The 56,078-nt window shown below is 41.9% G+C and overlaps 3 protein-coding genes, 2 long non-coding RNA genes and 1 other non-coding gene across 8 annotated transcripts; 4 read left to right on the forward strand and 2 right to left on the reverse strand.

Annotated features, from left to right (window-relative positions):
* Positions 1-2,796: 2,796 nt before the first annotated feature.
* cd40 (CD40 molecule, TNF receptor superfamily member 5) lies at positions 2,797-15,516 on the forward strand. 2 transcript variants are annotated; one of them, XM_064299229.1, is made up of 10 exons: positions 2,797-2,949; positions 3,500-3,652; positions 6,574-6,646; positions 9,108-9,230; positions 10,160-10,303; positions 10,666-10,756; positions 11,120-11,181; positions 12,506-12,601; positions 12,820-12,851; positions 13,880-15,516. In XM_064299229.1, exons 2-10 carry the CDS (start codon positions 3,542-3,544, stop codon positions 14,141-14,143), a joined length of 996 nt encoding a protein of 331 aa, XP_064155299.1. In that variant the 5' UTR covers positions 2,797-2,949; positions 3,500-3,541; the 3' UTR covers positions 14,144-15,516. The 2 variants fall into 2 exon arrangements, with proteins under 2 accessions (XP_064155299.1, XP_064155298.1); XM_064299228.1 differs by having other exon boundaries at positions 2,797-3,652.
* Positions 15,517-19,767: 4,251 nt separating this feature from the next.
* irx7 (iroquois homeobox 7) lies at positions 19,768-25,923 on the reverse strand. Of its 2 annotated transcripts, none has more exons than XM_064299230.1 (3): positions 25,605-25,923; positions 21,252-21,417; positions 19,768-20,822 (listed from the first exon to the last, which is right to left on the reverse strand). In XM_064299230.1, exons 1-3 carry the CDS (start codon positions 25,697-25,699, stop codon positions 20,028-20,030), a joined length of 1,056 nt encoding a protein of 351 aa, XP_064155300.1. In that variant the 5' UTR covers positions 25,700-25,923; the 3' UTR covers positions 19,768-20,027. The 2 variants fall into 2 exon arrangements, with proteins under 2 accessions (XP_064155300.1, XP_064155301.1); XM_064299231.1 differs by having other exon boundaries at positions 21,252-21,556.
* trnas-gcu (transfer RNA serine (anticodon GCU)) lies at positions 25,624-25,707 on the forward strand. Its single transcript has one exon. It is a non-coding gene; the product is annotated as a tRNA-Ser (tRNA).
* Positions 25,924-27,486: 1,563 nt separating the features above from the next.
* On the forward strand, positions 27,487-30,646 carry LOC135234536 (uncharacterized). Its single transcript, XR_010324130.1, has 2 exons — positions 27,487-27,834; positions 28,726-30,646. It is a non-coding gene; the product is annotated as an uncharacterized LOC135234536 (long non-coding RNA).
* A 266-nt stretch (positions 30,647-30,912) lies between these two features.
* On the reverse strand, positions 30,913-54,407 carry LOC135234533 (ankyrin repeat domain-containing protein SOWAHB). Its single transcript, XM_064299232.1, has 12 exons — positions 54,081-54,407; positions 51,096-51,157; positions 50,435-50,722; positions 46,279-46,422; positions 41,964-42,020; positions 41,637-41,738; positions 41,177-41,188; positions 38,656-38,658; positions 36,878-36,964; positions 34,510-34,582; positions 34,283-34,372; positions 30,913-32,539 (listed from the first exon to the last, which is right to left on the reverse strand). The coding sequence occupies exons 1-12, from the start codon at positions 54,202-54,204 to the stop codon at positions 32,352-32,354; spliced, it is 1,230 nt and encodes a 409-aa protein (XP_064155302.1). The 5' UTR covers positions 54,205-54,407; the 3' UTR covers positions 30,913-32,351.
* On the forward strand, positions 42,900-45,219 carry LOC135234534 (uncharacterized). The gene is made up of 2 exons (XR_010324129.1): positions 42,900-43,284; positions 44,737-45,219. It is a non-coding gene; the product is annotated as an uncharacterized LOC135234534 (long non-coding RNA).
* Positions 54,408-56,078: the final 1,671 nt, after the last annotated feature.

Raw genomic sequence — 56,078 nt, forward strand, 5'->3', positions numbered from 1 at the left:
TGGTGTTTAAAGTTCCCCTGAGACTCATTAGAAAAAAAGTTTCAATATTTCAGTTTTTAAATCTTTTCACATAATACCGTCTTGGATGACAAAAACATGCTGCAGTGAAAATACTGTATTTTTAAATATATTATTTTTATTGACCATCGCTTGTAGTGCATATTTCAGCATTTTAGTGTGTATGATTCTTCATTAAGGCCAGAGGCTCATGCCCCTGACAGGGGAAGGAATAAATTGAGGATAAGACAGCAGAGAGTAGTCCTACGTGTTTGATGCCGGAGTCATGTTTCGTTTTGTTTTTTTGTTTTGTTTTTTTTTTTTTTGTATTTATGGCAGGGCAATCATTTGGAAACTTCTTGTATCCAAGGCTAATACACAAAAAGCATAGCCTGGTGTGACAGCAGAGAGTAGTCCTACGTGTTTGATGCCGGAGTCATGTTTTGTTTTTTTTTCCGTTTTGTTTTTTTGTAATTCACCTTGCGCATTCTCTCTGCTCCACAAGCAGGTTTTCCTAATTGTGCGTGTGTTAACTGCATTGTTGGAGGTGTGCACATCTGAAATTAACGAGAGGGTTCCCAGGGGGATCCAGCTGGGTTTGCTGTTCCTTATGTAGAGGTGGTGTTATGAGCAAGAATTAAAGTGAACTCTGGATTTTAATGCCTGGCAGGTGCAGCAGAGATCATGTGACAATGCTCTCTGGCCACACTCTCTGTGCGGGGATTTCCTGTGTGTCGAGAAACATAAGATGCGGACTGACTTCCTTCAAACATTTTCTCTAGGGATAAGGAAATCCCCCATACATACAGTGCGTAAGTCTGAACTGCTCTTTGCTCTCTCAACCAAGAGTGCAGACAGTTTGATAAAAGAGCCACAGATGAACAAGAGCAAAACTGTGTTTCTCACTCCATTTGTCATTCAGAATTCTTCTGTAATAAAAAGTGTATTATTATTATTACAACTTTATAGAACGCTTTTCATACAAATTATCAAGTAGCTCACAGTGCTTTACAAAAAAGTTAATACACAAAACATTATGATAAAATACATACACAGACCTGTGTTCAATCAACATTTGCCCTTAACTTTGACTTACAAGTAAAGACAAGTTGTATACATTCTCAATTTGCCAAGTTGGTTTTGGTGATTGCTGAACACAAATCAAACACAGATCAAATTCTGTTTTTGTGAAGAAATTTTTTTTGTGTTTAACTGTTAGTCAAAGGGAAAATATTGACTGAATCTAAGCCAAAATCCAATGTGTTGATTAAAGATAAATTAATTGTTGATTAAATAATAAACAGAAAAAGAAAGGAAACTCAACAATAATTACATTAAATCCATTTTAAAGAAGTGTTTTTCGTTGAGAGTTAAAATTAGGAACAGAGGACACTTCCCTTATTTTTTGTGGCAAGCAGTTCCATAATTTTGGTATACACAGAAGAAGGGGGGGGGGGGGGGAGGTTATTTTGCTGACCAACATCAGTTGTTTGTTAACAAATGAAAGCCATTGTTGAAAATGTCATTAACTACATGACATGGTGACTGACTCATAATGAGACCATCAAATTCAATATTCAGAAGAACATTTCTGGGAACAGCAGGTGCAAATATTCTAATTCTAGTTCTAATGGGTGTAAAAAATATATATATTTTTTTAATTTAAGTCAAAAGTACCTTGGGACCATTAAAAAAAGGGGAATGAAAGAGGGAGATATCAGAATATGTTGACATTTTCTGACGCTGCATAGAAAAAGTCACATTTTACATTTACATTTTTTCAATTTTTTAAAACTATTTTCCTAAGTGTGTGGCTTTTGGTGCAAGTTCTCTCAATCAAACAATGTTAAAACTTCCAGATATCCCAAGAGATTTAGTTCTTGTTTAGTTTCAATAGTTTGAACCATTTTTATATTTTTATTTTTGAAATTCGCCAGGAAGCTGGTTCCTATGAAGAAGAAAAAACCCTCCAAACAATAAAACCAAGATCACTGATGCTCATCTTTACTTTCCAAGGTTGTTCTTGCTTCAGCACCCTAAAAAGATTAATTTAATTTAAGCTGAGCACAACAAATTGCTTCTATAATGAAATCAGAACATGAAATGAGTTCAAAGCATGAAACTTCATGACAGACATTTTCTTGACATTTTTATTATAGTTAAACCAGATTTTGAAAGAATGTGTGGTAATAACTTTTTAGACATAAAGAAGTGAGTACCTTTTTACTATTAATCAAGGACACCTGACTGTTGATTGTTTAATAGAACTAGGTATGACCTTAAAGATGCTGTTTGATCTTTGAAAGCGCACACAAATTAATGTCATTTCAGTTGTTCAATAGCTAATGCTGCAGTCATATACAGGTGGCCGGCCTGTGTATGGAGCCACTTAATGGAGCCACCTATGGCCCACCATCATCTTGATGGAGATACTACTGCTTTCCCTCATCTTCACTGACCCGCTGAAAGTGTAAGCACTGAAACTCTAAATAGGACTTCAGGGGTGTTATAGGTTAAATGAATACTAATAGAGACTTTATTTGCAAAATGTGTTTCTTGTGTGGCACACAGAGCGCTTTACACAATAAATATTAATAAAAGCAAGAATCTAAAACCGAACAAACAACACATACAATAAAACAGACATACAAGTAAAATAGTGCAAATTGTATCCAGTGTTGTCATCCCTCTCTCTCTCTCTCCCTCTCTCTTCCACGCACAATATACGACTGCAAGATCGAATTCCCTGAAATCACGTGATAATCCAGAAAAAGCAGGCAGGACAACTCCCTCTCTCTTCTGTCTCCTCTGTTCAGACTCATGCATTGATTTGCAGTGAATTTTGGAAGCGGAGTTTCATAGACAGTGGTTATTCCCGTTCTTTCCTCGCCGGGAAAATACGTTTCAGAATGTGGTAACTGACATTTCTGTGCAACAACAAAGAATTCCCCGGTATGCAAACTGTGAATGCGTATGTGTTTGAACAATAGCTCATTGGAAAGAGGAAGAGATTTGGACATTTCTCGGCGTACAAACGAGGTTTAGACTGGATGGCTTTTCCCTCAAATACTTAAATATACTTTACGTCATCTCATATCTGACAGCCAATAACGGATGGCTATTGTAGGGTAATATTGTTGTAGATATCTATGTCGTGATCGCGTGCTTTTGCATTATGATGTATTAGTTACGGTTGTGTATTGAACAGTCAAGACAATATATATTATAACGTAATAAAAAAAACGACGTTTACTCCGTAAAATTACATGTTATTTCTGTAGCCTATTATTGTTTTAGGAGTCTAGTTCTATAAAACAATTTATCTGGAGTTGCGTCCTGTGCAAACACCAGTGATATACTAAAACATTGCGTATTAAATGACAAGACTGCCCAGCGGTCATTTTAGGGGTGAGCTTAAAATTTTCTAAATCTCGTCGGTTATCTGGAAACTCCCTTCTCATAGGACTGGGCATTGACTGATTTAGGGGCGTACCCTTTACAGATAAGACGCGCAGACCCCTGCTGGCTTATTTAACAGTCGTGCATGGAACTTGGACGTGCTTCACTCTCATCGGACAAAAGACCACACGATTTAAAAAATAATAATTACAAAATGAAAACCTTCGTCTTTAACTTCTGGATGGCATGCATCTTGGTAAGTGAACATTTGGTAGGCCTAGGTGAAGGTTTGTCAAAATTTGTAACGTTATAGCTACAATGGAGTTTCTGCGACTTTCACTTTCGTTTCAGTAAACGTCGCAATTACCGCAGTTCTACGCAGTAGCCTTTTTTATTTAAGCATATGTATAGGTACATGAAATGCTGATTTTTGTCTATATATTTTAAATGGACATGTACTTTTTCATTCTTGGTTAGTCGTCACACTAGGTTCGCAGGCGGTGCTACTTTAATTTTTGAGGGCGTGGTATCGGTTGGGGAGATTGGGGACTTTCTGCTGTCAGTTTTGCTCGTGATCGATAAATACGCTTTGTAAGGAAGTGGGGAAAAACCGGACTGCATGGACGATTTCGAACAGAGATGACGGATTCGTGTGTACGCAAACCATTTTTAATGAAAACTTAATATGGGATTATTAAACTGGTGGAAATGATCACCTGCTGTGTTGAAAAGCTACAAAGCACCAACGCACTTCCACACGTTTAACGTTTGAGGTTGTGTCAAGACTAGTTTGCTACATTCTAAATCCCGTCACTGTTGTATCCTGAGACCCGACAGAAAAGAAAAAAACGCTGCCAAAATATTGCATTGAAAATATTTTCAAAAATAATATTTAGACTATTTTATTTCATTGACTGTCCCTTGTAGGTCCAGTTAATGGGGCGACATAGCTCAGGAGGTAAGACCGATTGTCTGGCAGTCGGAGGATTGCCGGTTCAAACCCCGCCCTGGGCATGTCGAAGTGTCCTTGAGCAAGACACCTAACCCCTAACTGCTCTGGCGAATGAGAGGCATCAATTGTAGAGCGCTTTGGATAAAAGTGCTATATAAATGCAGTCCATTTACCTTATCTTAGGACCTTAAAACTGCGACGTGTCCAAAGAAAGAGTCATAAAAAGAATGCCAGGTTAAAGCGAATGCAGTTTATTGTTCCGTATGTTAATAATGGCAGGATGGTGCAAATAGCAAAATGTGTGCGTTGTGGGTTGCTATATGCATAAGTGCAGGAGACCATGTGGATGAGTCTCCCTGAACCATTCCACATTTCTCCTTATCCTGCTTGCACTGTGAGCATATCACACTGGGTTAACCTTTGTATCTGGCTGGGCGCTGACCCATAGGTAGTATCAAGATCTTTAGTCAGCACCCCACCACGAAACATATCAACTCGTTCCCCATGATTTCGGCTTTCCAACAATACATGATTGCATTTTATTATGGAGAACCTAAGGTTCACAAAATGCTGATCCAGTAGGATGTTTTGCAACTGAGCACTCTCTTTACTACACCTGCTGACTCCCTGTCAACTCAGTAAATCGTCTGCTTTACTTTGGGGGTCTGATAAGAGGCAGACTTATGTGAACTGCCCTACACTAGCAATCAAAAAGCTCAATCGTTTGTTACACTTACTGAGATTAAACTGTTAAATAGTAAAATCAAGTGACTGTCATTGTGTACTATAAGGCTTACAATCTGTACTAGTCAAACGTTAGTAGTAATGCTTTTTTATTATTTACCAACCAGTTGGTTAGTAAATAACAATTGATTTATTATTTAACAATTTGATTTATGCTACTCTGCTGTTAATTTCGGTGAAATCCTTGCCAGCTGTTGATAGGGACTACTACAAAATGTTGTGCGAAGTGTGAAAACAAAAGGGATCTTTGTACTTTGTGTGTGTAGTCAGGTCCTGTCCTTACCATGAAAATGTGAAGTGAAAGGTTCATTTTAAAGCTGCAGTATGTACATTTGGAGAAATGAGCACAAGAGAGCTAGGTTTAGGGGGGGGGGAAGCGTTCCACCCCATCCCCTCAGCTATCCCCTTCCTCCAAACACAAGCCTGGCGTCTGAGTACTGGAGAAAGGGAACATAGAGAGAGCTGAAAAGTAGGGAGAGGAGTGCAGTGCATCATGTCTCATTCACAGGTAGAAAAGAAAGCACATAACCAATGAACGTAAATATTGAGCATAGCTATAGTTGTTATTTAAAGCTATGGGCTATAGCACACGTGATATTATTGGCAAAAAAAATTGAGTTTGGTGCAGTATTGCTGGCGAGGTTGTGGTAGCGTTAGCATTTAAAAGAAGGAAAGAAAGTTGAGCGATACTGCACAGCCAAACTTCATTGTGAATTGAATATTTTTGCTACAGCATATTTCACCCATAACGTTTGTCAACAAAGTATCTGCAAGTAACTAAGTTACGTTGCTAGTAGCTACCTAGCTACTTGACAGTTTATATTTGTTTGCATCAGTGACTGACATAAAACCATTTTGAAACTGACATTAAACCATTTTTCAAACCTCTCGGCTCTCACCATCGCTGAAGTCAAACCGATGCTTGCACTTGTTTTGTCTCATGCTCGGTTCAATTTCTTTTTGGTCAAAATCTTTTCTTCACAATTTTCTTTTCAACTGGTCATTTGGGCAGATTTTTCGGGATTTTTGGAGAATGCTCTGAACAGGCAGACTTTGAAAGCAAAATTACTCATTTTTTTAACACTCCAGAACAAGTTATCTAATACGACTGTTTTTTAAGCTATGTAGTAAATACCAGCAGTTCAATAATATTGCTGTACGTGTGCGAATCCGTACACACACACACACAAGAGGTGTGACACCAAGGACAAAGATCTACCGTGGTCCTGTTATAGAAGCATTTTGTCCTGAATATTGATGTGTGCTGTCTTGAAAAATAATATAGGAGCACATCTACTAACAGGCATGCAATTGTGTGCGCCTTGGACAAAAATGTTAGTGTATGGCCCTGAAGCAGGTATAATATAGGCCTCATTTGTGGCACAAAACACAATTACAGACACACGCTGACACGTGTAGCTGTAAAGCCAAGCTTGGCAATGACTTAATGCTGACCTCCTGTTTCTCGCTGTTTATCGCAGGTGGCAGCGAATGCATGTGACCCAGACAGGCAATATGAGAAAAATGGGGTTTGCTGTAGGATGTGTCCTCCAGGTAAGCTTTCATTATCCATTTTCTGGTCTTTTTGGTCACTTTTTTTTTTTTTGTCGTATGTCGTTTGTAAAAAAGATGTTTTCTCTTGGGACTTAGCTTCCAGGTATTATCTGTATTACTCTTCAATTAATAAATCATTTTTAAGATGATATTTACATGCATTGTTTTTCAGTACCTGTAATGAACATTTATTCATTCCTTTTTAGTGTTAAATGCTGTAAAGCATCTATTCACTTGTTCTGCAGTGCCTGCCCTCTAATTATTTTACACCGGATGTCAATGGTGTGTACTTTGGGAGGGTTACTTTGGTAAAACAAAGGAAATTCTATGATGATGTATACAGTAAATTATTGCTTAATTAAGCGGGTCTTTGGACAGGCTGTTGCTGATTTAGTGGTTACTGTATAAAGAGGAAAGACTCACCTGATTATGTTATAAATATTTATTGTGTTATCTTTTTGAATGCAATTGATCAGAACTATGACTCACTGCGGTTTTTCCATACCGTGGATCCAGTTTTTCCTGCTCAGTGCCAGAGAAAAATGATTACAAGAAACACAAGCTTATGCTTGTGTAATCTTTTATTATCCCTTCCCTTTTTATGTAATCTTCTATTAGCCCTTCCCTATTTATGCCATTTCCCCTTTTTTCTCCCAGTTTCACCATGTGTAATTCCAATCATATTTACCGGCTGCATTGATTGGTCTGTGGGGCCCATACACACACTGAAACAGTGCCGTAATGTAACCAGTGAGAAGCACTCACCTGAGGTGACATTTGAACCCGTGCCTCTCACTTGGCCCAAGGGTCCAAAGACAAGCGTGTTACCAGTCAGCTAAAGGCAAAATCGCCCCCAGCTGAGGGCAGTGTCATTGCCTATTTTGAACCTGAGGGCTGCGTCACCAAAGAATATTGTCATGAGCCGCGTTTCCACCGCAGGAACTATACCCCGGAACTAGGAACCTTTTGAGGAACTCAGTGCGTTTCCACCGCAGGAACTAGGGTCTAAATTTAGTTCTGGGGGCTTTGTTTTACCCCCCAAAACGTTCCTGCTCGGGGGGTAGTACTTTCCGAAAGTACAGGAACCTTTTGGGTGGAGCTTGCAGCGCTGAACATTTCTGATTGGTCGAGTACTCGTAGCATTTGTGTTGTATTTATTTTCCGCCATTACCCGCCATGTTTGAAAATATGCAGCGGCAAACCAATTTATTTTCATAATAACTTCAAATCAAACTTGTATGTTATGCGGCGCAGTAGCCTACTTTTGGTTATAGCCTGTCAACGTCTTGGAATTATAACGTGTGCTCTTCTGTTCTTTTCTTGCTTTAGTATTCGTTTTATAAAATGCCAAGCATTCGTGCTGGGACAGCATATTACGTAGGCTACCAAAACATTCAAACGGATTAATTCGGTTGCTGAATATTTTCTTCCGGATTTTCTTTGTTAGCCCGTTGTAATTGACTCAAAACGTTTGATACAGTTATGTGAGGTATGCGGTAGTTCTGCATAATTAACATTGGTGATACAGTACAAGCAAACTGGAAATCACCTTCCGCACTTTTTATCCGGGTAAAATAACAGGTTAATTCTAGTAATCTTCCCTTTAGCTTTTTCAGACTGCCGTAATTTTACTCAATTTCACTGCCATTTTTCAATTCCACGAAAAGACCAGGAAGACTATGGACTAATTTATGGTGCATGGTTCGCATCTGGAGGGCACACTTCGCTGCTCGGCTAGCAGTAACTTCGAAGGAAAGCAAACGGTGGCTGTACCACTACTAATTTACATTTTCACGCAAGTCCGAGTTTTCGTTCTATTCTTGTCATTTTGCGATTAGCCTATATGGAATTGACGACGAGAAAGTAATAAAACAGCAAATTGTTTACAACGTGTGCATGTTTTCTGCTATTAATGAATGTGTTTGAGAGGATATATGAAAATCAATAAATACAAAAGTAACCATATATAGTCATTGTTGGTAACCCGTTGTATATAAGTGGAATAAACCCCTCCGGGCTGCCCCGGTTATTAGAAAATAATGTAGGCTACTTCGGTGGTAGTATGGGGTTACAGAAGAAATCATATGACAGATGGACCGACGACAACGTCAGTGGGCTAATTTGCCTAATCTTCGCGGTACTTTAGACCCCGGTGGAAACGCAGACAACCATTGGCTGAAGGAACCTTTTAGTTCCTGGTAAAGTAGTTCCTGGGACTGAAAGTTCCGGGTAATTTTGGTGGAAACGCGGCTATGGTAACCTCCTACAAAGCTTTAGCTTTACTGCACCTCATTGTGCTTATTAGCTAACTGGCTGAGCTTCCCCTGCTACATTAACACAGATGAGCTGCCCAGGGAGCAAGACACTTTACTCAGTCTTGCAAACCAATGTCCTACTTATTCATATTATGTTAATAAAACCTCTGACCCTAAAAAAGGAGTGTGACCCCTGTGCACTGCAGGTACCCGAATGAGCCACGATGCCTCTTGCGAAGACCCCAACTGCATTCGCTGTGGAGAGCACGAGTATCAGCCCGACTTCACCCGGGAGTACCAATGCCAACTGCAACCCTTCTGTGACCCAAGTGCGTTCAGACCTCCGCGCTCACTCTGCCTCCATATAGAGATATTTTAACCTTTTAAGCTGTCACAAATGTGCGATGAGAATGTTCTTAACTGAACATTCTACTGCTGGTGTAACAATAACTACTAAAGTTTTAGAACACTGAGTTTTGAGGGGAAAAAAACCTACTCTTCCTAGGGGTAACTTTTATTGCATTTAGTGATAACAGCAACTGCCAACAATGGACTATGACATTGTACCTTCAGATATGCTTACTTTTTCTCAGAAAGTGAGAATAGTTGAATATACAAAATTATACCATCTGTTCTTTTGTGTTTCTGTCCTCACTAAGTAGGAACAACATTCTATTCTATTTAGATTTTTTGACAAGCATCCCCAGGAAAGGAAGTTTTTAGTGCCAGTATATCACTAAAACTGTCATTACTTCACATGCAGATCTTCAAATTGAAATAATTTACCTCTCAGGCCTTAATGTGACACTCGTCATACTTTAGCCTACAGCAAAAAAATGTGTACAGAACCCCACCCCAAACAGTAATGTCATCCTGAGTTTGAAACCTCCACCTTTCACCATTGCCCCTATAATGCCTCTGTTTTTCCCCCATAGAGTTAAGATGCATTTCAGGCTAATAAAAAATTCTTTGTCTTACATATTGTCATTTTGATTTTAGACATACAGAGAAAACAATAGATGTATTGCCATTACACAGTATTTGCACATTCAGAATGCAAATACTTTATACTCCAATGACATCATCACTTCAAATGGTATTTTGCACAGACAGATCATCTGGTTTTGACACATGAAACACAGGTCACACCAGCTATCCTGAGGATATGACTGAACATACCAAATTCAAATTTGTGTGTGTGTGTGTGTGGAGTTCCTTTAGAACTCACGCTAGTGGCCAACATCCCTGTCCCTTCCAGATATGAATTTTGATCAGGTGCCGCCGGATCCCACAAAGAGGGTCTCCTGCAAATGCAAGCCAGGACACCACTGCTCCAGCGAGGAGTGCCTGACCTGTGTTCCGAACACTGACTGCAAGCCCGGACAAAGAGTGTTTATAAAGGGTAAGACCATGTGCTTCACCAGGCCCTCCAACTACTGCTCAGTTCCAGTCTCCCTGACTTTGGTTCAATCTAAAGGTATTTTACACGCCATTTCCCCAAGATGGCCCTGACAATAGATAAGCAGATAGATACTCACTGTGGCAACACATGTGCCATAACAAAACGAAACCTTGAAACTGGTTGGTAAATAGATGGACAGACATGCTTTGTCCTCCTTTGAGGACAGCAGCGGTGCTCTAGTCTAGCAGACTGTTCAGGTGAGGCCGTGGAGAATAGTCACCTGATAAAAGATTCCAGAACAGTCGAAAGCTCCTGTCACTAGCTAATAATGGATTAACTCTCTGGTGTGTGTGCCTCCCCAGGGGAAGGGTCCAGCGACACCGTCTGTCAGGCGTGTGAGCCAGGGATGTTCTCCAACAAGAGCTCTGCCGAACAATGCCTCAAGTGGAGGACGTGAGTACACCTGAAACCCTGCCTCAAGTTTTACACGGGAAAGCATTTTCACTTGGCTGTGGGCTATTTTTCTCACCTCTTCCAAGTGAAAGAAATGGGAAAGAAACAGCCCCCCAAAAAATAAATAAATAAATATTTTTAAAATAATATATAGTGCGTTGGTGGTTGTAAAGGAAGGCCTGATTTAAACATTATCAAAAAAAATATTTAAAACCAGCTAACAAGTTCACACTAAGGTGTCCTGACTAGTTAGCCTTCCTGAGGTTATGGTCCTTTGTTTTAGGGACATAGAACACTCTAAGCTTTGTTTGTACTGTCTACCCAAACTGTTTTTTAAGGATGTGCTTTGTCATTGACGCTCAGGTGTGATGAGAAAACAGAACAGATTAAGACAAGCGGCACTCCGACATCAGATGTGGAGTGTGGTGAGTAAACAGACATTGCTATTTTGCAGACATTGCTATTTTATAGGAATTCATTAAGTGCAGGAACCCATTAGGCATGAGAATCCAATGAGTATGGAAATCCATTAAGTATGGGAGTCCATTGAGTATGAGGAAATTGAATATGGGAACATGGAGCCTACTGTCTGTAGCAGTTTGACTGCTGAGTGCATGAGCCCAGTCCTTCGGACCCCAAATGGTCACCCTGCATGAATAATATGAGTCCTGGAATATGACACTCTGGTAATGTTTTAACACACCATTCAGCAGCTATTTTATTGTGTGTGGCCTGGGTGATTAATTTACTGTCATTCACTATTGTTGAAAATGAATGTCATTTAAATAAGTTGATAAATTACCTACTTGGTAAATGTGGTCAAAAATAGAGTAGAATGTATTTTTTGCAACATTAAAGTTGCCTCCCAAAAATGGTTTGATAAACTACAATCAAAATGGCGGAGGCATTGTTTGCTTTACCAGTGGCATAGAGGGTGTAAATCATTCATAAAAACAGGCAAGGAACCTGCATTACATATGAAATGCATGGTTGTAAATACATCATTTAAGTAATTTATCATGTGAACAATGTGAATGCACTGATTCCTCTGCCAGCTTGGGTCTCAAAGTGATTCCTGAATCTGTCCCTGTAACGAGGGGTCATGAGGTCAGTAGTCCGGGACAGTGGTCACTGTATGGACTCCGACTGGAGGGGTGAATCACCTGGGTTTTTTTGACGAGGGCTTTTAAACAGGAAGTGAGGTCACAGAGTCAGTCTCTGTGTCTGTGTAGTATCTGTTTGAGATCATACTGTGGAAACTTGCTCACAAAAGAGAACTGAAGACAGCGAGACAAGGGAGTGGCATTTGCCCTGTTTTCTGTTCCCTAATGTGGGGCTTGTTAGTCTGTGACATACGTGCGCGTGTGTTTGATCATGCAAGGTACATAGCGTATTGTCAAGATTGTCAGATTTACACTGTAGATAAGTGTAGAAAAATGTTTATTGTAATCATTATCATTACTAATAAGTACAATGAAGTGGATACGGTTACTCTCTCTCTGCTATCCTTTTTTATTATGTCTCAAGAAAATTCTGAAAATTCCAAGTGCCTGTTACTGTCTGCAACTGTGAAATCAACTAGCCACATTGTACTCGTATAATGTTGTATAATTTAGCTAAACTAAAATCTCATTACCACTTTCTCACTTTGGTCCAATTAACAGTGAACAGTTAAGATTTGTGCAAAAAATATGTTTATGACTGTGAAATGCCAGATTGTTTATTGTGTTTATTTTCTTTTTTATTCAGAGGAAATACCCACGAATTTGGGGTTAGCAGTGGGTCTCCCCGTGTGTATACTCATAGTTGTTGCCGCTGCTGTTGCACTCCGCTGTTCAAAGAAAGGTACACTTCAGAACTTTCCTGAGCTCATGAATTCTGTGTTTCCCTGATGTGACATTGGTATTGAAAATGAGCTCTGTTCCTGAGTAGGCTCCTACATGCATCCCATCTGCTTCATGTGTTTGCATAGTAAGGTTTTTTTGTTGAGTGATAAATGTAGATTCTCAAGGGAATTTAAAAGCGAACATTGAATAATGTTATATTGTTGTTCTTTTACGCAGGCCAAAACTGTCTGAAAAACATTATCAAAAAGGTAAGGAAAAGATACATTTTGTTTTCTACGTATTTACATTCTGAAGCATGACCTGTCATTTACTCCACTGTTGTCATTTAACATGTACGTGTCACCTATTGCCAGAAATGTTCACCTGGTTGTAAGGATCACCTATTCATTTTATACTACTACTAGCAGAAGTTCTGCTTTCCTTATATGACTTTTAAAAGTTTTTTCAAAATAAAAATTTTAGTGACACAGAATGGCAAATAAAGCAAATTATGTATGTTTTCTCACTTTGTTATAACAAGTTTGGCAAAGTCAGATTGTACCAATGGGGTTACATTCGTTTAGTTATAGAAATGGATATAACAAAGCAGTGAATATATAACAATGCATATATAAGAGAGAATCACAAAGCAGCTTGCCAGTTAAATGCTACTTCGAAATGCCACGTGACTTTTTCAAAAGTTCAACAGTTTTTTAGTTAACTTTAGAGGAACATTTTTGGTCCATGATGAAATGGTCTACACTAAGATCTGAAACCTCCCCACTCTGAATAGTTTTAAAACATTCCATACTGCCTATACAAATGATCTAGACATTTTGGCTGTTTTAAAGATGAATCCAGCACCACGCTATTGATAGTAAATAGTAAAAGTCATTGTAAATAGTAAAAGTGGTAGTAAAAGTGTGTTTACCCCAGATTTCCATCTCTGTGTCAAAATTACACTTTAATTGGGTTTATTTTGTGGCTCACTGACTGCCATTGATTTCAACAAGAAAAGAAAAACAACCGATTACAGAGGTACCCAGGAGCAGCATGACAGTTATGTGCAGTAGTTTTTGAAAGCAGTGATATTTCAGCTATAAAGTGAAATATACCTTTTAATGTAACTTTATAGTGACTGAAAGGCGTGTATTGCTCTGATGGGCTCATATTTTAGAATTTTACAAACATTTCCTCTGGTGTACAGTATTATAGTGGGTCTTGAGGAGAATTTTAAAGGCTGAGAATCTCCCTGACTCACTTCTGAGTTAATGCCCTGTCTCTTTCTCCCTCTAAGAAAAATCCTGGTGACATGAAACATGGCCCTCTGATGCAGCCGGAGGAGGAGCTTCCGCAAAAGCCGGTGAATCTACTGTGCGTGGAAGATGAGACGGTGGAAGGGCCGGTGGAGAACGAGGATACCCAGCCCTGTCCAGGGAGAGACTTGACGGAGAACTACAAGCCTCTGAGGCAGGAGGAGGGAAAAATGGAGCACATCTCCGAATCCGAAGAGCAGTCACCTAACTCGGCAGAGAGCGTTTACCTGGCAAAGTACTCTTGAAAGGCTGTGATATCTGCTGCATTTCCACCCAAGGACTGTGGCCCAGGTTACTATCTTCCAAATATGGTGTGAAGCCCCTGGTAATGGCAAGGAATTAACAGCAACTGGACAGATGGGGGCTTTCGAGGGGTGAAGGTTGTGAGAACATTCAAATGTAAAGTTCCTGAAGGAATTCTTGGAAGTGCAGTCTGGTTTTCCTTGGGCAGACCATCTTCCCCGAATGTGCCCTGAAAGGGATGAATGTAGCCTGCAGTTCCCTGCAGTTACACGTTGCTAAATGTCCTTCTCTGTCTCGGTAGCTATAGTGTATTTCCTTGTGGGTAGTTAGTCATGTGACTTATTAAATCCAGTGTGTATGTGAAGGCACATTCCAGCATACATATTTTAGAGCATTCAGCTTATTGCACGTTCTGTTATTGACAGTCAACTAACCATCATTAATTAATTTGCATGTTTTCTTACATTTGCTCTTTTGATATTCAATTGCTTGCCCTCTTGAACAGAAAAGGTGTAGTATAATGGTTCAGAAACTGGGCTCACGTTGCAGGTTTTCTTGCCCTAATTTGGAATGTCCAGTTAATCCCGACCACGTCCAACCACAAACTCCACGATACGGTACAAACGGGAGTGTGCAGTCCCATGGCTTGACTCCGAAACTATATGCACAAACTGACCAAACTCGCACGAAGTGGAATCAGAGGAATTCCAAGTGGACCCGATTGAACCGACCTGTACCCTGGGCCACACGAGCACCGATCGGCAATTGTGCATTTCCCCCTGTGGGGCTAGCTACCACAGTCGATACTGGCACAGTTCGGTTTTGAACCGAGGCTCATCCATGCATCACAGCGTGGTGCCTGCACTGAATGAGCTACCCAGCAGCCCCAGGAGGGGAAGGAAACACAATCCAGTGCATCGCAAGCCTGTGACATCCGGTCTTATGAAACCTCCGCTTTAAACAGCCATTGGAGTATTAGTTAATAATCCTTTTCAACACATTTAAGACATTTGTGGAAGGAAGATGAAACAGAGCCCTCAGTCATATATAACTTCAGCAAGCTGCAAAGTGTGAACTGCTACATTCCAAACAAGCTTTGCACGGATTTTGTTTCAAGGCTACAAGCATGCTGTGAGTTTAACTCTCGCTGTGCAAACTGCAAGAATAAAATCACTGTAATGAATTGTATAAAATTATTGATCCACTGTATTTATGCTTAAAATGGTAATCTACATTTCCAGGTATTGAAATAAATGGGTTACAGTTTGCATGCCTTCATTCTAGAGAGGAAAATAATGTAAATATGTTGATAGGCTGTATTCTGAGAAGTTATGTGTACTTATCTGTTTACTATAAATAAAATGATAGTGTCATAGTCATGAGTGAGGTCTACTTTATGTGAAGCAACAGTATGTTCTTGGGGAGTGCTTACATTAGATTTCATTTTATTTGGCAGATGCTTTTATCCAAAGCGACGTACAATACAGTAAATGCAACCAATGGTCTCTGGGAAAAAATGCAAACACAGGTCAGATAAAACAATTCTCATAATGTAGCAGCTATCCATAGCCACAAATATCAAGTCTATTTCACGTAGTAGAGCTCTGGCTGAGTCATTAAATCTATGGTTAACTCTTAAGCTAGAAGTGAGGCATGATTTTAAGAGATGTGATTAAAACATGAAAGTGCTACTTGATTGGGTGTAGCCCTGCAGAGGAGTGTAGTCTTGAATCTAGTCCGAGTCTCAAGAGATGTGCCTTCGGACCAAGACGGAAAATAGGCAGTGACTGAGCATCTTGTAAAGGAATGGTGAGGTCATCCCCCACTGGGGACCTAGGGTGTACAAGCTCCACAGTCGGGACGAGCGAGAACCGTTCACCTGGAGGGCAAGAAGTGCAAGTCAACCTGCCGCAGCAGAGCGGAGTGGTCGAGGTGTCGTGTAGTGCTGAATTATGCACGGTAGGTAGGAAGGGACTGTTCCCATTGGCTGCAGTGTAGGTCGAAGTGAGTACTTTGAACCCGAGTGACCAGTGGAGTGGCATCAGCTGGGGAGAGACGTGTAATAACATTGGAAGGTTGAAGATAAGTCAGGCAGCCGCTTTCTGGATTAGTTGTAGTGGCTGTATGGCATAGGCTGGTAGGTTTGCGAGAAGGTCAGAAACTGTGGCCCACTTGTGACATACATAATGTATGAAGAAAACAATTTGATGTTTCTAACAGTGCATTGCACTGTGCACATGCAGTGTGCATGCAGTCTTTTTTTTTTTTTTTTTACATAATTCCATATTTATAAATGTGGTTATATTTTCAGAACAATCATTGGTTGCAGCCAAGCTCTGACACATTTGGGAATTGCTGTTACAAGGTTTACTGCAATGGTGTAAATGGTGATGTGCAAATTCTGGGTTTCCAAAACTTTCCTAGAAATAGTAATGCATTTGAAGCTCATTTATATTCGTGGTTTTGTAGTCAACCTAAGCGTTGACACGATTAACCTGCATGCGTTTGTCTTGTCAAAAATATCTATTGTTGTTGTCTATTTTGTGCTCTGCACATTTCAGCTCACTCAGTCATATACTCGGAGCGATGGCGTCACCGTGCGGACAGTCTGCGACAGCCGACGGCGTTGTGCCTCTGACCGTTAGGTGGCACCAGCCCCGTCCAATCTCATATTGCGCAAATATTAGAAGGTACAGTACAGAACCGATTTATTTGCATTTTGGGCAATTAAGATAGATTTAAAGGCCAAGTCAATTTTAGACAAAGAGTGTCAACAGAAAAGAATGTATACTAATCAAAACACACATGGCTAATTTTCGGGATTGTTAAAAAATTACTGTTTCGTGTAATTAAAATGTATTCGTATTTATTTCAACCAAATCGTATTTTATCCGAGACCTGGCGAGTGATCTGTGCGAGACCCTCAATCTTGAGGGTGACCCAAAAGTTATTAGTAAATGAAGAAATTAATTTTTGAAGTGGTTGTGTGATCGGTTAGTCCGACACACTACAATATGTGAAAAACAACGTACATGGCTAAAAGGATGTATTGCTGAGCATCTGTGTGACCTGACCTCAATGTTAATACCAATATAACTGAAAAACAATATTACTTGAAATGTATTTTATGATTTTAAAATGCACATATTTATTTTGAAGTATTTAATTAATAAATGTATTTATACTGCCATCCTGTTGTAAGGGTCTACTATTACTGCATTGTGTGATGTCTATATTTTTAAAATACATTTGTTCAAACCAAGAAATTGAAAAATTCTCTTAAATACTGTAATCTAAAACGTAATATATTTACTTCAAGATTACCTACATTAATAGGGACCATGCAGGCATATGTTTATGTTTACACAGTATATCTTGTGTGTGTGTGTGTGTGTGTGTGTTTGTGTGTGCACACGCTTGTGTGTGCATGCATGTTTGTCTGTGTTTAAGTGTACACTATGTACGTACACGTGTCTCAGACATATTGTACCATGAACAGAACACCTCTGGATTTTGTGGATCTCATGTTTACTCATGGATTACACCTCATTTTGTTCACCTGTAAAAATGTAGGTGTGTGAGTGTGGGGGGTTAATCCCCTCTCTCAGTGCCTGGGGGGTGAATGGGTCTGTGTGTGTGTGTGTGTGTGTGTGTAGAGAGAGGGTGGGAGCCCCAACATTCAGGCTGCTTTGCTCAGAGGGATGTTCTCATTATCCGTGGATTATGATCACTCAGGTTTCCATGTCTTTGAATTTACATGGAAACCTGAGTGATTAGCAATGGAGTGACCCCCTTTCATCTCTCCTGAAACAGAATACCCCCATCCCCAACCACATACACACACACACACACACACACACACCCCTGGGCCTCTGGTCTGTTTGAGGAGTATACAGCTGTGTCTTCAGCTAGCAGGACCACACCCACACACTAAGTATAGTACCAGTAGGTCAAAGAAATCAACATTGCTTAGCAACAAAATGCCACAACTGCCGCTTTCACATAGTTCTAAACTGACTGCATTCTAATACAATGGATGGTGATAAATCCCTCTTCTCAGGTGTCCAGTCGAGGTACAGAATGATTAATGTATCATTTCAAATTACCGTCAAGGAGGCTTCAATTCTGCTTTTATGATAGTTTTGAAATGGTAACATTAGGTAAAAAATGATGCCAATTGTCACAGCACAGCATCTGTCAAAATGAAAGTTTTTGATTAAGGATTATTTCCACAGCCTAAAAACAAAATCAAGAACATATGAAGCTTTTCTTTTTTAAGGTTTAATAATTGCTTTCATGTTATTATCACACAATTATATTTATATTAAGTTAATGATGAATAAGGTTGTCAATCCAATAAACATGAGCATTAAGACCAATACTTGGTATAAATCTCGTGCATGATGCACAGTTCAGCTGATTGACACACAAAAATTATCAGCGCTACAATTCCACAAAAAAAAACCCCTCACAATCTCCAGTAAGATGCTACCTTGACACATAAAAGGTATAAGTTAAATACAGAAATAGTCTTGCGCAAAAGAGAAGCAAACCATGAACTGAACGTGTGTTAAAATGAATAGAATGCAACAGCTTTGCAAAATGTTCTTGACAATTTGTGGATGTCCGCGTCTGGTGCCACTTCAGTTATTAACGGTTTATAGACGGAGGTGATAACCAAATTGGAAGCTTTGAACTGCCAAGAGACACTCCTCTGCTCAATTAGTTTCATCTAACCTCACTAGCCAGGGGTGATGTGGCTGATTACCATTCACCAACAAAGAACAGCTCTTAATCTCCGATAGTTTGGAAAGAAACCAGTTGTCTGATATGGAAATCCTCTGTAATTATTAGCAATATAAGACCTTTTATTAAAAGAGAAACAAAAAAGCAATTATTTTTATGGATGCCACTCTGGAATTCCAATGAACCCCCCCGGCCAAAACACATTGAAGGTTGTTCTGAGAAACTCCTCGTGCTGGAGATTATATCTACGAAAACAGAGGAAATGGATTTTGTGGAGAAAGGTAAATGAAAGTGAACCGATACATTAACAATCCAGAAAATCCGGTCATATCCAAAGAATGTCATATAATATAAATCCGTGCTTGTCAATTTATGGAGCAACAAGTCTTGGAACTAAGCGAGAATCCGGATGTCATTCTAATGTAGAATTTAAACGATATAATTTCACAATGTTGTATTTTCTCCCAGTTCAAGTCACTGTGTTATTGTTATTATCAAAACTACTGTTAGGCTATTATCCAACCTACTGTCCAACGACGCCGATTTTGTGTTGTCGCGTCTTCGTTTTCCAGATTCAAAGATATTCTCGCGTTTCGGCATTAATATATGGAAAACATAACAACGTGCGTTTTGATGTGTTGTAAAACTAGAGTGAGGTATTTTAGAACAAAAAGTCCCAATGCATATACCATAGGCTACACGACAATGCTGAGAAGCAAAAATGTTAAATATTAGCAGTGCACAGTAAAAACGTTCATAACAGGATAATAGCCGTGTGGTTATAAAATTGTATGTAATAGTCCTCAGTGCGCTCCGTGCGTTTTTACGCATGACATTTATTCAATGTGTCAAATTTCACCAGGAATGACGGGACAACATATTTTCTAGAGATCGAAAGACTTTATTATGAAAATATGCTTGTGTTTTCTGTGGAACCAGCTTATAATTTACAAACACGCTCAACAAAATAGACTTTATACAAATATTTACACAAACCTGAATGTGTTCAAAAATCTTTGGTTTTAAACCACATATTGCAGGAGATCCCATAACACACGCGTCTGCCAACGTGTGCATTACTTCCACGAAATCTGCTAAATTTTGAAAATGAAAGTGCGATGTTTTCCCCAAAATTGCTTGTCAACAGTTCAAGTCTCTGGAAACGCTCTGCCTCAACATATCTTGTGTAGTTTGGCTGATAGGAAAAAATTGTCCATTTCTAGATGCCCAGTGAACCCACCACTTGTTATCGTTTTGTTGACCGTGACCCCATTCGTGGGTTTTTTTCCCAATGTCCGAGGTTGCAGTCTCCGCGAGAGACCAGATTTTGGGCTTTTGGGGGTCTGTATTTCCCTTGCATTCCATTTTACCTGAGCCAGATTCCACTTTCTTCTGACCGTCTGTTTCACATGTGGAGTTTGCGGCCGGAGTTTCTGTCTGCATGTCAATTCCTTGAGATAACTGCACATCCACGGGCCGGGGTGCACCATCGGAGCCAGTGACTCCGATCTCCACCTCTTCATCTACTGTCTGTGGGTCAATTTCGTCTTCGTCATCGGAACCCTGACCTTTCTGGGTTGAGCATTCCTCTTCGCTGTCCTCCTCTTCTTCATCGGATTTCCCCTTTGACGCCCAGCTCACCCGGTTCTCTTTCTTCAGACGTCGTCTGGCGTTGGCGAACCAGGTGGACACCTGCGTAAGGCTCATCTTTGTCACGATGGCTAGCATGATCTTCTCGCCCTTTGTAGGATAGGGGTTTTTCAGGTGTTCGTTCAACCACGCCTTCAGCGCGCTGGTGCTCTCGCGAGTGGCCACCTTGGCAACCCTGCTGGGGTCATCTGTCGCCACTGGCCGGTAAGGGGAATAAAACGATGCGCCTCTGCCCAGCAGTCCCGGATGGAATGGGGGAGCAGCTTTCACATCATATGAATTGTTCTGAAAAAAAACATCACGAAAATGTTAAAAAATAACTTTTGTCAAAGTTTATCATGTCTTTATCAAGATATATTGACCATTGCCTGCTGGTGAGTTCGGATAACTATGCGGTGAAACCGCAATTGTAGAAAGCGCGGTCACAGTATTCTGTACGTTTTCCTGTACGAAGGTTAAATGTACAATTGCTTCCTGACGTAATAGCTCGACACGCTATAAAAAGAGGTATAGAGGTAAAGACTTCCGCCTGGGATCAGTGATATTTAATTCATCGTAAGCGTTTATATTCAGAATCAGAATCATGTTTTATTGCCAAGTAGGTTTTCACATACGAGGAATTTCATGCACAAAAAATGCGACATGAAGTCAAATTTTGGTTTTATGGTTAAAACTGGCTGTAAAATTACAGAAGTATGAATATTGATAACTTACCATGTGCCCCATGTGTCTGGAGTGAGGATATGGGATAAAATTGTACCCCTGAAGTCCCGGGTAAGTCAAAGGGACACCGGCGATGGCCGCGAAATGAGGAGGTGGCTGCACCCCGGGTGGGCACCCCAGAACTGACATCTGATATCCTGGCGGCATGCTGGCGTTCCTCCCAAGAAAGAAATCACCAAATCCAGTTTGTGACGTAGGCATCCTCTCTTCTTGACTTTCACAGATCCAGTAACGCACAGTCCCCTGAGTCGCCTCTTATACCGATCCTCTAGACGTGGGCGGGCTTATCACGATGACTGACATGTGGAATCAAAAGGTGTTGAGTTCACTCATTTCCAAATCCCTTCAAAGGACGACTCCGCTGTTCCTTTTAGCGATTTGTTTAAAGGCGCTAATTACACGATAATAATCTTTAAAACCCTATATGTATTATAATGAAACGGATGACAAAACGTAATGTGAAGTATTTCAAAGTTTTTGGCTTTAGAATGCTACAGCAAAAATAAATCATTTCCTTGTCAATAATCTAGAAGTGAAACCAATAATTCGTTAAACAACCGCGAATTTCGTTACTGGCACAAAGAAAAATACCAATGAGCTCTGGTTAAGCAAATCCGGAATTAATTCTGAAACATGCTGAACTAAATGTTTAACTTTTTTATTTTTATTTCTTTTAAATATAATTTAGGAGTGAATAAAAATGACTATGGCTATGCCCCACAGTTCGTTTTCACAATTTATAACTATCCTAATCTACTTTCAATTGCACCACTTTTTAAGGAACGTTTTGTTATTTTTTGTGCAAATTCGAAAAAAAAAAAAAAAACTTCGCAAATTACACTTCCTATTGATAATTCGATAAATTGTTACTTCAATCGACTCTCAAAAATCCTTGAATTTTATATCAAGGATGGATTTTTTGGTGTCACAACAACAAACCATTTGGGTGTAAAAGAGTAACGTAGGCTACAATTTGCATGTTAGATGAGAGTGATAACAAGAATTAGATTAAGCTCACCGCGTGATATCACTGTTAGTCTGCCGCTTTGTGTGGGCCTATGGCTTTGTAATTGAGGTCTGAAGCATAACTGTAAATTTAATTAGCTATATTAGGGTACGTTATGTGAATCACCAAGAAGCTTTTCCACCGATTGGACTACTACATCTTCATTTGAATAACTCTAAATAGCTGGTTTCCTGTGATACCTGATAAGAGGTTCAATGTTTTATTATGCTATGTTACCGCATGCCATTTTAAAGTCCACAGAAGGCCACAGGCTAATTTTATTATCTAATAATCCATTTTACAAAGTAGGCCTACAGTTTTTCATTTTTCTATATCGGTTAATGTAAGTTTTTTTTTTTTCATTTTTACAATGGCATTCAGCGTCTATATACAGCAGTGTATACTGACAGAGCCTATCATGTCTGACCCATTTCTAAATACATAAAAAAAACATTATTGGCATTTTTAATGGCCATGCTATCGACATTTAAATCTGTTCGAGTTATTTATATTTTGTCAAGTTATTTAGGCCCTACTACAGGCGAGAGCACAATGGTGAAAATTAATCTGTTAATTTGATGTTCCATGGTAAATTCTGACGTTAGCAATTAACAATTTTCCTACTTAGGAAAACATCTTAAGAAATATTTGTATTTTTATTTATGTGAAAGGGTTTTATGGAGCAGTATTTAATGCCAAATAGTTTCATTTTTATCATATGTCTTTCAATTGCCCCAATTAAAGACGTTTAAGCGAAGCAGGTGTTGACTAATGTATATGATAATTACTAGATAACAGATGCTAATGTAGGGGAGGTGGTGAATTGTTAAAGATACCGAGATAAGATTAGTATTTCCCCCATACATACCAATGGTTCTCTCACTCCCTCCAGGGAAAACTACAGTCAACTCTGAGGCAACGGTCAACTGAAAACGGCATGTTGTAGGCTATTAGCATTAGAGATACGTGCATTAATATGAACAGTAAAATGTTCTTTAATTAAACTATATCAGAGTTCAAATGAATCCAAACGGTAGAAAATATCTCCGAGAAGAAGACAACACAACGCACTTCTAGTCGCAATTAATATTAGTTCAGGTCCTTGCAGCTATTTCTGCAAGTCGAGGCAGGGACAATCTACCTGTAATTTTCAGTTGCTCTGTTATCGAAAACGTTCGCTTGATGGTTTTTTTTTCAGATGTCACGACCAAAGGACTGTGTATGGGTTCTAATGACTAATATTTAAAATTAAAGGCGGGAATTTTACGGAAACAGTATAATGTCTTTTGGATAAATGACTGTTGTAGGATTCTGTACGTGTATGTCCATCGTTGTTTTAGCGAGCTTGTCGAGAAAGGAATAGGCACGTGTGCAGTCCATAATGTTTGTGTGGAAAGTATATAACGTGTCGAAAAGTATATAATTTGTTAGTGATGTGCCAAAGCTTGGTCTTGATTACACCAATTATCACCAGTGTTTTTAATTCTCTTAACACTGCGCAAACTGCACGGTACGGCCAATAAGTATTGGTATTTGTACTGACCAAACAAGTAGATGTGATCAGCCTTAGACGTCAGCCCTGTGGCATATCATTAACGCATTGCTTTTTAACATTAGTGTCATTATTTCCACACTCCTTCTCAGAAGTAGGAGCCAATGCTGGATAAGCTGGTTCTATAATAAGCCCGGCAAGGTAGTGGTTGTGAGGTCAAGTAGAATGTGACCTCCTAGACGCTCGTAGTATGCACTAGTTGTCCTGATTTGTCATGGACAGAAAGGTAAATATAACTTTGCAGCACTAGTTATGTGATGGCATTTTTGCTAGGTTAACCAGCAGGTGTGCGAGTGTGTGAGTGAGTGAGAGAGAGCGAGAGAGAGAGAGAGGTGTGTGTGTGTGTGTGTTTCAGGCCAAGGAAGCATCAGATCCGGAGCACGTTCGTTTGTTCAGCTTGTATGAAAGGCGACCCAGTGCTGTGTGAAGGTGGATTTGGACACTTGTACATAGCAGAACCAAAAAGCTCAAGGCTGTGCCTATTGTCTGCACTGCAGACAAAACCTCTTTTCCTCTTCCCATTACAATGCAAGCGCTGGTTATGTACCAACAGGTTTAACTGGAGCCGTTTGCTCCAGGAAAGCGCAATGTTTGAGCAGGGAGCTGGATAACGCAAGGGACATCTTTGTTCAGATTTGAACATTGATTGGGCACTGCCAGCAAACATACATATGTGTTCAGAACACAGTTAAGTGTGTAAGTTCTTATTCTCAATTGACTCTGCACCTTACAGCAAGCTGTTTTTTTTTTTAGAACAAATGTATTTTCTTGTATTTTACAAAATGCATGCATGCCGCATACAATCTATCTTATCTGCATTAAAATAAACAAGAATGAAACACAAACCATTGGAAAATATTTAGACAAACATATTCTGAAAATTTCCTTTTTTTTTCGTTTTTCATAAGCAACCTGAAGTGGCGATAAGGAAACTGCAGAATGGTGCTCTGAGGTTCCTTGGGCATGAGCCATTGGTGCTACCCTGACCAGAGTTGGGACGGGACGAACGCACAGGCACTAATGTGCTCGTTATCACAACGACCCAAGGTGTGACATCATTCACCAAGCCAGCACCTTCAATTGCCATGACAAATGGCTCAAGTATGCCCTGCGTTTGGGTAACAAAGACCACACTGTTATTTTACCTATGACTGGGGGTGAAAGCACACACTGCCTACAGAAGACAATAAACAGAAAGTACACAGTTTCTCCTGAGTTTTTTTTTTTTAACCGTACCTTTTCATTTATTTGGGGTGGGGGCATGTGCAATTTATGCACAATGTACATGCATGCATACAAAGTGGGAGTTTCTCACAAATTTAGGGGAAACCACAGGTAACATATGGGAGTCTGTTGTATGCTTCACACGAAAGAATGGGGAGCACATCTTTAAGGGAGGCAAGTGAAGATGAGGGATTTTTGATAGCTCGGTATAGTACTTTGACAGCATGAATATTTTGTTTAAAATGTCCCATTTAGTTATATACTGAAGGAACATATGATGCTGCTCACCTTTAACTTTGTGAAATGCTTGTTTGCACAAGAACAAGCCCACTTCCACCTGGGACTCATTAATCAAACCCAAAGTCTCAAACCCAAAGTCAGAGAGGAAACTCAAGCGCTAGCTCGGCACCGCTGCACGGGCACTATAGGGCTCCCAGATGGAATCGGTCACTGAAGGAATTAGCCACAAACACAGGCAGCTATACAACCCTACAGCCTGCAACACACATCTTAGCCAGGTCTATGTCATTAACCCCCTATGACTAGGGGTCAGCAAATTTACCGTAAAATCCGAGGTGGATGTGACGAGGTGGCCGAGTGGTTAAGGCGATGGACTGCTAATCCATTGTGCTCTGCATGCGTGGGTTTGAATCCCATCTTCTACTCTTCCACAGGCATTTCCACAATCTCTTATGACCTTCATGTAACACTCAAATCTTGATCTTCTAGTGCTACTAGGGGTTGTCAAAATCAATTCTGGGGGATCACTGTGCATGATGGCTTTCATTGCAATCCAAGAATTTTTTTTCTTAATTAGGTGCTTTTTGTGTTTTAGAGCTGGGGTCCCAAGTCTTATCCAGAAAGAGCCAATGTGGCTGTGCACACCTGATTCTACTAATCAAGGTGCTTAGGAAAGACTAGAGGTTGATTAGTAGAATCAGGTGTGTGCACCCACACTGGCCCTTTCTGGATAAGACTCATACTCATACAATTGTTTTCCAGTGGGTTTCCCTGTACTGCAGTAATTAAATAGAAAAGAGAAGTGAGGAAAGATAAATGTAGAATATAGTGAAAGGGTAAATAATTGCTTATGAAATAGCGAATAAACCAGAAAGCGGGGAAGAATAAAAGTAAAAATCATAACCTAGAATTATAAATAATTAGACAGAATAAAAACTAGAAGTGTGAGCAAATTGTAAGTAATATTGTGGTCACATTTTTGGTTAGATAAAATAATTTGTCTGAGGTTGTTTTTGAAGGATCTAAGAGTGCCAGTTATTCTTATCGGCAAAGTAATGCTGTTCCATATTTATGGTACAGTTGTAAGAGAAGGAGATCTGTGGCCATTACTGTTTTTGTAGCAAGGAAAAGTATTTTGCATGTTGCTAGTGAAGCTTTTGACACGACTTTCTGGATGCAGAGCAACGTGATATAAGGTTGCAGACAGCTAGAGGGAGTTGATTATAGAATTGTAGAGCTATAAATGTGTCATAGTTATCAAATGTGAAAGCATTCTCAAAATGAAGATCAATACAGTGGTGAGTTTGCAAGGGGAGTTATGAGTGGGCTCTATTATATAGTTCAACAATGGGTTTCACCACATCTTTGGTAGTGGGCATCCAAAGTGGAAGACAGTAGCATAATAAAGCAAGAATTATCATATGAAGAAAAGTTTTAGAGGCAGATAATGTCAGGTATGGGCAGATTTTGTGTAAAAACAATGTACTTTTTAAAATTTTTTAAAACTTTGTTAATGTGTGGTTTATATGTAAGGTATGAATCCAATACTATACCTAAATACTTGTATGTTTCTGTTATGAGTTGTACTTTTTGCAAGTGGTTGTGAAGTGAAATGCAATTTAAAAAAAAATTTTTTTTTTAAATGGAGAGTCACTGAGAAGGTTGTCATTTTCTAAGTGTTGGTTTGTGAGTACCTTTTCAAAAAATTGACATGACTGGAAGAATTGATATAGTATGATAGAAGAGTGTGGGGTCATTAGATTTGTAGCTGGGAGCTATCTGGGATAGCTTCCAGTGTGAGGAAAAAAGTTACTGTTGAATACACATGTTAATGAGATGGTGGAAGACTGGTAAAAAAACACTTATATACAGTATGTTTTCATAAATGATATACAGTATGTTTTATGATTTTTTGTAATGTTTCTTGAGATACCTCTGAAAAGGAAAAAGTTTGTGAATTGGACAGATCATTTTCATACTGTAAAACAAAAGGGTCAAAATAAGAAAAACAGGATGCAATGTTTGCCATAACGCTTTTGGTATCTGAGCTGTGTTTATTATTTGTGCTTGATAATATATATTTTGTGCTTTTGTATAGCACAGAAGAACATCTATTTCTTATTTCTGAGAAAGCTTATTTATGTGGTAGAATCTTTGATGAGTGATGCATTTTAACCATTTTTTAAAATTTCCCTTCAGTAATTTCAGAATTTCAGCATTTCACCAAGGGGAAGAAGCTTGTCTAATCTGGATTTGCCTCACCCCATTAGGGTTGGATGGGTCTGAGGCAGCCAAGTACGCTTGGGTCACCTCAGCGTTGGGTCACCTTGACAACGCACCTGGCATCCACAGCTGGTATCAAAGAGCGATGCGCGTCTCGTCCAGGCAGCTCCACTGGTGCAGCACAGCGTGACTTTTAGCAGAGAAAACAGTCATTCATTTATGAGAAAACATGCAGCAATGCTAAATCCCTCAGCTGTACTGCTACTTAAGGGGGTCCAGGTAGCAACATCGGCTACACGAGCTACACCCATTGGCTAAAAGAATAAAAGGTTAGAAAAGGGAAAAAAATGCTCTAAAAATGTGCTTGGTGTAGTGGAAGCGACTGGTTACAACAGTGCACAAATCAAACTGTGTCTGTTATTTCACAGGGCTACAGCAGAAGGAATGCTATTGCTTATCACATGTTTAGAACAGAGACGGTGGCCATGTTTAGCGCTTAGCGGGTTTTAATCCGGCACGTATTGACAGGAATCGAAACTACAAGTGAGCGTCAGATTGGAATGTAGCTGAACAAGAGAGGCCATCTCGAGAGGCACAATATGCAAAGCAGTGGGTCAATACACAGGAAACCATGTGCGAGAATTACCAACAGATCCTTCTTCCATTCTCCACAGCTCCTCTTTCCTATCCTTTCTTCCAATGCTGTCTTGTCAGAGACTTTGTCAGTTCTGCTCTACCCCTCATAGAGAGGGGTAGCTGACACTCACATTCAAATGAATGAACGACTACATGACTGCTTTTATTACATCATTAAAATCTAATTTAGGGCCATGCATCAAAGCAGCAGCTGTACATAGGGGTGCCGTGTGGGGGGTTTGGGTGATTCCAAGGGTCCTGACTGAAAGGGACCCACAAAAAATATTAGGACATGATTTTATTTGGCACTGGGACCCGATGTGAGATCTTTTTGATGGGGTCCAAATTCCCTGGTGGGGCCCCTGACTGCACAGGCACTATAAATGATCAAGGATAGTGCAGAAAAGTCAGAGACTTGTTCTGCTCATCATTTCAGGGCAAGAATGGAAGGCAAAACAAGAGACAGGTGTTTTTGCCTCTAGTAAATCAACATTTTCAGCGACCTTCACATGCACATTTTAAATAAAGACAGTAAATATGCGAGTACAGAACGGCTGTTAACCCTTTTCTCCATGTGTCCATAGGAGCCCGCTGCCAGCCCTCTCCTGATTGGCGGCCCACCGCTGGGCGGCTGGGTGACGGGCTTCGTTCGTTAGCCCGTGACGGACAGTGCAACAGCTGGGGGAGGTCCCTCTGCTCCGCCCCCTGCTCCTGCCCCCACGCTGGGCTTGGGGCTAGCTCCGCCCTCCCTCTCCAGGGGACCCGCTGTGCCAGAGCACCTCGTTAGCCCGGACAACCCCCAGCAACCGCCCCCAGAAGGAGGAGGTGACAGACGGATGCTAATGGAGAGAGCACAGCTCCATCCTTCTTCACCACCAGTCCCACTTTTCCTGCTTCAATCTGCTCCACACGTTGGGCCAGATGCCGCTACCGTCATGTTAATGCTACCACACCTGGTGCACGTGTTGAGCTTCACCTGTGTGTAATCTGCAAGAATTCTAAAATTAAGTAGTAACCACCCTCTAAACTGCAGTTTTTTTTTTGCTTTACAAAACAAATGACACAAGTTCTGTTAAAAACCTGTAATATTAAATGATACATGATTGGACAGACAGGCAGACAGAAAGACAGACAGATAGGTCATTTTACAACACCAGGAGTCCCGCAAAAGGCCCCCACCAGGTTTCTTTCTAACATCCCCAGATACAGATAGAAGTTACTGATATCTCTTTCCCTTTTAACTCTTTATGCGCAAACACAATATAAATAATCCACACACAAAAGATATATACACAAAGATAGACTGATTTACAGGAAGTCAAATTAAATACAGTATATACCTCAGTGGTATGTGTGAACAACACAGTAAGTGCTGTAAAACGGTGTCAACCTTATTCTAGTAAATCAGGCCTTCAGCGATGAAACTGAACCAGCGAAACCTGGACAGGTTGGGGATCCTGAGGAAAAGCGCATCATTATCGCACTGTTTTTAATCCCCCACTGCAGACTCATTACTTTCTCTGTACGCTCGTATTTCAAAAACCCATGCCCCGCTCAAAAGCACAGGAGCCGGTTTATGAGAAGAAGACAACCTGAACTTAAGCGTTGAGCGATCTCAAGCGGGCGTTTATTGTTTTGTTAACACGGCCAGGCGGCGAATACTTAATTTACTTGTAAGGGATCCGTAACATGACATCTACATTTCAAGCCATTTGTTAAACAAAAGCTACAAGGAAGCCAAGGGCATTTGGCGCTGTGGCAAACACAATGGCAAACAGGGCCGGTGGGGGGGCGATGGCTTTCATGAAAATGAGCAACCACACCGACAATGCAGGCCCTAATCTCTTCAGAGGCCAGGAATCAGTTACACAGCAGTTCTTGTTTCTCAATGCTTTTCATTATAACCGGCTTCCCATTCAAACACACCCCCACCTACAACCCACCCACCCTCCTAATGTGTTGCCAGGGGCTCTTCTCTTACTGGGATCAGATATGAGGTACCCCCACCCCCCCTGCCCCACAACAGAAGGGGAGAAATAAGTGGGGCAGGCAAGAAGGAGGGGGCTAGGCCTCAAAGCATGGGATTAGAGTTAATGTGCCTCCCTAGGTTTATAATCTCTTCAGAGGGGGCTTTGTTTGAGAGCCAGAGGGCGGCGAGATAAGTATCTATTACAGAAACTCCCTCTTAGCCGACCCCCCTCTCAGCCAAAATAAAACACAAACCACTTGGCTCTGCTCCCCTGTTCCCCCCCGATATCCAAAACCAAAAAACAAGTGCTGCCCCTTTTCAGCTAATCTGGAATTAGGGGACAGAGCCGTGCAGAGAGCCAAAGGGATCCCATATTTACCCCATCTGTGCCCCTCAAACTGAAACCAGTCTGGGAAGATCAAAGACGGGTTTTGAAAAGAAATGAGATTATAGCCAAGGAGAGCCAGCTTTACCCCTTTTTCTTAGGGGAGAATGGAGGGGTGTTTGCAAAGGACACCATATGACGGTGTTTAGACCAGATGATCTGATAAGGTCTAATCTTGTTAGATCACCCCCGGCTGTAAAAAAGCCCGGGTTTATTAATTAATGTCCCCCAGAAGCGCAGCTCGGAGCTCAACCTGCTGGAGATGGGGCAGAGCTCTGTGATGGTCTTACGGCAGTGTTTATCTTCTTTAACACATTACTAAGAATGCAATGTAGCGCATGACAAAGGCTCTTGCATAAATGACGCCTCCTCCACAGAAGCCCCCCTAAAGACAAAAAAGCATCAAGACTCTCAGGCTCAATGATCCTTTGTTCTTTATTCGGCAAGGACCAAATCGTCCACCATCTTGGTACATCTTCAGTCCACCAATAAGGTAAGACAAGAGGAATAACTAAAAGTACACATAACATAAGAAGCCAAAGCCATTCAATTACAGAACAGCAATTTACATATTAAATACAAAGTGTGCAAAGTAAGCTTTTGCGATGAAGTCTTTGGTATTTTGACAGAGAAAAAGGTGTATGTAAAGCTCAGAAAATATAATAAAAATCCAGAATGGTGATACGAATCATATTTCTAACTGGAACCTACATGATTAAGGTAAGGTAGAGTTTTTATGGCTTCTCAGCTACTGCCAAATTATGTACTATTTACGCATAGAATGTTACATGAAAAGTTGACAGAACACAGCAGTACATACTAAAGAATGAAAATCTACCTTCCTGCACATTTGCTTTTACATTCAGGCCCTAAAAATGACCTATAATGGCCTAAAACGGCAAATATAACGAAAGCAATTAAATGGTAATAAATACTGATGGTATCACAACACTGACATCAATTGAAAATATTCGATATCATTCAATACCAAGTAAATTAGTTATCTGGTTATCTCCAGGTCCATGCACTTCTTATGTGACACAGTGCATGTTATGTGAGAGAAGTCTGTAAGTACTCCACAGGAAACAGGATTGGCTGACTTGTAACAGACACCTTTAAAGTTACAGTATCAGTGACCATGCTAAACAAAACACTAATGTATTTTGCCTCAGTTTATCCCGAAGCAATTTCTACCAACTGAAAACAATATTCTAATAATACAAGAAACTTCGATTTTTGGTAGTGGAATTAATGCACACTTTCCACAACTTTCCAGGATGCAGATATTTAAAAAATATTTTCAATATTAATATTTTTAATATTTTCCTTAAGCTGATCACAGGGACAAGGCTCAGGTGCACTGGTCACATGTTCCAAAAATAACAACAATGACCCGAAGTTTGAAAAAGCTGTGTGATTGATAATGGAATCCCTGAACCCGACCGGCCCTGTGTGTGTTACTGTCACCAGCCTGATACTGCCCTGCATGTGTGTGTGTGTGTGTGTGTGTGTGTGTGTGTGAGTAAGGTCATGCATTGGGGTGTGTGCACGTGTGTATGTGTGTGCCTGCGTGTGTATGCGTGTGCCTGTGTGTGCACGTGTGTATGTGTGTATATGCGTGTGTACGTGTGCACGTGTGTGTGTGTGTGAGTAAGGTCATGCATTGGGGTGTGTGCATGTGTATATGTGTGTGCCTGCGTGTGCACGTGTGTGCCTGCATGTGCACGTGTGTGCCTGCGTGTGCACGTGTGTGCCTGCATGTGCACGTGTGTGCCTGCGTGTGCACGTGTGTGCCTGCATGTGCACGTGTGTGCCTGCGTGTGCGTGTGTGTGTGCATTCGAGCCCATTGTCAGCCTTAGCGTGAGAACTTGCGGGGCCGGAAGGCGGGCAGGGCCAGCTGATGGGGTGTGGCCCTCTCTTCGGCCCCTGCACCCAGGTCCTCCACCGAGCCCCACTTTTTTCGGGAGCCACCGGAGCCTTTGTGGTGGAAGAGGGCCGCCAGCTTCCTGTTCCTCCGCTCAGTGCTCTGGGCCACCTGGAACTCTGAAGTGAACACAACAAACAGACAGTTAGTGCCCTGTGCAAAACAAAAATAGACATTTCCCAATATATGAAGAAGTAATAGATTTCCATTCTTGATTTGTCTTTCTTTTTGGAAGGTTTTTAAGTTACAATGTGATATTTTCAGCATTTAACTACACGACAGTGATATCAAAACTGATTTATCTGTGGATTCATAAAATGTCATGTGAACACAATGTAATTTCCTTTACTGAACTTTTAGCTCATCATCAAGCTCTATAGTCTTTATTTTTATAGTATTTATCCAACTATATAGTTTTCCTAACCTGAAAATAAAACCACTCAACAAGTCTCGCCCAATTTATAACACACATTTTCGTCGGATTAATCTTTTGAGTGATATAAGTTACTGGACATATTTTTGGGACATGTTTTCGCATCTCATTACAGACAGGACAGAGGGGGTGGTGGGGAGAGGAGAGGAGGTCACTCCGAGAGCCAAACCCAATTTTAAGCAGTCGTAGGGGGACAACGTGGGGAGGTGGGATTCACCAGGGTCCAATATAAGGCACAGCCGCCTTTAGAAATACATTTAATCCTTTGCAGATTAATGCTGAGAGCTTATCTGGGGAACAAACGTCTTTGGCAGAGCACGCCGACTTCTGAATTTTGAACCCATTTTTCTAGACATATGGCGTACACGTATAATTGGTTTACGGTTTGTGTGACGTTTCTGGAGCAAAGAGGATTTCGGGGAATGTGTTTCAGTTGTCTTTAAGGACAAAAGCTGACTGCAAAACAAAACTTCCAAATGCTGCCGGTGTTCCAGTTCACTCTCAGATATATAAAAGCAAAAAAAAAAAAAAAAAGTTTTTAAACCCCAAATCAGGCATACTCTGGCCATTGCGGCCAGTAGTACTGCTAATTTCCCTTTGTACCTGATAACCGATTAACTAATCAATTGCTAGAATAATGTCACTGACTGGACAGAGGTTCGGCTCACCTGGTATCCCAGATCTAATTCACTTCCTGATTGCTAGTACTGTCCCCCAGGGCCATATTTGATTTTCTCTCTTATAGTTCATATAGAGACAATGACAATGTTCACCAAAGTTTTAAAATGTGGATGCGACTAAGCTAGTTGTGATAGCAAAACTCCAAACACTGATTTTTAGCTGATCTCTTTGGTTTCCTGACAAAAGCTCTCATCATTACTGTGAAAAGGATTTCTCAGAAGTATCCTGTCAATTATGTCTATGAATATGACTTTCTTTATGAATTTCAGAACAAAAGAAAACCTTAAATAAAAAATGTTTAGTTCTCAAAAACAAATGTGTGATATACCCACAAGCACAAAGACATACACTTTGTGGTAGTGTGGCACTTCGCTTTTGACTTATTGCTGGACTACCTAAAGCAGCTGGTGAAGAAGAAAATGAACACTTTCATTTAAACGTCCGTCCGTCAAATCTTGATTGAATCCCAGCCATATATATATATATATATCCTTAATTTGTATGCTAGAAAAACATCAGTTGTGCTCCAACGGCCTGACTCGATGTGCTACGGCCAAAACATCATGTTTTTAGAACTACAATTAAGTTTAAATTTTATACTACAGAGCAAGTGTCTTGCCTCTTTGGCCTCCCCCTGTAAATTATGCTGCCATTTTCATGAAAGTATTAATGCTGGGAATCTCCATCAGTGGACAAGCTGACATGCATTCATCCGCACAGATAAAGAAGCACGACCACAGGAACTCACCTAGTCCGGGGTACGCTCCCCGGTCCTCCCGCGTGCCGAGGTAGTGGCAGGCCAGGTGTCCGCTGTAATCCCGCACGTTCTCTCTGGCACCTGCGGAGACGGACGGACAGATAAACGGCCGGCGCACCGGGAGCGACTCCCTGACTCCGCCCACGCGCCCGAAGGCGAAGGCGGCGAAGGCGAGTTTGAGCGTCTGAAATGCGGAGCGTGCGCCGCGGCTGCTTTACCGTAGGTCCCGATGAGCAGGTCGACGATGTGGCGGTGACCGTGCAGGGCGGCGATGTGCAGGGGGGTGTAGCCCTGCGGAAGAGCAGACCGTGAGAACACGCGGTCGCGGTGGGCCTCGGTCCACGCTGGCGCGGTTCAGGTTTCGGGTCCGATAACAGACCGCTGGGCCCATACACACACGGGGACAGTGTCTATACAGAATGAACCACCCAGCTAAACCACCAGCTCTCTCTGAACATATGACAAGTGATATGCAGAGGATGTGCTGTGTGGACTCTAAGGCTCAATATCTCAAAACTACACTTTCTGTAGAGAAAAATATTAATTTCATCCTCTTAATGTGCACTGTTCCCCAATGAATTCTAAAAATGTCAGATGTCAGATTCCACTACTTACTTAGCTGGTCCGCATAATTCATAATTCTGTTTTGGGTAGAAATGAACTAAACACATCATACTATTCAATATAGAGGGCCCTTTCATCCAGGGATTGAAGAATTTATCTTTATGCCCAAGGAGCAAGGTAACACTAGAATCACGGAAGAACTGAGGACAGAAATTTTTTTATTAGCACTCAACCTGACATATTGGAATGCCTTCATCAGAACAAAACTGTCACTTTGCATTCAAAATACATCAGGTTGATGTGTTTTATAATAAAATGTTATAAATAAATTATATATTATAATAAAATATTTTCAAGAAAGCTTTGTCCTGAAGAAATGCCTAAAATATTAACTGAAGATTTTTAATACTTACACCCTAGAGAATCCCACCACCACCCATCCAAGCAGGAAAAGAAAAACGAAAAGGAAAACAAAAAAAGAATATAAATGAACAGTGGAGAGGGGCGGACAGGGTTTACAGAAACAACACGCAAAGCCAAGTGCAATTGACTGGAAAATTATGGAAAGAAATGGAACAGAGTTTGCCCACAGCACAGCTCATTAAGAACGCGGATATGGGAAAGCAACCCGCCATGTATTCCGCTGTTTGTGTTCCTAGCCGATACGGCCTAGTGTGAATCACGCTGAGCATGTGTACGTCTTATGCGTACGCAGTCACTGATTTATACAGCTGGGCCTTTACCAGATTATTTGAGGTGAAGAACACTGATTAGTGCTTGAATGGCAGTCAATCACCCTCAACTGTAACCCATGGATTCATTTCCCTCTCATGACTGTAATTCCAACTGTATTCCAACACCGCTGGAATAGACTGCAATAGATTTTTAAAAAAATATAATGATACACTTAAAATACACATATTTTAATTGAATTAAAAGTTTTTTTGTATACGCCAAATCCATGAGGTAACATGGTTCTCTGCACATTTAAATATTTCCTTTTAAGGGAATAAAATGGGAAAATGTTTAATACTCACATGCTTCAGGGTAGAAGCAGAAACCCACCCAAAAAACACAAAAGAGAGCAATTAATTTCATGTTAGCATCAAAAAACATTCTTCATGTTGTTTGTAACTAAGGCAGGACTCAAGTTACTGTCACAAAATGGTGGAGTTACCAAGCCAACGACACAGAGGCACAAACCACACAGAAACGAGATGAACAATTTGCATTTGCCAAAACGAATATTCTGTTTGTTTATCATTATGTGGCACCAGACGTGACATAAAACGTGCCGGTAGCGTTCCAAACAGATGGCCAAGGAACCAACAACGGCCACAGCTACTAGCGCTTAGCACAGTACGCAGCCATGCGTCACACACAGAAGGAGTAAAAACAGCTGCAGTCATTGCTGGTTTGTTGCCCGTCTGTTTGGAGCGGCATCTTAGTTAAGCATCTTCGTTTCCCAGAATTTCGAAAGTGAAGAGAACTGAACTGATTGCTCATACGGTCCACACATTCCATCAGAAAGAAAGAGAATCGCCACTCTCTCCGCACACCTCCGCAATTCATTTTCATTTTCACAGATGCAGGACAGTGTTCCAGCCAAAGAGGACCTTTCTGCAGGGACTGCATCAGACCCAGGTCAAATATGTACTTGAGGTACTTTTTCTCAACGTACCTAACCTTTTTTTTTAAGATGTTGGCAGAATTTGAAAGCACTCACGCAAACCGGTTAGAACTTTAAACACCATTAGCATTTTAAATTTGCAGTCATATCAAAGAAAACTTTTGTTCCTGTATATGGGTGAAAGAACATGTTTCATGTAGAATTCTCTATAATCTGAACAGTTTTATCCAAACATGTCCAAAGTATTTCAAATGAAGTAAGACCTGTGCCTGGTGAGAGCACAAGTTCAAATGAATTCTGTGTAAATGCAGGAGCTCTCTTAAAAATTCAAAAACTCATTTGAATCATGGTTGGATCCTCCACACGCTACAGTGTTTGGATGTGCTACTCACAGCTTTGGTGTTGACGTCAGCCCCCGCGTTGGCCATCATGGCCGCCATGTCCCCTTTGCCATGCTTGGCGGCCCAGTGCAGGGCGGTCTGCAGCCAATGAGAAGAGGGAAGACGTTGGACGCCGAGCAACCGACAGACCAATCCCAAGGCCAACACCGTGGGCAGACAGTGAAACGCTGGCCCCCGGTTATTACACAGGTAAGAAAAACACGAGCCTTCAGAGGAAAATAACCACCGCGAGCTGGAATCTGTGACACCTGTGGGTGGTGCCTGCCCCCCACCCCCCACCCCCCACCTCGGCCAGAGGCCGCCATTGGCCGGCTGACAGGGAGGCCCAGCTGTGCGCTAGAGGGAGCTGAGGGACGGCTTCCTGCCATTTAACGCGGGGCTAATTACAAAACAACACACCAGTGTGCCCCCGGCGGGGGGGCCGGCCTGCTGTCAGCCCCCGTAAGATTGATGATGTTGGTGTGACCCGCAGCTGGGAGGCCCCGCCCTGCAACTGCCTGCCGCCAGACCCTGACAGGCAGGGGCCCGCGCACATGCTCACACACACACACACACACACATAAAAAACACACACCGTGCACTCCTCCACACACCACACTAATCACACATTACACACACACATACACGTCGCAGTATACACACATAACACTGAGCACATTACACAGAATTAAAACAATAACACACAACATTCATGTACACAAATAAACATACACACAAAAGCATTTACTATCAATACACAACACTGTCACACACATTTACATCATATACACAACATGCTGTACATACAGGCTCACTCACACACTAACACACACAGGCATTAGTGTTCCCTGAGGGTTTTGTTTCCAACGGATGAATCAAACCGAAAGAAGAGTGTGTGTAATCTTACACTTAAAGGTTCGGTAATGGAATGAAAGCTCTCAGAATGACAGCCCGTTATGCTCTACTCGGCCAAAGACAAAAAAAAGACAGCGCGAGTAATCACGTTATTACAGGACAATTAACTCAATTAACACATGCATCTTAGCGCTGGGACGAGCCACCGGGAGGGCCTTCCTCTACACATCCCAGTCTGGGGACCGCAGGCCAGGGGGAGTGATGGATGGCGTCTGGCCGCGGTATTCGCATGCCTTTTGTCCGCGCCTGTCATCCACTCGGACAGACGGATTGGGCGGCCGGCCGTTTGACTGGCGCGCGACGGGACTCCCCACCGGCCGCGCCTGACGGACGAGGCCGAACAGGATGCGCCGTCTCCCGTCGCAGAGGGCAGGGGGGGCGTCCCTCACGGGCCTGTCCCGGGCCCGAAAGCGGCCGGCCAGGCTCACTCCATCATCGGCCGACAGACCCCCGCTTCCTCTCACGGCTGCTTCAGATCAAAAAGCCATCAGACGACAAGACCCTTTTCATAAAGCTTCCTGTGTTCGGCGTGATCTACTGAACTTCCCAACATTTTCTGATGGCTGCTAAGGACCTCGAGACGCAAGTCCAGAGTTAAAAGACAAGACAAATCAACGCAACTCAAAATCTGTTTGCCATTATTTCGATGTGAACCGTGCTGCAGTCTTCAGTTAGTAACATTCCGTTTATTCCTGACTTTTCACCTGAAAACTACTCTCTCTCGTCTCATTGGCCATCGTGGTTTGGATCTGAACTGGGCTTAACTAATCAGAATGAGGGAAGAGCCTGACACACAAATGACCCAGTGTCCAGATTGCCGGTCAGATCTTAAGGAAAAGGAGTAGGAGAGGGTACTGCTTCAATGCTATACTTACAAACTGCATGCAGGCAGGAGTCAGAGGCCAGTTGGGGAACAGGCAGGAGGAATGGGGTTCCAGTACCACAGAGAGGGAAGAAGAAAAATTAAAAATCAGATCAAAGTGAAGAGACAAGCCCTCTTGACCACTGATCACCACCTTTAAGCCAGCTAGACGAATAGTGACCGATTTAAAATAATACACACGTTGCTAAGGAACTTGACAGACATAAGAAAGAGTGTTTACTCTACATTTGTAATTCTGGCCCTATTTCTAATAGCCTACCCCCGAGAGAGCTGCAGGGATTTTCCCCAACAGGTTCCACGGTTTGGAAGGAAAAGGAGGGTAATGTTGAAAGCGTACTGGCATTATTTTTCAAGAAAATGACTTCATGGAGATTAATTAATTAAAAATATTACTATTACAATTATATATTAACATTATCATTATTATTAATAGCAATAGTCCAATGATCACATAAAATACCTGAGGCATCACACACCCTTGTGGACTGGAAGTATATTAATATAACTATATAGATATGCTGCCCAACATATATGGGCAAATGTACACTTGTCGCTTTCAAATTCTGCAATATATTATTACACATGTAAACAACAGTAAAATATGTTTATCATTATATTTTCAACCACATATTAAGAACATCAGCTATATTTCACTATATTGCATTTCCTATGGGCTGCTTTGAGCTGGCCTGTGAATTTGCAGTTAATGGTGCATCCCGAAACCCCAGACAAGGATCAGAGTCTCCCCTGAAATATGTGTTCCCTCGCAATTGGCCAACCCCAGACCCAAATGGTCTGCAACTGCCTGTATGGGAACGATACCCTTCTTAACCCCTCGTTGACCACGGCCGGCCAACACAACGTGCGCGAATCTCCCTTCGGCGACTGTACCAGGCAAGTCGGGAACAGACAGGATTCTGGGAGCGCATGACATCACCATAAAGGCATTCCCCGAGCGGGCAGTACATCAAAGGGGCACAAGGAGGATCCGGCACCTTCCAGGGGGACGAGGCGGCCATTGTCCCCCCCACCCCACCCCCCCCCAACCACAATTCATCCAGCCCTCTTCTATTACTTCCAGATTATCTTTAAGTGGCCCCAGTCTTAAGAGCCCCCTCTAATCCCCATGCACTTCAATGGCCGCCGTGTATCTTGTCTGAGTGGAGATGACAGAGGCTTAGGTGATCTTAGAAGGTGGTCCCGGAGAGGACAGTGTGAGAACTGAGACACGGGGAGGAACGACAAACAGCGCCGCAATCTCTTAAGCGCACGGAGCAAGGGAGGAGAGGATAAAGGAGCTGGGTGGGGGGGCTGGGAGGGCTGGGGGCGAGGCAGAGGGGCTAAAACCAAACTTTCACAACCCTTTGACGCGTGGACCTTTGAAATCTATCGTCCAGATGTGGTCTGTAAACGGCGCTCTCTTTTTTTGGGTTCGTAAGGAGGTGATCTTTACCGCCCCTAAACTTGCCGTAGTTTGTCCAGCGCAGCGCGCTCAGGGATTTACGCTATGTTCCGAGCATGGGAAACACAGAGCGGCCTTCAGATATCACGCAGCATCTGAGACCCTGCAGCAAAGGGCCCAGAAGGACTACCTACATTCAGCTTATCCCCATCTACAGGAAGGATCTGTTACCGTCCCCTAAACTGACCATTTTCCAGCGCAGGCGGTCTAGTGGATTTTATAACAGTCATAATGCCAGATAGGTTAAACACAGGGCTGGTTGTAGCTACAGGTTCAGAGTTAGCAGCTAGAGTACTCACTGCACATTAGCCCACTGGAAGTGACTAGTCATGGTCACAAGTCTTAGACGCACCATTTTTCACAGAAATCTGTATCCATGGTGACCAGCAGGCGGTGCAGTGTAAACAGTCATAATGCCCAGATATTAAGGGTGGTGTAGCACAGGCAGAGTTACCATAGATATCACTTACCCCCTGGAATGACAGTCATGGTCACAGTCAGAGCACCACCACAGAAAGAAAAAAGAAATGGTCCATTAGCTTTATTCTGCCTCGGATTCAACCAGCCTTTACCCTTTTGACTGACAAGTAAATGTAAGCAGCACACATTTAACAAACCTCTTTTGGTGAGTTTGTTTTACCCTCCAGGGATACAGAAAAAAGTTTAAGTATTTACATTTTTTTGACATAATACAATTGTCTTGAATGACAAAAACATGTTGCTGTGAGAATATCTTCAAAAATCTGATTTTATTGTAGTGTAGGCATCAGCACTGGAGAATGCATGGTGTTCTTGAGGTTAAGACACACTTATGTCCTCCACAGAGGGAAAAAAAATTAAATTCCCGGTCTTAAGATGTCAATAATTGCAATCACATGCACAGGCACACACACACTCACATGCAAAAAAGCATGCACAGACAAGCCTGCACACAAGAACACATGCTCATGCACATACACACATGTATGCATGTGCATGTACACACACTCATCCATAATTCATTTCAAACATGAAGCATGGAGCAGTATAAGCAGAGAAAATCTGTACTTACTGAAGTAAAGTCCTGTTTTGAAATATAAGAAAACAATAATAAAAACATTAGGATTCCATCACAAAGTAAACAAGTGTAAACATGGATGGTAAATAATTATAGTACAGCACTAGCCAAATAACATTGTAAAATGCTGTGTTTATTTGCTGAAATATCCTTATCCTGTAGTAGGATCTTAAAATCAATTTAATACCAGAGAGATTACAGTGTTTACATCATCACTTTTCCTGCAGTTCAGTTTGAAACCACAAATGATGTCTGCCAGTCTCTGGCTGTAACGACAGTCTATGGCATACTTTCATCCAATGAGAGTGCAGCAAGGCAGCAATACCTGGGCATGCCTGTGTGTGTGTGTGAGAATGTGTGTTCGTGTGTGTGTGTGTGTGTGTGTGTGTGTGTGGTGTGTAGGGGTGTGTGTGTGTGTGTGTGTGTGGTGTGTGTGTGCGCGTGCGTAGGGTACCTTCTTGTAGGCGAGTGAGGGCTCCTGTTTGAGTAGCTGTGAAAGGTGGGCCAGTCGGCCACAGGCTGCAGAGTGCATCCACTCTTTCTCCAGAGGATCCAACTGGGAGAAACAGCACGTATACTTTACACACACATTTATTACTCACAACACACATACACACACACTTATTACACTGAACACACACACACACACACACAGTGACATGCAACTCTCCATCATGTTGAACCACAGCTCAGGCGTCAACTCCATGTTCATGCCTGCCCATGTGTCACATGCAAGCATGACCAGAAGAGGACCCGGTCAGAGTAGGGAAATGTCACTCACAGCCACAGAGTTGGATCCTATGCTGCCTGTGCCCTCCTCTTCCTGCTCCAGGTCTGACTGCAAGAGAGCAGAACATATACTCAGCTCCTCTGATTGTTCGGTGTGCTTGGCCCCATAGCGCCAGGATAGCACATCAGCCATCCTGTTAAATATATCACTTTACAGAATCCTGCAAAATATATCACTTTACAGCAAGCCTGTAAAATATATCACTTGATGGCAGTCCTGTAAAATATATAACTTTACAGCAAACCTGTAAAATATAACTTAACAGCAAACCTGTAAAATACATCACTTGTCAGTAGTGCTGTCAGAAAGAATTTCACAATTCAAACACAACTTTCCCAAAGATTTGTTTCATTCAAACAGAAAAAATAGTGCTCAAACTAGTGCACAGTGGCATATTTATATACAGTTATTGTATAACTTTACAGCAACATTGTAAAACAAACTACTTTACAACAGCAACCCACTTTCCAAAATCAACCTCAAACCTGTAATATACGATTTTATAGAAACCTTTGTTCAGTAAGTTTCAATCCACTGGTCTACACTACTCTGCTGGAAACAGGGATCTCAGCAGGCTTATGAACAGCACTGAAGCCACTAAGAGGATCACTTCACATGTCCACAACAGCAAGCAACACATTTTAAAAAGCCTTTTCTCCACAAAAGGAATTGAGGCTGATCTAGGATCAGTTTTCTCCTCTCCGCATCTTAAACATGACCATTATGAGTTTTCCCTGAACATGTGACCTCGCAAACTTCTGACCTGTATTTCAGTCCTCTCGGGCTGTCGCTGTAGGCACTCTAATTACACTAAATCACTGGTAAGCAGTCAAACACAGCAATTACATAATTAAGGACTGATTGAAGAGCTTGTTGGTCTCTAAATCAGGGGTGTCCAATCTTACATGAAAAGATCCAGTGTTGGTCCATGGTGCATGATTCTAGCTGAGCACCAAACACCAACGCAACTAATAAAGTACCTGGATTAAGCCAATATTAATTGATTAGTTGAATCGGTTACTGCCATGCAAAAATCCTGCAATGACACCAACCCTTCTCTGACCAGTTTGTACATCCCTGTGGTCATTAACTGAGATGTTTAAGGTACTGCGATGATTGCTTAACAAGTGTCAGAAAGTTGTTTATTGTCTTCTTGGTGTAACTTGGATGACAAAACTGCATGTTATAAATGAAGTCAGGAAAAACAAATGGCCCTAATTATGAGCTAGACGGCTAAACTGATAGTAGTTTAGTGCTCCTAGATACTTCATGAATACGGGCGCTGAAGGGACTCACACTGCGCATTTCAGAGGTGAGCGGTTCCCCTGGCTGTGTTTTATCAGGGCAATCAGGAAGCCTAACGTTCGCTCCAAATCGCCTGCCCCTGACAGCTCTCAGGAGTAGAAGCGATAATTGCGCCCAACTACACGCAATTTTCCAAAAGCGGGGTTCTGTTTACCGAGCTGACGAGGACCGCTCCACTGTCCATTTTCCCCCCGAACGCCGCTCGTTTTCAGGAGAGGTTGTCGCGTTTAAGAAAACAAGTCCCTGACATCTCAGCGCATATCAAAGCGCCGTTTACACTGATTAATGCTCCGCAAAGTGCTCGGCTGCTAATTGTTCTCAGGTCGAGAGAGGCCTGCGCTGGAACGCAGACGAGCAAACACAGCCTAGTCCTTTCATCTCGATGGCGGTGACAATCAAATTCACTCCTTCTTTCGCTAAAAGTGGAGCGGTATTTATGGGACTAATTCCGCACAGACACGTGCCTATTTCTCCTGAAGGGGCAACAAAGAGCAGCGAGGCGTGGAGAGTATGTTTCGGAAAGAGGGGAGTGAGAAACAAGAATATGTTTGGAGTCTCCGCTGACAATTAAGCAGCCTTAGACAGTGCTGTGCAGTAAATCACGACGCAAAGAATAGGAACCGCAAAAACAAGAAAGCTCCCGTTCCGAATTTGCCCATGCAGATGACTGATTTTCCAGTGAATTTAACTGTACAAACATAACAGCCCAGAAATGGTTCACTCTCGCGTAAAAACGGTGTACCTCGCACTTACCACATTACAGGCATTACACCAACTGCCCTCAGTATTATGGAGCTAACGCAAAAAACTTGCTATTGGAAAGCAGAAAACACACCGGCCAGAAGGCAAGTTGTGAAACTGAACTACAGTGTACCGTGACAGATTGCCTCTGATTCGCCTGGGATTTCTGGGGAATGCTCTGGACAGAAACGCCTGTTACAACGCGGACCAGAGGCTCAAAGGAAGGGAAAGCAAGCTGTAGCCTACGTTTCAAGCCTGTGCATTTACAACCAAGGCGATTAAATTTAACTCATAAAATATATGTAGGCAAAAAAGTAGCACCAGATGAACGTCAGCCCAACTGTTGTAAAAGAGACAATCAAATACAAAAATTACTGAACTGAAGAACAGTGGTGGAGCACACATAGCTTTTGGAAACCTTTCAGCACACTTAATGAGCCGGCAAAGAAAAGCACACCTTTTAGCACACTTAATAAGCAGGTAAAGACAAGACAGACATTTTGATAGTAATGACACCTCCCTCTGAGGTTATGCAGGCTACACTACATCAACAGCATTGGAAACTTGTTTTTAACGTGGCAGTTTCATTTGTCCGTAGCAAATGGACGATGAACACTCAAGACAAATGGAAAATGTAGGCCCATATTTTTCATGCAGCTTGTCCGCGTGTCTCTGTATTAATATCTCTAATATATCTAACGTCCTTTGTCTTTAAAAGGCTAAATGTGATGGACGTGTGGGCTGACCCCTCGGCCGCGAGACTCCATAACTCATTGCGGCTGTTCTGAGAATGCGGGCGGGGTCTGTCCGTGGCCGCTCCTCCGGACCGCGGATCGCTTCCAAAATATTTTCCCACGGACGCGCATCACGACATTTCTCATCCCGAGAGTCCGACGGTCCGAGAGTCCGACGGCGGAAGCACGACGGGAAACGGGACGGATCTGTTACATCATGCCACAAACCAATCTGCCATTTGAAAATGTAAAGTTGCAAGCATTAAAAAAACACCGCCTGGACAGTGTTCTAGCGGTTTACATGCGGCCAGAATAATTTAGTAATGGTTGTAATCTGCTTATCTACAAAGCACCAGGACACAAGTATTGAACATGCTATTGAGTGTGTGCAAGGGATAGAAGAGCCCAACCAAACCTCTCTGTACGTGTCCATCTGGGGACCAGTGAAATAAACACGTATTTACCCCCGTAATCCAAAATGGACACCGATTTTTAATAATCGTGCACTTGTTTCTCAAAAAAACAGGGAATTATTTTTGCGCACTGTCCCCCCCCCCCCCCCCCCCCCTTTTTTTTTTTTTGTTGCCTGAACTGGCTTTTGTTGCACAGGGTGTTTAAATAATTTGCGTAAATAGGGAAATAAAATGAGGAATTTAGCTTAAGCCGCAACCTTGAAAGGACAATGGATGCGGTTTTATTCCTAGTCCATATATTATATTTCTGGAAAATGTCTTCTGAACTTCAACACACGTGTTTTCAACACCCAATCACTGGCAATGATGGATGCAACTTTCCCTTTTACTTATTTAGAATAAGTTGTTATACAAATGCAAATTTATTGATGTGTTAACCCCTTTTCAAGCTGCTGCTTAAGCACAGTTGATTTCCATATTATTTGTGTAAAGAGTGGATAGTGGATACTATATAGAAGCCTGTACAAATGGCAGAATATTTACCCTTCTCTTTACTTTACCACTGAAGGACAAACTAGTATATGAACTCTTGGCCGTAAAGGAATTTACACACAAACCATCCTATCTCAGTGCCAAAGAAATCAAAAGGTATGTGTTTTCAAACTGGTTTGCTTGTAGTATGCCATCTAGTGGATACTTGTGGTAATATAGCCCAATAAGATGATGGCCACAGAACTGCAGGTTTAGAGATGGTTATATTTGGCACACAACTGACCTAGCTGTGGTCAAACAATGCACACAGGAAGGTGTGCATTTTAAAGTAAAAGACAGCTGCTCTAATGGTGGGGCGTATCATGAGAAACAACTTAAAATCCCAGTGCAAACTGGAGCCTATGTGGGGGAAACCCATTCATGTTTTTAGGACTTCTCTCTCTCTCTTTTCAACCCCTCCCAACCCCCACCCCCAACCCCCAGTCCTATCATTCACTGGTATGTACTGTTGCCCTGAAACTAACCCTCTGAAACTAATGTCTTTTTTTTAATTTCCTGCACTTGGGGAAAGTTCCTGAAGTCTCACAACGTCAGGCACGCAGATGGGGCCTGACCTCTCACCTTTGAACCCGTGTCCCCATCAGCTTGGTCTTCCCCATCGGTAGGGATGGCGGTGTCTTCCGGAAGCTCTTCGGGTTCCGATTCCAGAATTTCTTCTGATCCGGCAGGGGAGAGCTGCCCCTCCACCTCCTCTGTCCGCTGCCCCTAGTGGCCGATACAGGACAAAGCGAGGTTTCCTGTTTCCGTCCGTCTTAATCTGCGAGATCACCGTTCTAAAAGCAGAACTATGAATAATCATTGAAGCTTCTGATAAATAAGAAACACACACTCACTGCACACTGGTAAACCATCTGTCCTCCCTAACAGAAACACTTTTTCTTTATCATATTTGCTCTATGGAGGTCCACAGAATCCACTTCAAAAAGCCCAGAAAAACTAAGGAATTCCTTCCCCACTTTATAAAGAACTAATAAAACACTTCTCTCAAACATAATTATTTGTTAAGCTTCCAGCTATTACTTAACTTCTAAACAACTTCAAAATCCACAGAAAGAATACTAATCTGGTGAGGTTAGTGACAGCTTTAAAACAGACCCAGCGAAGCTAGCTCAGTTTGTTGAGCAGGGCACGTACTAACTAATAAAAGCTTTGTATAGTCAGAGAAAATACTTCTGTAATTAATTTTACCATTGTGCAATCGACCGTGCTTTACCTATGACATCCAGACAAACATCGGTACAAATGAACAAAGAACTCCCACATCAACACTGGATGACATATCTCTGCTCTCTTTTATTATATCTTGCGTATGGGGGCTTGGGTCTGCTCCCAAAATGCCTCTGAAGAGATTTGAGACATTGGATCTTCAAAACCTCTGCACAAACACACCTAAATTCATCCAAAATGGATATATCTCAAACACAGCCACCTTGACCGAAATGCTGATTTATGTTGTCGCTGAATGAATGGGGTGAAGAGAATCCCTGCGTGTTTCGATGGGAGAGTCGGCGGTTTGCTTGCTCGTGTCTGTGCAGGACTTGCACTCGCCCGCGCAGTCGAGATTTCCTCGGTGTGCGGGTGGAATACGTTCAGACATCCATGAGTGAAACGCCAACAAAGGCAAACAATGAGATATACAGGTGAAACCAGCTTTTCGTGATGCCAACAGATTCTGTGAGAAACATGAGCAGCTTCTTGGCTGTCTTCGCTGATTGCCCAACTAAAAAAAAAAAACAGGGTCCAGCTACACCTCCCTTAACAAAGATAAGGCAATGAAATCAGCAAGTTTGTGTAATTTTCCCTCCCCCTTATCTCTAAACACGCCCATACACTAGCTGGGTGTTAGAAACGGCACCTACGGCTTAGGGAAGCTCGTTTCTGTGAATAAGCATGTTGTACTGTAGCTAGCATTGAAATGTCATTAGGACTTCTCTCTGATGCCACAGAACAACTGCTGTTGAATGCAGCCCTGTGATAATCGAGATGCCCAACAGCTTATGTTGGCTGGAAATAAACAGACAATGGTTATGTGTCACAAACAACAGTATGAGTTATGCGTAGTTGTAATTGTAACAAATGAAAGGTTGATTGGTACATATGAGTCTCACAGACCTGTAATCAACACTAAGTAACATTACATTCAGTGTTATAGCTGCGGATTTGTGTGCAATTAATTCTGTTTATGTTTATCCAAAAATCCAACACTGTTTTTCCTAACTTACTTTTGGGGAATCTGCAGGAACAAACTGAAAATATTTCCTGCCTTTGTCTGCAAGCTACATGTTAGCATGTTGAACTACAGACCTAGTTGCATTGAGAACACTAATGCTAACTGTAAGCCATAGGGACAGCAACCTGTTACTTCCAGTAGTCTCACAATACTTTAAAAAATGTTTATTTTATACTAGATACTAGTTTGTATCAAACAATTGTAATGTGAAGGGGTGGTGTGCTTGTGGTACCAGCTGCAGGCGGAGAGAAGGGGGAGTGGTTTAACCAGCTGGCAGTCGCAGCTGTGGGCAATTACATGATTAATTCTAACCTTTATCTGCGCTGCATGCAGTGAGATCGGGGTCAACCGGAGATGCACACGGACCATCACAGCAACAGCACCAGCCACAACGTCAGCCACTTTAAACAGCAACAACGGTTGTGATCCACACACTTAATAAAACCCAAGTGCATCAGGCTCGGTGTCTGTGTGAATACTTGTGCTGTCTGTTACATGTAACTATCATCCGAGATCATCGCTGCAACCTGCGCTCTCAACCCAACCGTCTACGAATTTGTAGAAGACATTTCAAGTGCAGCTTAACAGGTGGACCACAAGCACTTGATTGACCAGCAGGGGTCACTAGTGTGGAGTGAGTTGCTGTCACCCGGCTGAAAACCTTCTCTTCCCAGGGCTCTCACACCCCCCCAATAAACTGGCTCTGACACACATCCCAGCTTGCCTACAAGATATCTCAAGCTGGATGAGTAATCATTGCCTAATGATCATCTTTGCTAAAACTGAGATACTGCACTTACTAGCTAAGTCCCCCCCCCTTGCTGGACCTATCCTTCACCCTGGATGGCACCACAGTGTTGCCTTCTTCATCTGCTAGGAATCTCAGAGTGGTGCTGGACAACAAACTGTCCCTCAGCAAGAATATCACACCTCATCTCCCTCAGCTGGCTATGTAAGCCACATTCAATTCAAACCATAGTGCTAAAGGGACAGCTCCATCACATCTTCAAAAGATCATCAGACACTACACACCAACCGGAGCCCTCCGTTCTGCTACCTCTGGGCATCAAGCCCCTCCCCCTGCATGTTTGTACTTCCAGGACACAACTCCTGTTTGTTCTGGTGGAGTGAACTTCTGACTGCAGTCGGAACAGCAGAAACCCTGCCCATCTTCCAGCACAGACTGATGACTCACCAGACTGCACTATGGCACCCCTTAACCCCTTTGGACATCTTTTCTTTATTTCTTTATTTCTTTCTTTTTTCTTTTGCTTTTGGATAATGTAAGGGATAGATCTGTCTTAGGTTATCGGTCTATTGTTTTTTTTGTCTGTTACAATACAAATTGGTGTTAGGTTAACATTACACCTATTGTTTATAAATGGGCCTCTGTGCCTTCTTCGTGATACCAAATCACAGAAAAATGTTCAGTGTTAATTCAACCCTAACAGTGTTAATTCAACTCTGGAATGTGGGACCAAATGTTATCTGTTAAGAGTTGAATTAACACTGGACATTTTACTGTGCATTCCTGAGAGTAACACTGATGTTCTCCACTAGTGTATATTGCTCTGGTTAAAAGTGCCTGTTAAATGATTGCAATGTAAATGCAATAAAGAGCTATCAGCGACAGTCAGTACTGGAAAAGTCTGTATTCAAAACCAGGTCTGGAGCAGTGCCTTAACAGGATGAGCCGTCCAGCAGCCCCTGATACAGTAATTCTATTACATCAGTCACATAGTGTACCCTCAGTCACAACATGCTAATGCTCAGTAAATCAAAGCTAGCAGTGCTAGCAGAGAGAGGAGTCTGGGTTTTGATATAAAGGCAAGAAAAAAACCAGCTGCAGCATAGGCTGTGGACGTCTGGCAGGGTTGTAGGGTCTGAGCTCACCCTATGGATTGCCGGTAGGTCAGCACCACAGTCTACAATCTAACATGAGCCGAGGATGGTAGCCAATGGAAGAAGATTTGTAGAGGTGAGAATTGAATGTTTTGGCAGGCTAACAATCTCATATGCAATGCAGTTACTTGGGGAAAAGGAAGAAGTGCAAAATCATCATTTTCCCAGTCATTAAATCTGCTAGCACTTACATGGACCTTTCGGTTTGAAGGTAGATGCAGAGAGAAATACAGGCCTCTACAGTTCTACCATTTTAGGAGCATTTGCTGCAAAAAATGGTGGTAACTGGTGAAACTTTTTAGGATCGCCTCTACTAATCGGGGTTCTCAGCAGATTTTCCTAAATATTTCAATTGAGGAACGCACATTCTCCTTGAAAAATATGTCAGCTTTGAGCCCTGAAATGTGAGAAAGCCCCGGCATTGGTTGGCAACACAATGACCTATGGCTCTCCAGGACTGGGTTTTAGGGACACCTGCCTCAGGGCAATAGGCTAACATTAGCGAGACAGACGTCGGCTGGTCAGTGCCAGACACTAGGGGATCATCTGATACTGCTCAAAGACAAAAAAATAAACTGGCCTCACCTCTTCAGGGCTGTCACTGTCGGGGCATCCCGTGATGGTGATGGTGGGCCCTTGGTGGTACACCGAGGCGGATTTGGCCACCTCCGGCTTCCCAGCGGGGCCCCTGGCATGGGGACGAGGGTCCTCTGAGGAGCCGGAGCCCTGGGGGCAGGAGGGGGCCTCTCCCACCTCCCTCGGCGCCGTGACGACGAGGCTGGGGGGGCCGGCCTTGCTGTCGGTCGCCCGCCCCGCCTCTCTCTCCTGCATCAGCTGCTTGTATTTCTTTTTCAGCACCAGGTACTTCTCACCCTGAGAGAGAGCATGCGACAGCAACAGTCAAAAGACGCCATAAGAAAGACTCGTCCGCCTCAGAGTACACCGCGACAGTCAGCCTGAGCCAATTCAATCACTTTACTCTGGTTTGAAGGAATACGCAAAGCCTGCTGTTTACAATAACGCACTGCTGCAGGGACACACCTCAGACCCTCAAAGCCAGTAATGCTTCCGATTCTCTTTTCCACCTGACAGTTGATTGATTACTGTCATTGATTGGCCAGAGATTCTGCTCACCTGCTGATCCAGATCTAAATCAGTCCCCGATTGGAGGAGAAGAATGTAACCCGGCAGTAATACTGGCCTTGAGGGTCAGGCTTGTGTGTCCCTGCTCGGCTCTTTCACTTACATTCTCTGACTTCACCACGGCGATCCTGTCAATGACGAGTTTGAACTCCTCTCTGTATTTGGCTGGGAAAAGAAACATTAATTATTGCAAATAAAAGTGAAACAACCCAAACTTACGACTGTGAACTCACTAACTGTGACATTACCATATTTATCACAATGAAACGAGACATTATAACATAAAATGAACATGCTAATTATGTTTTATCCATTGCGTGCATTAGCATATAATGAATATGCCATCTTAAAATTTCTCATACATCTCATACTTTGCATATAATACAAATGCTCTGTTATATTGAGTCATACATTGCATGCGTATGCGTATAATGCCTATGCTATGTTATAATGTCTCATGTATACGCATATGCACTTAATGTACAGTATATGCTATTTTGAATGCATATAACTACAGCATATATCAGAATGGATACACAGAATCATTTCTTTGGTATGGCAACATGGAACAAAAAATACATAACCCCACAAAGCAGTCCTGTAGCAGATTTGACTAAACTGAGTTCAGTGGGGTTTTCCTGACACAGTTTCGGTTGAGCAACATAGCATATATAAAAACATTACAACATTTCATGAAAAGAGCAAGTAGCCCAGCCTTTTTATGCTTGTCACTTGATTGACATCCATCTAGTCAGGGCTTTAAACAAATTCCTGGGTGGGGCTTGGGGGCAGATCGATAATCAGGATTGAACCACCGCCCCCGCCCTACCACCCCCCCACCCCCCCACCCCCCGTCTTGAGGCTGGAGGCGAAGGGGAAAGAGGGATTCCGGACAAGCCCCCACATGGCTTCAGTTACAAAACAACCTCCCCCCGAAACAACGGATGAGAACACATGGGAGGAAACTCACCGCTACCTCTGCAGAGCACCGTGCCGGATCGCACAGGAAGTCTAATTAAAACAACACATCTATCAACTGACAGCTCGCTGTCCCTGTTTCCTCTCAGCCCTTTTCCTATAGAAGCCAAGCAGACTCCAGACCGCCAGCGCAAAATGATTTCCAATCTGGACTCAACTTAATTTATTCACCAAAATGAATGACCAAGTTAGATGCCAAGCCAAAGGCACTTAGGGCTATTTGCTGCTGACATATTATGTTGACTGGACAGTTAGCGTGCATTAATATCTATATCCCATTAGATAAGCAATTTCCAGTCTTACATTTTGGTAAAAGCCAATTTAGTGTTTGACAAGGATTCTCAAGGAAAGGTTTTAAAATGAAATTTGCAAGCAGTCAATGGCTTTCGCCAAGATGATCTATAAGTATTTGATGCATCCCAGCAAGTTTCACAAGATTATTTTCATGGAATCACTCGAGGTACATATTTATCTAAGGCTGAACCTGAAGTTTTCGGAAAAGAGCCGATTAATTTTGTCCGTTTCATTATCTGGGGGGTGTGGACCTCCAGAACATTACCGCCTGTCTTATTCACTGTCTAGATACAACAAAGCTGAGGCAGCTATTTGTGTTAATCCCATACCCTTAGGCTGTAACCACAATTTAAGCTTCTGTTTGTGGGAAAATATAGTCCCCTGATAAGTCAGTACCTCCTGTTTCCGGACGAAAGGAAGCAAAGCATATAGGGACAGTTAGCTGCAACAAACAGGAAACTCAAAGGATGCCCCCACTTGCAACACCACCAGGAGAATTCCAGGCTTGTCTAGAGGTTTACATTTCAGTTATTCATTAGCCTGAGCCGAATACAGACAAACTAACCAAAAAATGTAAGATATGTCTTGTTCCCAAACAGCTTTGGTTATACTCAAACTCTGAAAAAAATTTAAAAAATCCCTCCCCCCTTCATACTTGTAAATGCTGCTACTGAGCCCTGCTTTAAGATCGAGGAAATAATTATCTTAATTGGACAGCCATGTCAGATGGCATTCTCCCCAAGCAGCTGGCACCCATTGTCCTGACACACTACTGTTAAAACACCAGACAAAATACATCTGGACAGCCGTCCACAATGTCCCTGAGCCAAGGTCATAATGTATTATTATATCAAACTAAAAAAGCCTCTTGTACATGTCATGTTTATTGCTGGGCTCCATGCGCTGTAAGTTTGTGGGTGAAAGGGGAAACTAGCCTTGAAAAGTTGCCGGTGTTGGGATTCAACATCTGTGTCACCAAAAGAATGTGAACTTCGTAACGTGCGTGGTCTTGTTCAAAATCACTGGGACAATCACGTAGATACGTCAGATTCAAACATCGTACACTCATTTCTGAAAACTCCTGACATTAGGCAACGTCAAACCTTTCAGGGGTCTGATGAATGGAAATACAACCAGAAGAGTCAACAAAGCTCTAAGATGTGAACAAGGCTACGATTATCTATGCATCTCTTACACAATGTAACGTGTGTGTATGTGCATCGATGTACTGACAGCACTCAATACTAAATAAATATAGTGTCAATAAGTACTGTCTGTTCACATGTACGCATGACTGACTGCGGCTGCCGAAGCAATATGAGCTGGCAAAGCAAACCGCAGCGATTCACTGCGTTTTGAATAGGTAGGCAGTTAGGCAGATTAGAGTTTATATAGAACGGCGTGTATCTTCTGACTGTGAATAACCTTGTAGGAATCCGTTACTACCAGGCATAGCACATGACATCGAAAGGAAATGACTGTACTCGAAATGAAACAGTATCTTTTCGCCAAACGAGAAACAGATGTTTTAGCTTGCTAGCAAAGAAAACTTGCTAGTGCTGAAACGACCCAAGTGAAGGCGGAGGAGATTTATGAAATGCACACGAACAACGAATACACCGTGGGAACACAATATATAACATAAACAACATGGTAAAATAACAAATAAGTAAGCTCACTGCATTATGCTATGCTAAGGACATCAGTGGTAGATAGAACGGTACTAAACTCGAACGAGCGCACACTGACATCATGCAACTATTAATCGTCGCAGTAGTAAGCGATAGGTGCCAGGTTCGTGTTGTTTACTACTCACCACGCAGTTGCTGGTCATTATGGCTAATAAAATGTTTGTATGTTTTTAATAAGTCTGCGTTCTTAACCCTTCCCCCTGCCCTGAAGATGTAATCCAGTAAGGACTCTTCACTGACGTCTCCCATCTTCGCTGGACGTTCAAAAACTAGCAGACTATTTATGATAATTTATTCCCTTCCTTAAATTCAGGAGTTCAGCAAAAGTGTATTTGTGACTGAAGCATTTTGGTGTTTTAAATCCGCTAATTAAAACTTTCTACCAGCGACCGTCCAACGTCACTCCACCCAGACTCAGATCCAGGCAGTCATCACGCCTCCACCGATTAACCCTTAGTTGCCTTTGTAAAAAAAAAAGAAGAAGGAAAAACTGTAGTTGTGGTAGGCTAAATAACACATTTGTTTCGAGTTAAAAAATTAAGAGAGAAGGTAGCGGTACTCGAGTTTGGTAGGCCTATTTCTCGCACGACGTTGAAACAAGAAAGAGCATTTTAGAGAAAAGAAGACCATTTTAAGGGATATCACTGAAGAAACGCACCCTTTGATGGTCTAAAAGGGAAGATGATGCTTTTGAAGCTCATTAATCATTCAGAGTTATATAATATCGTAACATGGTTAGGAGATTTGTTCTGTGATGAGAATAAAATCAAATAAAGCTTTTATCATTGCATTTTATATTTCAAGATCATAAAAACATACATTTACAGTTAACAATATGGTATTGCAAGTTGCAGCCTTCCAGAAGACACACTTTAATGGAAATGAATTCACCAAGAATACCCTGTAATAAAGATTCAGAGTAAAGAGTAAAGATTAGAACATGGCTTTGCTCTGGCTTTATTCCAAAAGCACAGTCAATAAATATATAATTCCTGTTTCTGTGCACCCACACTCAAAAAAAAAATAAAATCCCATTTTAGGCTCTACAGTAGTCTTATTAAGATAGCATGAGTGCTACGTGTGATAGCCAAAGAGGAATCTGGGGCTTAAATTTGACTTTGAAAATTCCAAACTTTCCTTAAACGTACACATCAGGTACACTGGCCCCAAAGCTCCAACAGCAAAATTAATATGAACGCGCATCACAATAGAATGACAACAATTTTCTTTTTCTGTGTATTACCAAGTCCAGGGATGTGGCTTGGGTAAAATGACTTTACATCCCTGAGATAACAAACACAAAGGCCAAGCCATTAAAAACAGAGAGTGTTTCACCAGTTGATACATAGCAGGGTTATTCATTCAAATTCCAGGTTTGTTTGATTGGATTGTGATTGGTCAGAGGAAATAAGTGACAGATGGCTAAAAAGCAAAACTCTAGCATGCAATTAGGGCCGGCTGAGACATTCTTACAGCATTGTAAGTTTGGCACTTTTCTGAATTTCCTACAGAAATAACCACAATGACCATAAATTCTCAGTCCTTAAAAACAATAATTTCTTTACCTTCTGACCCCATTTCAACAGACCAAATTCACAAACAACTTCACACGTCTGCACAATAAAGCCCCAAACTTACAGGGTTTTTCTTCTTTGTCATATACATGCATGGGTATTACCAGACACATTTAAAAAACAAGGCAGACTAGAAGCATGGCTGCCAATCAATGCTGAGGAGGTATGAATCTTTTAAAAATGACCAATAGAGGAGCAGCGACTGTTGAGCTGTGATCCTGCTTGCATATGTCAGCTTAATTGTACCAAAGCATTGTAAATATTAAAAGTGACTGATAATCCTGCAGCTTTCTGCTGTAACTGGCTGCTATCTAAATGAACTCCTGTTTGATTAAAAATATGCCTCTGATTTCATTTTCATATGGTGTTAAACTCCTAAAAAACACAATATTGAAATTACAATAATCTTCTTACATGCTGAGACAATTACAATGGGACATAATCGTTCAGGATTGTCACTTATTTAATTGCGCTGACTGCTGTCTCTCTGAGCTAAAAAATACTAAACCTGTACACACATCAATAAATGTGTCTGTAAATTTATTTATT

Source organism: Anguilla rostrata, chromosome 11 (assembly GCF_018555375.3).
Source record: "Anguilla rostrata isolate EN2019 chromosome 11, ASM1855537v3, whole genome shotgun sequence".
Lineage (NCBI taxonomy): Eukaryota > Metazoa > Chordata > Actinopteri > Anguilliformes > Anguillidae > Anguilla > Anguilla rostrata.

Coding starts and splice junctions, on each gene's coding strand:
- cd40 (XM_064299228.1), top strand. CDS start 3,542: ATGGAACTTGGACGTGCTTCACTCTCATCGGACAAAAGACCACACGAT. Junction 9,231..10,159: donor GCAACCCTTCTGTGACCCAA/GTGCGTTCAGAC, acceptor TGTCCCTTCCAG/ATATGAATTTTGATCAGGTG. Junction 10,304..10,665: donor ACAAAGAGTGTTTATAAAGG/GTAAGACCATGT, acceptor GTGCCTCCCCAG/GGGAAGGGTCCAGCGACACC.
- LOC135234533 (XM_064299232.1), bottom strand. CDS start 54,204: ATGGGAGACGTCAGTGAAGAGTCCTTACTGGATTACATCTTCAGGGCA. Junction 51,158..54,080: donor TAATGACCAGCAACTGCGTG/GTGAGTAGTAAA, acceptor TTCTTTTCCCAG/CCAAATACAGAGAGGAGTTC. Junction 50,723..51,095: donor CCGTGGTGAAGTCAGAGAAT/GTAAGTGAAAGA, acceptor GCTCTCTCTCAG/GGTGAGAAGTACCTGGTGCT.
- irx7 (XM_064299230.1), bottom strand. CDS start 25,699: ATGGGATTCAAACCCACGCATGCAGAGCACAATGGATTAGCAGTCCAT. Junction 21,418..25,604: donor CATCCACCTCGGATTTTACG/GTAAATTTGCTG, acceptor CTTTCTTGGGAG/GAACGCCAGCATGCCGCCAG. Junction 20,823..21,251: donor CCAGACACATGGGGCACATG/GTAAGTTATCAA, acceptor GTTTTTTTTCAG/AACAATTCATATGATGTGAA.